The sequence below is a fragment of the Coregonus clupeaformis genome, chromosome 10, assembly GCF_020615455.1.
Source record: "Coregonus clupeaformis isolate EN_2021a chromosome 10, ASM2061545v1, whole genome shotgun sequence".
NCBI lineage: Eukaryota > Metazoa > Chordata > Actinopteri > Salmoniformes > Salmonidae > Coregonus > Coregonus clupeaformis.
The window spans coordinates 11,677,814-11,749,111 of record NC_059201.1 but is presented as its reverse complement, the minus strand read 5'-3'; the positions used below and the strand labels follow the sequence as shown (position 1 = coordinate 11,749,111).

The 71,298-nt window shown below is 44.3% G+C and overlaps 4 protein-coding genes and 1 pseudogene across 5 annotated transcripts; all 5 read left to right on the top strand.

The window, feature by feature from the left end:
* Positions 1–15,157, top strand: part of LOC121575814 — a 25,183-nt pseudogene extending 10,026 nt beyond the window's left edge.
* A 4,762-nt stretch (positions 15,158–19,919) lies between these two features.
* LOC121574856 (ras association domain-containing protein 1) lies at positions 19,920–34,311 on the top strand. Of its 2 annotated transcripts, XM_041887493.1 has the most exons (7): positions 19,920–20,230; positions 20,884–21,274; positions 22,676–22,800; positions 32,155–32,262; positions 32,471–32,762; positions 32,898–33,013; positions 33,117–34,311. In XM_041887493.1, exons 2-7 carry the CDS (start codon positions 20,953–20,955, stop codon positions 33,294–33,296), a joined length of 1,143 nt encoding a protein of 380 aa, XP_041743427.1. In that variant the 5' UTR covers positions 19,920–20,230; positions 20,884–20,952; the 3' UTR covers positions 33,297–34,311. The 2 variants fall into 2 exon arrangements, with proteins under 2 accessions (XP_041743427.1, XP_041743428.1); XM_041887494.2 differs by lacking the exons at positions 19,920–20,230; positions 20,884–21,274; positions 22,676–22,800 and adding an exon at positions 28,851–29,544.
* A 297-nt stretch (positions 34,312–34,608) lies between these two features.
* LOC121575815 (tumor suppressor candidate 2-like) lies at positions 34,609–36,348 on the top strand. Its single transcript, XM_041889105.2, has 4 exons — positions 34,609–34,793; positions 35,242–35,492; positions 35,581–35,701; positions 35,815–36,348. The coding sequence occupies exons 2-4, from the start codon at positions 35,341–35,343 to the stop codon at positions 35,878–35,880; spliced, it is 339 nt and encodes a 112-aa protein (XP_041745039.1). The 5' UTR covers positions 34,609–34,793; positions 35,242–35,340; the 3' UTR covers positions 35,881–36,348.
* Positions 36,349–40,547: 4,199 nt separating this feature from the next.
* LOC121574857 (hyaluronidase-2-like) lies at positions 40,548–45,743 on the top strand. Its single transcript, XM_041887495.2, has 4 exons — positions 40,548–40,844; positions 41,380–42,364; positions 43,814–43,903; positions 44,672–45,743. Exons 2-4 carry the CDS (start codon positions 41,426–41,428, stop codon positions 45,068–45,070), a joined length of 1,428 nt encoding a protein of 475 aa, XP_041743429.1. The 5' UTR covers positions 40,548–40,844; positions 41,380–41,425; the 3' UTR covers positions 45,071–45,743.
* A 1,119-nt stretch (positions 45,744–46,862) lies between these two features.
* hyal1 (hyaluronidase 1) lies at positions 46,863–49,634 on the top strand. Its single transcript, XM_041889106.2, has 4 exons — positions 46,863–47,269; positions 47,508–48,427; positions 48,556–48,645; positions 48,731–49,634. The coding sequence occupies exons 1-4, from the start codon at positions 47,266–47,268 to the stop codon at positions 49,049–49,051; spliced, it is 1,335 nt and encodes a 444-aa protein (XP_041745040.1). The 5' UTR covers positions 46,863–47,265; the 3' UTR covers positions 49,052–49,634.
* The last annotated feature ends 21,664 nt before the right edge of the window (positions 49,635–71,298 follow it).

Here is a 71,298-nt window from a genome sequence, read left to right as displayed (position 1 = left end):
CTCCGTATTTAGTTTAAGATAGGTTATAAGTAGGCCTGTTGTAAAATAAATACACTGCTCAAAAAAATAAAGGGAACACTAAAATAACACATCCTAGATCTGAATGAATGAAATAATCTTATTAAATACTTTTTTCTTTACATAGTTGAATGTGCTGACAACAAAATGACACAAAAATTATCAATGGAAATCAAAAGTTATCAACCCATGGAGGTCTGGATTTGGAGTCACCCTCAAAATTAAAGTAGAAAACCACACTACAGGCTGATCCAACTTTGATGTAATGTCCTTAAAACAAGTCAAAATGAGGCTCAGTAGTGTGTGTGGCCTCCACGTGCCTGTATGACCTCCCTACAACGCCTGGGCATGCTCCTGATGAGGTGGCGGATGGTCTCCTGAGGGATCTCCTCCCAGACCTGGACTAAAGCATCTGCCAACTCCTGGACAGTCTGTGGTGCAACGTGGCGTTGGTGGATGGAGCGAGACATGATGTCCCAGATGTGCTCAATTGGATTCAGGTCTGGGGAATGGGCGGTCCATAGCATCAATGCCTTCCTCTTGCAGGAACTGCTGACACACTCCAGCCACATGAGGTCTAGCATTGTCTTGCATTAGGAGGAACCCAGGGCCAACCGCACCAGCATATGGTCTCACAAGGGGTCTGAGGATCTCATCTCGGTACCTAATGGCAGTCAGGCTACCTCTGGCGAGCACATGGAGGGCTGTGCGGCCCCCAAAGAAATGCCACCCCACACCATGACTGACCCACCGCCAAACCGGTCATGCTGGAGGATGTTGCAGGCAGCAGAACGTTCTCCACGGCGTCTCCAGACTCTGTCACGTGCTCAGTGTGAACCTGCTTTCATCTGTGAAGAGCACAGGGCGCCAGTGGCGAATTTGCCAATCTTGGTGTTCTCTGGCAAATGCCAAACGTCCTGCACGGTATTGGGCTGTAAGCACAACCCCCACCTGTGGACGTCGGGCCCTCATACCACCCTCATGGAGTCTGTTTCTGACCGTTTGAACAGACACATGCACATTTGTGGCCTGCTGGAGGTCATTTTGCAGGGCTCTGGCGGTGCTCCTCCTTGCACAAAGGCGGAGGTAGCAGTCCTGCTGCTGGGTTGTTGCCCTCCTACGGCCTCCTCCATGTCTCCTGATGTACTGGCCTGTCTCCTGGTAGCACCTCCATGCTCTGGACCAGTGGCGGCTCCTGAAAAAATTCTCAGGGGGGGCAATTTTTCTGATGATTTAGGTGACCTACACACATTTTAAAAAAGATATGTCCAGCAACAACATGAAGACAGGGGCAGCATATAAGTCAATACCAGAAGCATTTATTGACTGATCTCAAAAGTGTTGGCTTACCAGGGTTGGTGGAGCCCTCAGTTTCATCTTTGCCTCGCAAAGCTAACTCAAACACTCCGCAAAACTTCACACACTGGATTAGCCGGCTGAGGATGTGGCGGTTCTTGCTAATGTCGTAGTAAATATATTTGTTATAGTGAATATGGAATATGATATGTTGAGTAAAATGTTGTGCTAAGATCTATTTAGGTCAGGAGCTGGTTATAAGTTATGTTCCTATCCAATAACAATGGACAAAAGGGTCCTATCTTGTCAGCCTTGTCAGTTTCAGTTCTCCAGTAAACTTGTGATTATCAACACTAACCTCATCGTTGTGGCGGCGGACAGCTAGCCTGTATCCCTCATCCAGTTGAGTGGGAATGTTCACTCTCCCCAAAGAAGACAATCTCAAACAGCTATCCATGTGGGTCTTTGACAGCTCATGTTTCTTAATCTTTCCTGAAAGATGGTGCATGTCCGTTACACACCAGTCGCTGTCCAAGCGGTGCTGTCTGCCGTGCCGCCTTCAGGGTGAAAGAGTAAGCAGGGGGTAGCAGAAGACTGCATTAGCTACATCGCAGCCTGCTAGCCAGGTTTTTCGTTCGTACCAATTTTTGGAAAATCCTCGGGTGTAGGACTTCCCCCCTTTAGTAGAAACCTGTTGAATTATTAAATTTGGTCTGGGAGGTCCTAATTGTTTCGTTGCCAATTTATCTTCATTTGTTCGCCGACAAAAATGAACTTCTTTCAAAGACACAATCGAGTTGCACTGAAGCCTAGCCATTTTGATAGTAGTAGTGAATTGATTGATGCTGCTACCCGCTCTTTTCTTAGTTACGTTCATGGTTATGTTACGTATGACGAAAGCGCGTAAGTGCAAGCCCTCAGAAACCCATAGAGATTGTATTGAAAGCTCTGATATTTGAAAAAAATAGATTTTACATGGGAGTCTATGACAGACTTCTGGGCGATTTTCAACCTGACTGAAATCGCCCCCAAAAGAGGGGGGCCATTTGAAGCACGACTTTAGCCTGATTGGACATTTAGTGGCACTGTGGCAGATCAGACGTCTAGATTACAACACTGATAACTACTGTTGCCGTGATATAATTGATTAGAAAAAAAATCCCTTCCTTTTCCCGTTTGGCAGTGCGTCGCCCATATCGCCCTATTGAACACACCGCCCCTGCTCTGGACACTACGCTGACAGACACAGCAAACCTTCTTGCCACAGCTCGCATTTATGTGCCATCCTGGATGAGCTGCACTACCTGAGCCACTTGTGTGGGTTGTAGACTCAGTCTCATGCTACCACTAGAGTGAAAGCACCGCCAGCATTCAAAAGTGACCAAAACATCAGCCAGGAAGCATAGGAACTGAGAAGTGGTCTGTGGTCACCACATGCAAAACCAGTCCTTTATTGAGGGTGTCTTGCTAATTGCCTATAATTTCCACCTGTTGTCTATTCCATTTGCACAACAGCATGTGCAATTTATTGTCAATCAGTGTTGCTTCCTAAGTGGACAGTTTGATTTCACAGAAGTGTGATTGACTTGGAGTTACATTGTGTTGTTTAAGTGTTCCCTTAATTTTTTTGAGCAGTGTATAATTAGCCTATTGCTGTAATTTGTTGGGTATGGTAGGTACTAGCCTTTCTTGGTAATTTCTGCAATATAGCCTGTTCAAAACTTTTGTAAGGGTTTAAACCACCTCGCAAGTGTTTTGTTTCATTCTGTTGAGCCATTTTCTTTGGCCAAATTAAAGGTAGACTTCTGCATGTGCACGGGTTTGCTTCACGCTGTGAATAGTGTGTTAGCCATGGGACCAAAATCGAAGTAGTTGAGCTTCACGCTCATGGACGTAACTTTGTGCTGAATATTGGGGGGGGGGGTCAGGGTAAATGGGTTCCGGGGTCAACACCCATGAGATATTTTTTTTAAGGAATAGCTGTGAAATCCAAAACTTTACTGATAATTTGGTCAATATATCCCAACCACAACTGAAATACCAATAATTTCTGTATTACTTTAAACTGTTGGTCTAACTTTAACAGCTCAGAAAATAACCACACTTGGTAATTTGTTTGTAGCACGACTGTGAAAAAGTCAGTTCTGGGGTGCGTTCAGTTTGATTGAACGTTTGCTACGTTGCGTAACGGCTTGTACTGAACAAACGTTTCCCCAATACTTTCTTCAACGTTCTTGAACAGACTTTGAGATAGCCTACGTTTGGTGGGTGTGGCCCTCCCCGTTTTTCAACAGGTCGTTCAGAACAGCATCGTTTCTGTTTAATTGAACATTGCATTACATTTTTCTTTTCGTACTGAACGCAGCCCTGGTGACTTTTCTACTCCAAAATTAATGAAAATAGAATTATGGTGACCCCATTAAAATATAATTTACCCCTCCAAAAATGTGCCTAACAACATATTGGTCCATATTATCAGGCTGGTGTGTTATTCAGCAATAAGCATTATCGGTCACACTTTATTTGTATAGTCATACTATAAACAAACGATATGTTGATAAGCAACTGCTTGCTAAGTTTAGGGTTAGGTTTAGAGTAAGGGTTAAGGTTAGGGCGAGTGTAAAGGTTAAGTTTAGGGTTTGGATACGGGTTAAGGTTAGGGTTAGGGTTAGTAGTGTTGGGGAAGCTACTCTGAGAATATAGTTTACCAAGCTACCAATTACTTCACACTGGAAGAAGTTAAGTTACACTAAAGTAGTTCACTACATCCAAACTACTTTGTGATAAATTATCATATCTAAATCTGAAATGTCATAGACTACAAATTGCAAGAACAGATCACTCTGGAGTAAGATCTTAACAGAATGTGTAATTTAGCATATTAAACACAAAAACTGTTTCAAGTGAGAATTAGAAAGGGGTGTGTAGTTCCAATGGTGAGCTACACCGCTTCATGGCAAAAAAAAAAGTATTCAGTCCAGAAAACACTACCTACATTTGAATTTAGTTCAACTACCACCAAGCTACTGCAAACTGTAGTTACTAGTTGAACTACATGTAGTTCACTACTCCCCAACACTGGTTAGTTGAAATGTTACTGATAGTCTGTAGATCATCTACAGATGGACTATCCAAATGAAGTGTTAGTGCATTATCACCTGTAGCCCAACTGGCTATAAATAAATAGTCTGAATCATGCCCATTTTTATTTGTGCTAATCATTAGCTAGATCCGTGCTTCCCAAACATTTTCAGTCATGCCCCCCTTTCATCATGCTACTATGTTAGGGATGGATCGAAATGTACAGAATGGTTACCTGGAGGAAATGGGGGAGGGTCATAATTTTACAATTTCAGTCAAGGGCAGGGTTTAGTATTTTTTAAATCTAGGGTAATTTAATTAGTAATTGATGAAATTTCAATATTTCTCTGTTTTAGAATGAGTAGCTTATTAGGCTATACAGTGCATTCGGAAAGTATTCAGACCCCTTCCCTTTTTCCACATTTTCCACTCATTCTAAAATTGATTGAACTGTTTTTTTTCTCTCGTCAATCTACACACAATACCCCATAATGACAAAGCAAAAACAGGTTTTTACATTTACATAAGTATTCAGACCCTTTACTCAGTAATTTGTTGAAGCACCTTGCAAGCGATTACAGCCTCAAGTCTTCTTGGGTATAACACTACAAGCTTGGCACACCTGTATTTGGGGAGTTTCTCCCATTCTTCTCTGCAGATCCTCTCAAGCTCTGTCAGGTTGGATGGGGAGTGTCGCTGCACATTTATTTTCAGGTCTCTCCAGAGATGTTCGATCGGGTTCAAGTTGGGCTCTGGCTTGGCCACTCAAGGACATTCAGAGACTTGTCCCGAAGCTTTGCCCCAGTCTGAGGTCCTGAGCGCTCTGGAGCAGGTTTTCATCAAGGATCTCTGTACTTTGCTCCGTTCATCTTTTCCTCGATCCTGACTAGTCTCCCAGTACCTGCTGCTGAAAACATCCCCACAGCATGATGCTGCCACCACGATGCTTCACCGTAGGGATGGTGCCAGGTTTCCTCCAGACTTGACGCTTGACATTCAGGCCAAAGAGTTCAATCTTTGTTTCATCAGACCAGAGAATCTTGTTTCTCATGGTCTGAGAGTCCTTTAGGTGCCTTCTGGCAAACTCCAAGCGTGCTGTTATGTGCCTTTTACTGAGCAGTAGCTTCCGTCTGGCCACTCTACCATAAAGGCCTGATTGGTGGAGTGCTGCAGAGATGGTTGTCCTTCTGGAAGGCTCTCCCATCTCCACAGAGGAACTCTGGAGCTCTGTCACCTCCCTGACCAAGGCCCTTCTCCCCCTTTTGCTCAATTTGGCGGGTCAGCCAGCTCTAGGAAGAGTCTTGGAGGTTCCAAACTTCTTCCATTCAATAATGATGGAGGCCACTGTGATCTTGGGGACCTTCAATGCTGCAGACATTTCTTGGTACCCATCCCCAGATCTGTGACTCAACACAATCCTGTCTCTGCGCTCTACGGACAATTCCTTCAACCTCATGGCTTGGTTTTTGCTCTGACATGCACTGTCAACTGTGGGACCTTATATGGACAGGTGTGTGCCTTTTTAAAAATCATGTCCAATCAATTTAATTTACCACAGGTGGACTCCAATCAAGTTGTAGAAACATCTCAAGGATGATCAATGGAAACAGGATGCACCTGAGCTCAATTTAGAGTCTTATAGCAAAGGGTCTGAATACTTATGTAAGGTATTTCTGTTTTTTATCTTTAATAAATGTGAAAACATTTCTACAAACCTGTTTTCGCTTTGTCATTATGGGGTATTGTGTGTAGATTGATGGGAATAAAAAAAAAAATATATTTTAGAATAAGGGTGTAATGTAACAAAATGTGGAAAAAATGAATGGGTCTTAATACTTTCCGAATGCACTGTATACTGTATTGATGTGTGCCCGATGCTGCCCCTCATCTCTGTTGGGTGTGCAATATCAAGTGCGCCTATTGGCTATTTGGTGTGGTCTCAATCAAATGATTCATAGCCTATAGGCTATACAGTGCCTTCTGAAAGTATTCAGACCCCTTGACTTTTTCCACATTTTGATACGCTACAGCCTTATTCTAAAATTGATTATATTGTTGTTTTTTTCATCATCAATCTACACACAATACCCCATAATGACAAAGCAAAAACACGTTTTTAGAAATGTTTGTTAATTTATTCAAAATAAACAACTAAAATATCACATTTACATAAGCATTCAGACCCTTTACTCAGTACTTTGTTGAAGCACCTTTGGCAGTGATTACAGCCTTGATTCTTCTTGGGTATGACACTACAAGCTTGGCACACCTACAGTGGAGGGAACAAGTATTTGATACACTGCCGATTTTGCAGGTTTTCCTACTTACAAAGCATGTAGAGGTCTGTAATTTTTATCATAGGTACACTTCAACTGTGAGAGACGGAATCTAAAACAAAAATCCAGAAAATCACATTGTATCATTTTTAAGTAATTAATTTGCATTTTATTGCATGACATAAGTATTTGATACATCAGAAAAGCAGAATTTAATATTTGGTACAGAAACCTTTTTGCAATTACAGAGATCATACGTTTCCTGTAGGTCTTGACCAGGTTTGCACACACTGCAGCAGGGATTTTGGCCCACTCCTCCATACAGACCTTCTCCAGATCCTTCAGGTTTCGGGGATGTCGCTGGGCAATACGGACTTTCAGCTCCCTCCAAAGATTTTCTATTGGGTTCAGGTCTGGAGACTGGCTAGGCCACTCCAGGACCTTGAGATGTTTCTTACGGAGCCACTCCTTAGTTGCCCTGGCTGTGTGTTTCGGGTCGTTGTCATGCTGGAAGACCCAGCCACGACCCATCTTCAATGCTCTTACTGAGGGAAGGAGGTTGTTGGCCAAGATCTCGCGATACATGGCCCCATCCATCCTCCCCTCAATACGGTGCAGTCGTCCTGTCCCCTTTGCAGAAAAGCATCCCCAAAGAATGATGTTTCCACCTCCATGCTTCACGGTTGGGATGGTGTTCTTGGGGTTGTCCTCATCCTTCTTCTTCCTCCAAACACGGCGAGTGGAGTTTAGACCAAAAAGCTCTATTTTTGTCTCATCAGACCACATGACCTTCTCCCATTCCTCCTCTGGATCATCCAGATGGTCATTGGCAAACTTCAGACGGGCCTGGACATGCGCTGGCTTGAGCAGGGGGACCTTGCGTGCGCTACAGGATTTTAATCCATGACGGCGTAGTGTGTTACTAATGGTTTTCTTTGAGACTGTGGTCCCAGCTCTCTTCAGGTCATTGACCAGGTCCTGCCGTGTAGTTCTGGGCTGATCCCTCACCTTCCTCATGATCATTGATGCCCCACGAGGTGAGATCTTGCATGGAGCCCCAGACCGTGGGTGATTGACCGTCATCTTGAACTTCTTCCATTTTCTAATAATTGCGCCAACAGTTGTTGCCTTCTCACCAAGCTGCTTGCCTATTGTCCTGTAGCCCATCCCAGCCTTGTGCAGGTCTACAATTTTATCCCTGATGTCCTTACACAGCTCTCTGGTCTTGGCCATTGTGGAGAGGTTGGAGTCTGTTTGATTGAGTGTGTGGACAGGTGTTTTTTATACAGGTAACGAGTTCAAACAGGTGCAGTTAATACAGGTAATGAGTGGAGAACAGGAGCGCTTCTTAAAGAAAAACTAACAGGTCTGTGAGAGCCGGAATTCTTACTGGTTGGTAGGTGATCAAATACTTATGTCATGCAATAAAATGCAAATTAATTACTTAAAAATCATACAATGTGATTTTCTGGATTGCTGTTTTAGATTCTGTCTCTCACAGTTGAAGTGTACCTATGATAAGAATTACAGACCTCTACATGCTTTGTAAGTAGGAAAACCTGCAAAATCGGTAGTGTATCAAATACTTGTTCTCCCCATTGTATACAGTGGGGGGGGGGGAGTATTTAGTCAGCCACCAATTGTGCAAGTTCTCCCACTTAAAAAGATAAGAGAGGCCTGTAATTTTCATCAGAGGTACACGTCAACTATGACAGAAATCACATCGTAGGATTTTTTATTTTTTTATTTGCAAATTATGGTGGAAAATAAGTATTTGGTCACCTACAAACAAGCAAGATTTCTGGCTCTCACAGACCTGTAACTTCTTCTTTAAGAGGCTCCTCTGTCCTCCACTCGTTACCTGTATTAATGGCACCTGTTTGAAGTTGTTATCAGTATAAAAGACACCTGTCCACAACCTCAAACAGTCACACTCCATACTCCACTATGGCCAAGACCAAAGAGCTGTCAAAGGACACCAGAAACAAAATTGTAGACCTGCACCAGGCTGGGAAGACTGAATCTGCAATAGGTAAGCAGCTTGGTTTGAAGAAATCAACTGTGGGAGCAATTATTAGGAAATGGAAGACATACAAGACCACTGATAATCTCCCTCGATCTGGGGCTCCACGCAAGATCTCACCCCGTGGGGGCAAAATGATCACAAGAATGGTGAGCAAAAATCCCAGAACCACACGGGGGGACCTAGTGAATGACCTGCAGAGAGCTGGGACCAAAGTAACAAAGCCTACCATCAGTAACACACTACGCCGCCAGGGACTCAAATCCTGCAGTGCCAGACGTGTCCCCCTGCTTAAGCCAGTACATGTCCAGGCCTGTCTGACGTTTGCTAGAGTGCATTTGGATGATCCAGAAGAGGATTGGGAGAATGTCATATGGTCAGATGAAACCAAAATAGAACTTTTTGGTAAAAACTCAACTCGTCGTGTTTGGAGGACAAAGAATGCTGAGTTGCATCCAAAGAACACCATACCTACTGTGAAGCATGGGGGTAGAAACATCATGCTTTGGGGCTGTTTTTCTACAAAGGAACCAGGACGACTGATCCGTGTAAAGGAAAGAATGAATGGGGCCATGTATCGTGAGATTTTGAGTGAAAACCTCCTTCCATCAGCAAGGGCATTGAAGATTAAACATGGCTGGGTCTTTCAGCATGACAATGATCCCAAACACACCGCCCGGGCAACGAAGGAGTGGCTTCGTAAGAAGCATTTCAAGGTCCTGGAGTGGCCTAGCCAGTCTCCAGATCTCAACCCCATAGAAAATCTTTGGAGGGAGTTGAAAGTCCGTGTTGCCCAGCGACAGCCCCAAAACATCACTGCTCTAGAGGAGATCTGCATGGAGGAATGGGCCAAAATACCAGCAACAGTGTGTGAAAACCTTGTGAAGACTTACAGAAAACGTTTGACCTGTGTCATTGCCAACAAAGGGTATATAACAAAGTATTGAGAAACTTTTGTTATTGACCAAATACTTATTTTCCACCATAATTTGCAAATAAATTCATAAAAAATCCTACAATGTGATTTTCTGGATTTTTTTTCCTAATTTTGTCTTTCATAGTTGACGTGTACCTATGATGAAAATTACAGGCCTCTCTCATCTTTTTAAGTGGGAGAACTTGCACAATTGGTCGCTGACTAAATACTTTTTTCCCCCACTGTATTTGGGGATTTTCTCCCATTCTTCTCTGCAGATTCTCTCAAGCTCTGTCAGGTTGGATGGGGAGCGTCGCTGCAGAGCTATTTTCAGGTCTCTCCAGAGATGTTCGATCGGGTTCAAGTCCGGGCTCTGGCTGGGCCACTCAAGGACATTCAGTGACTTGTCCCGAAGCCACTCCTGCGTTGGCCAGTTGGACGTACTGCCAAATTCTCTAAAATGATGTGATAGAGAAATGAACATTAAAATCTCTGGCAACAGCTCTGGTGGACATTTCTGCAGTCAGCATGCCAATTGCACATCCCCTCAACTTGAGACATCTGTGACATTGTGTTGTGTGACAAAACTGCACATTTTAGATAGGCCTTTTATTGTCCCCAGCACAAGGTGCACCTGTGTAATGATCATGCTGTTTAATCGGCTTCTTGCTCCCGAGTGGCGCAGCGGTCTAAGGCACTGCATCTCAGTGCTTGAGGCGTCACTACAGACCCCCTGGTTCGATTCCAGGCTGTATCACAACCGGCCGTGATTGGGAGTCCCATAGGGCGGCGCACAATTGGCCCAGCGTCGTCCGGGTTTGGCCGGTGTAGGCTGTCATTGTAAATAAGAATTTGTTCTTAACTGACTTGCCTAGTTAAATAAAGGTAAAATACAAATAAATACATTCTTGATATGCCACACCTGTCAGGTGGATGGATTATCTTGGCAAATGAGAAATGCTCACTAACAGGGATGCAAACATATTTGTGCACAACATTTGAGAGAAATAAGCTTTTTTGTGCGTATGGAAAATTTCGGGGATCTTATATTTCAGCTCATGAAACACTTTACATGTTGCATTTATATTTTTGCTTAGTGTATAAAGGTAGTTCTGGAAGTATTCGTAGGGTGATTATTAGGTTGCATAAACATGATGAGTGCTGTATCCCCGCAATTTTGGCCTTCACATTAGTTTTCTTAACATAAATAAGGAAGATAGGTTACTGCTGCTGGTCAGAGTTTGTCAGACAGCCAGGCTGCCTCTGACTGGGGAGAGAAACAGGCTTGCTTGAACCTACTGCCTGAGGTTCAGAGAAACAGCCCTTCTCTAATTCTGTAGCCTACTAGAAACCAGTTGTTCCGAAGTTAATAATACTACCAAAGTTGTCTTTGAACTCATAAAATTGAGCCCAACATAACTATTACCAATTATCACTTGTTTTTTGAGCTCACTCCTGAGATGCGTGTCTTGTCACTTCGCAATAGAAACCTCCATTTGAAAAATATAATTTTCTACATAATTCTTATTCGTGCTCATTAATATATCATGTTAAATGTGACTGTATAAGTTAGCTCACAGAAGTTAGCTCACAGAATTAAGGGTTTTGTTAAGAAGAGAGAGAAGAAGGGAGGAGCGATTGCTTCATTCTCCTTACAAGCCTTGCTCAACTTTTTTCCCTTCACAAACCACACAGCCTTTGAGGACTGGGCCAAACCAAGCATATTTGGCAGCGGGGCATTTCCAATCATAAAATAAAGAATTGAGCAGTGGTGGAAAAAGTACGCAATTGTCATACTTGAGTAAAAGTAAAGATACCTTAATAGAAAATGACTCAAGTAAAAGTGAAAGTCACCCAGTAAAATAATACTTGAGTAAAATTCTAAAAGTATTTGGTTTTAAATATACTTAAGTATCATTGGTCTGCATGGCTGTCGTCCCAGAAGGAAGCCTCTTCTAAAGATGATGCACAAGAAAGCCTGCAAACAGTTTTGCTGAAGACAAGCAGATTAAGGACATGGATTACTGGAACCATGTCCTGTGGTCTGATGAGACCAAGATAAACTTATTTGGTTCAGATGGTGACAAGCGTGTGTGGCGGTAAGGAGTACAAAGACAATTGTCTTGCCTACAGTCAAGCGTGGTGGTGGGAGTGTCATGGTCTGGGGCTGCATGAGTGCTGCCGGCACTGGGGAGCTACAGTTCATTGAGGGAACCATGAATGTCAACATGTACTGTGACATACTGAAGCAGAGCATGATCCCCTCCCTTCGGAGACTGGGCCGCAGGGCAGTATTCCAACATGATAACGACCCCAAACACACCTCCAAGACGACCACTGCCTTGCTAAAGAAGCTGAGGGTAAAGGTGATGGACTGGCCAAGCATGTCTCCAGACCTAAACCCTATTGAGCATCTGTGGGGCATCCTCAAACGGAAGGTGGAGGAGTGCAAGGTCTCTAACATCCACCAGCTCCGTGATGTCGTCATGGAGGAGTGGAAGAGGACTCCAGTGGCAACCTGTGAAGCTCTGGTGAACTCCATGCCCAAGAGGGTTAAGGCAGTGCTGGAAAATGATGGTGGCCACACAAAATATTGACACTTTGGGTCCAATTTGGACATTTTCACTTAGGGGTGTACTCACTTTTGTTGCCAGCGGTTTAGACATTAATGGCTGTGTGTTGTAATTTTGAGGGGACAGCAAATTTACACTGTTATACAAGCTGTACACTCACTACTTTACATTGTATAGCAAAGTGTAATTTCTTCAGTGTTGTCACATGAAAAGATATACTGAAATATTTACAGAAATGTGAGGGGTGTACTCACTTTTGCGAGATACTGTATTTATTTTCTCTATATTATTAATATAATACAGTGGACGCCTAAGCCTATAGGCCTATGCAATGGCCTGATGCATTTAGTGCTCAAATCTCCGACAGCTGAACCGTGAGGTGGTAGTGCTGAGCTATTAGTGCTTTTTTGAGGTCGTTTTGGTTAGATTATTAAAAAATATCACAGTTTTCAGTTTCAATATTTTTTTTAAACATTAAATGCACTATGCATTATGTGGGTTGAATGCTGTAACAACACAGAATAAAACATTTAATAAAAGTCCCATGATGGTAGTGACTGGCCATTACTTCTTATCACTTATTAACCATCATTTATTCACAATACTTTACTTTAATAAAATATTTAAGTTGTTGTGTATATTACGTTTGTTTTATTTGATGACTTTATTATTTAATTCCAATGTCATAATTTCATTCCAAGTCATCATCTCATCTTTATAGCGCTGCTGCCTACGCTGTCTGACAAAATCACTATTTTGTAGTTCTTCAAAGTTAATAAGACATACTTTTATGACTGCTGAAAACCAACTATCAATCACTTAGATCATGTATTTTCAGGTAGAGATACCTTGTGAAGCAACAGCTGCTCTCCATATCACCTCATGATCAAGCATTCTTCTGTCTCTTCTGTAGCAGGCCTAAAAGAAACACAGACCGGACAAGTAGATGCGCAATGGATTATGGTCATTGTAGTTAATTACCACATTTTATGCTCTAAACTATGTAGAATATTGGCCTGTTGGAAACTACAACTCCCTACTACATCGCACAGTTTAGGTTTGGATCTGATTTATCCCTTGAGAAACTGTGCAATGTGCACATTGAGCTCACAGAAAAAAAATTTACAAAATGAAATTCAAATAATTTAACCGACTTACTCAATTAGTTGTTAAAAAAATGAAAAATAACCGACATTTCAGTTAATCGCTCAGCACTATGAGGTGGACAATTATTGTTTTAGGAAAGTAAAAACCAATAAAACAATAGGCTATAAAGTTTTGCCTAAGCTACACATCGAACCACAAGGAATAGTGTTTTTGTAATTTCTTATAGGCTGTTACTAAGGACACTTAAATTTGGCTCATTTTGCCAATATCCCTCTTTTATCTATGGTGCTGGCTGCGTGGGTGGAAGCCCTAATGGGTTACGCACCCAATGCATATGGATGACGGGTAGAATTTCTCAAATGTCCGATAAATTAAAATCTTACAGGTCAAATTTTTCTAACAGAAATCCTGGTGCAGGCACACACACACACACACACACACACAATGAATTGCTGTCTTACAATTAAATATCTTCCTCTTACTTTTAGATTCCAGAGATGTAGAACAACATTATGCGGGACAATATGGGGAAATGGAAGGCCATTGCCAAGTATCAAGTGAAGGGAACGTTCAACCCCTCTGAGAAGGACCTGAGACAACAAGCACTCAGGTAATACTGAGTCTGGTGACATTAGTAAAGAGACTGAATGAGACCAAAATCCATAAGGGAGAATGAAACCTTGGAGCGGATTCAAGACCTGCTATTGTGCATCTCTGTTACAATCTATTCTCTGCTTGCATATGAATAATCTCTGCTAGGTTGGCCCAGACCCATAACCTGGATGTGATGGAGAGTTTGATCCCTGAGAAGCCCAAGTGTGGAGCGTGTGGGGCCGAGGCTTCTAAGTGATGCTCCCGCTGCCAGGGAGAATGGTACTGCCAGAGGTAAGACTGTTCACACTGTAGCACTACAGGGAAATTTTTCTCCTTCAATAAATAAATATCAAGAGAATGGTGCTGCAACTTTTTTTTTGCTAAATCTGTTACTAGTCTTGCAAAGAACGTGTTGATGTATTACAAGAGATTGTACTCAAAAGACCATGAAAAAACCATTACACCCCATGTGCTCAGGAGGTTCTAGTGTGTAGCCCACAGCAGCTGAATTAGATTCTATGTCGGGGTGTCAAACTCAACTACAACAAGGTCTGGAGGGCCACACTGAAAATTGGTTGTATTTCCTTGCCGTCAAAATTAGCAAAAGATAGTCCCTCTATCCAGCGTTTTTGTAATTTTCGGTACTCCCTGACTGTCTAGCTTTAATTTCGGTCAAGACTGTATAAATGTAAGTCCATTACATTTCTACACAGTTTGGATTTGGTTTTAGTCATTTTAAAGTATATTGAGTTGTTTTTTTGTTTTACTCAGACCACTTGCAGGCCGGATTGTGGGCCATATGTTTGACACCCCAGTTGTAAGTGTTGCTGCTCTGTATTTGTAGGGAATGCCAGATGAAGCACTGGGCCAAACACAAGGTGGCCTGCCAACTGATGGCTGAAGCCACAGAGAAGCTCCAGAAGGACTTGATCATAACTCCTGAAGAGAGAAAGGTGGACATCAGCAACATATTGAACTGAATGATGGGAGAGAGAACAGAGGTCTTACGTAGTGACAAGTGAATGGACAGATATGCACCTACATGCCATTTGGGATGGGATTCGAATGCAGTTGTTATGGTTTTGGACTGTTAATGTTAACCTTTGAGGTTTGTCTGGCTCAATTCAATTCCAACTTCTTGATTGTACTAATGCAAACGTTGATGGCTTTATTCCATTACAATGATAATCTAACTCATTATAGGAAGGGTTAATGGGATACTTTGGGATTTCAGCAATGAGGCCCTTTATCTACTTCCCCAGAGTCAGATAAACTCGTGGATACCATTTGTATGTCTATGTGTGGTAACCACAAGTTCATCTGACTCTGGGGAAGTAGATAAAGGGCCTCATTGCCAAAATCCCAAAGTATCCCTTTAAGGTAATGAACTGCTAAGCCTTCATTATCAAGCAGAGTGTATATCCCTTTGATCTCAGACCTGACACTGAGTGGAACTCACAGGTTGAACCTGGGAAGGAGCAGAACTCAAGACTTGCTAATTAAATTGTAATAATGGGCTCCTCATTAGCTTGTCATTTTACAAGTTGTTTGGTACTTTTTAGACCATTCTAACAATTAAATAGGCCTATGCTTCTGTTATAGATGTGAAATAGAAAAATGTTTTACAAGAAAAGTTTGTGGCTGCATGTGTTTTGACTCATCATCATGGTCAGTGATCCTGGGATCAGAATCTGCCTATTGTTCAGGTAACTGCAAGGTATCCATTTCACGGGTTGTATTTCAAAGTAACTTTACCCACTTGATTGTTTAGACTCTGCACGCCTTGAACTTGTAAAAAAAAAGGTGTGCCTGTGGTGTCTTTGACCAGTGGCGGCTGGCCGATAGAGGGCGCTAGGGCGCCGCCCCCTTAAATAAAATTATTTTAAAAAATAAAATAAAAAATAAATAAAAATAATAATAATAATAATAAAAACATCAGTATGTCAATATTTGTGTGTTTGAAATATGGAATGCACACAGTAATATGTGTAAGATATGATAGAAAATCATATTCGCAACCTTTCCTCTGCCTGTCAAACGCCTCGTCAGCTCTGGGCGATACAGAAAGTGCCCCGAGGAGGCGGGTCTACGTAGCAGTTAAGCCAATTGCTAATTTAAGATATGAATGTATGACATAAAATGTAGCTAATCAGCGATTTTAATTCGAATCCAAGGAGGGCGATTATTTTATCGCCCCAAGCTCGCCCCTGATAAAATAAGGACTGGGCTCCAGTGGCGCCATTTTTACTAGACGACAATGGCGAGCGCAAACGTTACTCCTCCAAGACCCAACCCTAACTCGGTGAAATCTCTCCTCCAAGATCTGTTTGAGAGGAGAACTTTGTCAGAGAAAGTTTGGGTGAAAGAGCTGGGCCCAGATCAACCTGACCTCTCAATCAGACAGCAGGCTAGCGAGAAAGGGAAGCAGTATATGCGCGGCTTCTCCCGTAGCTGGTACACCAAGAAGGCTTGGCTAGCTGGGTGCACTGATGCTAATGCTTTAGTTTGCTTTCCGTGCTTGCTTTTTAAAACGACGGGGTCAGATTCAGCATGGACAGGTACCGGAGTGAGGGATATGAAGCACCTGTCAGAGAAGGTAAAGAAACATGAGAACACCAGGGCACACATGGACAACTCTGTAAAGCTAGCTGTATTAGGAAGGGTGAACATTGCTACGCAGCTGGATGACGGCCACAGGATTGCGGTGAGGAAACACAATGAGGAGGTGGATAAAAACAGGCACATTCTATCCAAAATTATCGATTGTGTGAAGTTCTGTGGGGCTTTTGAGTTGGCCTTGCGTGGGCACGAGGAGACTGACTCCTCGGACAACCCCGGCATTTTCCGGGGCTTAGTGGATTTTGTTGCCTCCCTCGACAGTGTGCTGGAGGAGCACCTGAAGACAGCTACCGTTTTTAAGGGCACGTCAAAGACGATACAGAACGAGCTGTTGGACTGTATGCTGTCAGTGCTTAAGGATTACATCCTGGAGGAAGTAAAGAGTGCTGATTTTATCGCCATTCAAGCTGACGAGACGACTGACGTTTCCACCCACTGCCAGTTGGTGCTTGTGATACGCTACATCGATGCTAAAAGTAACGTCCCAAGAGCGTTTTTTCGAGTTCATTTTGATCGAGAACGCAACCGCCCGACACCATCGCTACAGCGCTGCTGGAGAGGCTCAGCACCATACTCTCACATGGACAAAAGGCCAAACTTATTGCCCAGGCTTACGACGGAGCAAGTGTGATGAGGGGAGCCACCGGCGGAGTGCAGCGTAAAATAGTGGATGTGTACGAAAATGCGCACTACGTCCACTGCTATGCACATCAGCTGAACCTCATCATGCAGCAGGCTACTTCACGCATCCCCAGGATCGGCACTTTCTTTTCCGACCTTGCAGGATTTTCTGCTTTCTTCTCCAGGTCTCCCAAGCGAACCACCGTGCTTGACGAAGTGGTTGCGCATAGACTCCCAGAGCCTCTACAACACGGTGGAACTTCCACAGTCGCGCTGTAAACACTGTGTACGAGTACAGGGATGACCTCCTAACGTGTTTCCAGACCATCAGAGACTCTGGGAACTTTGATGCCCCGACTGTCAGAGAGGCGGGGGGCTTTGTGAGGATGCTCGAAGACGAGGCTTTCTGTTTTTTCCTGGCACTGTTCCACAAGATCATGCCAAATGTGGACATGCTTTTCAGCCAGCTGCAGAAGAGGAACATCGACCCTGTCTTCATTAAAGCACTTGTCCAGAGGTTCACAGACAGCATGCTAACAATCAGGTAAATAACTATATTTACTATTGGCTGATAAAGATGTTGTTAGAAAGATGAATAGTTCACTTACAACAGTTTAAAAGCCTAAATGTGTCTGGTCATCAATGTGAGTGATTATCATAGAGCCGTCACAATTATATTTGTTTTAGTATTTTAAAAGGAAAGAGAAGACACAATCAGACGTTGATAATGATGCAGGAAAGTACTACACAGTTTGTAATAATTATTCAGGTGTCCACCAGGTCAATTTCTAGAAGAGGCCTAGTTGTTATTGAAGATTAACTTTATTGCTAAGTGCACAGCAGAACAAAATGATGTTGCATCCCTCTCACAAATGTAATAGAAAAAGGCTTTAAAACGTAATAACATCAGTTAATTATGTACATCACAGGTTAAAAGCAGTTACTAGACATAGTTTGTGTGTATATACACACTGTCTGTCTGTCTGTCTGTCTGTCTGTCTGTCTATATATATATATATATATAAAAGTCACTGGTTGTGTGTTGAGGGGGAATTACAGTGAGCTAAGAAGTCTGATTGCAAGTTATCAAATTAAACTTTATTTTTTTGGACCCAGGGCCTCAATTCCCTCTTTGTGTGGGGACAGCGCATCTGACGAGCAGCAACAGCCCATCAAGCGACGGAGGATGCTGGGACCAGGAGAACAACAGAGGTTGGCTATAGAGGTAAGTTGTGATGTAATTGTCAGTGTTTCCCCCTAGAACTTTTTTTCAGGCCTGGTAGTATGTAGCCAAAACCCTGAACAATCAGCACCTTGGTAATCATATACTTGAGTTGGACATAGGCATGTGTCAGTCAGGATCACTTGCATCAAAATAGCTTAATTGCAAATTAAAGCTGATGATGTATCTTTTACAGGTATGTGATACCATCCTGAGTCATGCCAAAGAGAGGTTCTCCTTCACCCAGCACCTCATCAGCGCAACACTATTGCACGGAGAGTTGTTCCCACAACACAGTGTGAAGTTCCCCGATACAGCGCTTGAAACAACCGTGGAGGCGTACCCCATGTTGAACAAGGCCAAGCTCAAAACCGAACTGTCCCTCATCTATGAGAACAGTGAGTTCAAGGCTTGTAGTGGTGCAGTGCCCCTGTACCAGTTCTTCATGGAGAACAACCTTCAGAGCACTTTCACAGAGACTGCCAGCCTCCTCAAGATCCTCATCACCACACCCATGACAACTGCTGAGTCAGAAAGGTGCTTCTCTACACTGAAAAGGATCAAGACCTTCCTGAGAAACAGCATGACACAGGATCGCCTGAATGCTCTGGCCATGCTCTCCATGGAGAAGAAACTTGTCAGGGACATTCCTGACTTTAATCAAAGGGTCATTGAGAGGTTTGCCACTCAGAAGGACAGACGGGCAAAATTCCTGTACAAATAAGATGACAGACACACACACACAGAGCAGCTCTGGCCGCATGTTTCTTTGTATATAGTTGACCTTAGCATAAAAAAATCCAGTTATATATGGTACTCTAGAAAGTCTTAATAGTGTCTTTGCTAATATTACTGTATATATGTTGTTTTGTATCAATTAATTGTTGCAGTTCTGGAGCACATTAACAATTAGTCACATTTAGTATGATCATAAAATACTGTATGCTATTCTTCCAGTCAAAGGTTTGAGTTCATCCACTTGATATCCATTTCTATATTATACATCCTTTTATACAGTGTAAGATTTCCTATAAACTTTATAATAATTTCATGTTATTGTCCACTTTCCACTCTGTTCTGACAGCATGCCTGTTGCGTTGCCTGTTTACTACCAATGGTGAAAAGTTCACTTTAAATGCAAATGAAAGGCTTGGGTTTGTGTAATATGTTTTTGTGTAAGAATGCCTCAACTTTTTAATATTGGCATTAAATAATTACTGAATGTTTCACTGAGCACTGCTGTCCTGCAGTTTGTGTTAAAATATATCGCGATGGTTACAGGAAAAAAAAAGTATGGCACAGCCCCACCGAGAATATTTTTCACCAGCCGCCACTGTCTTTGACTCATAGAAGTTCACAAGTTAACTCACAAACATATAATTACATATACTGTCAATGGATGATTAGGCAAAGTATTATGCTTATGGTAGTTTTTAATTGAATGTCACTGTTTAGTCAAATAGCGTAAAGATACACAGTGTTCAACCGCGATGGAGGGGTGGGGGATTTACACAAACACACCTACCGCGCCCGCTCTACTGTTCAAGACTCAGAAGCACCCCCTATGTGAAAACAGTCCGGATGTCAAGAACAGTTGTCTGCTCTTCACTTTCTCGTCTTTCTCTCATTTGCTTGTCTTGTTATTGCATCACATGTTGGGGAATAGGGTGATGGGGTCGTTATAAAGTTAACGTGCTGCTGATCATCTCGATTTTTGGAATTTGTGTTTTTCTGTTATATAGCCGATAATACATTGTTTCCAGCCCAGACGAGAAACTGCACACCTCTGCTCCGTTATTCGTAATAACTTCTATGGAAACTTGGTACGATAGAAGAACGTCGGGGGCGAGGCATCGGCCGCTGCCGGGATGGATCCCTGTTTTGGTAAATTGTTAAACTTTCAAAACAAGTCTATAGCACATTTTATGAATTATGTGAAATAGGCTCGAGTCGGTCCCTTGCTTCTCGTGTTTCTAGGCTACCCTCCCTCCCTCTCCCCCATTATAAATCTTCATCTGTGATGCTACACAGCTGCATATAGGCCTAGTTGAGAATTATTATTCACGACGTGTTTGAAGCAGAATGTTGGTGATCTATTCGATTATATAATCTGACATTTGATGGGATGCAAATACATTTAACTAGTTATCTTGGCATTTAACAATAGACGGCAACGTGCTCCGTTATTAAAACAATAAAACACACTGGACACTTTTAAGATAGCCTTAAACTCTTATCCTTTTTTTAAATAGCCGATTAGACCACTTTATTGATGCAGCAAATGGCAAATTATATTTAAGTACTAACACTAACCATTTTATGTCGAGAAACAAAGACTTCATTCATACTCATTAGGCTAAAGAATAGGCTACAGTATTTAGCCATGGTTTCAATAGTAAGGGATGCATAGCTGTATGGGAAGTTCTCCCCACAATTGAAGGCTAGCAACAATGTACTACTGTAGGCCAATGTCCTGTCCTTGAGTTGGTGCTTCATGATTGGTGATCCTGGATTGAGGTTGTGTATTATTATTTTAGTCACAGGTGTGATGATTGCCTCTGAGTGAAGAAGGAACTGAAGCTGTGACTGAAGCTGTGACTGACAGAATGTCTTGGGGTGAGTTCATTGAGCTCCGTGAGTTGAGGCTGCATGACAATGACCAGATAGAGCTGACCAGCTGCGAGGTGCCTCGCTCACCACCTCGCCTAGAGCGGGCCAATGCCCTGCGGATCAGCCCAGGGAAGGTCCCAGAGCTGCTCAGACGGGTGGGCATCATCCGACTGCTGGGGGACAGCCTGGACCCACGGCTCACAGATGAGAGGGGAGAGGGACATGACTTCCAGCCCTGCAGCCATGCCCAGCCCACCTGGTGTGACCTGTGTGGAGACTTCATCTGGGGACTGTACAAACAGAGCCTGCGCTGTGCCAGTGAGTCTGCCTCCAGCTGCTGCACAGGATTTACTTGCATGATTATGATTAAGATTGCATGTCTGCATACATGTATGTCACAGGCGGCCAGTGGCACCTTAATTGGGGAGGACGGGCTCATAGTAAGGGCTGGAACGGCATTAATGGAATTGTATCAAACATACATGGTATGTGGTTGATACCATTCCATTGACTCCATTCCAGCCATTATTATGAGCCGTCCTGCCCTCAGCAGCATCCTGTGATATGTAGGCCTATGTGCATGAGTGTTATTGGGTTTAACTATGGCTAGCCTATGAGAATGTGTTTCAAGGTAGTCTACACCAATGTAATGAAACAGGCAGGGAGTGTGGCGCGAACCCTCGACCTTCTGGTCCGTAGCCCCGCGGAATTCGAAAGCATGGTCAAGTGGCAGAGTCGATATCCGCACTTATAGACCAGGGTCGCAACAGTATTATATAGCCTGTTTGTGTGTGCATAGGATATACTGTATGTGTGTTTGTTTATGTATATGCCAGGCCGTATAGCTTTAGGTCATTGTTCCTCAGCTGGACTAACTGGGCTTTTTGTGAGACTGGCTCTATTCACAGGACTCAGTATTCATTAGGCCTGAATAGGCTTTAATGAGGAGTTTCTGCAAAGAGGGACATTACCATTCCCAGCAGCAAAGAACCAGCTGAGAACTGAACCGCTCGCCTGTAAATCCCAGACCCTGTTTTAGCTCTGGAGTACTTGTCAAAACAAAACTCCCAAATTCAGTCAGCTGTTGGCGGCAGTCTATTCATGAGGGCTTTAAGATTGATCTAGTGTTTTTTTGTGTCTTTGTTGGTACATGCTGTCGGTTGGTTGGTATCCTGCACCACTTTCCTCTTGCATAATCTTCAAAGTTTACACTATGAACTTCCTTTCCTCTGGCTGAAACCTGCCCTTTGTATTGTTATGTGTGGCCATTACATGTGGGGAGAGATAATTGTCTGAAGTGTAGCCTATGTCTAAAGTTTATGGGGAATATGCTGGTAAAATCTCATGAATACACCTGTTTATTTGTCAAAGAATCCATCTACTGTCTAGCAATACTTGTCTGATCATGTCCTGTTTGATTAGTTAGTGACCAAATTGAAGTCAAATTAGTCTGTGACTGGTTTTCGCTGTCAAATGTGTAATGACTCCCTGTGGCCAGTGGAGGACAGCAGATAAATTAGAATCCCAAATTGTCCCAAAACTGGAGGGAGGGAACGGAAGGAATGTCCTAAAATTATCAAATGGAAGTTTCTGTGCCAGTGCGCACCACTTTTTTTCATAGCCAACATTTCCTTACATCTGTGGAGAAGGCACAACATTGATTACAACCGTGATCTGATCATATCCTGTTTTTAATTAATCACTTCTCTTTTCTCACAGATTGCGGATTCACATGTCACTATCGATGTCGACCTCTCATCCAATTAGATTGCAGTTTGGATCGCGGCTCCATAGTTGAACAAACATGTGCTGTAGAACACACCATAGAGACTGATACAAATGTGGTAAGAATCTCATGATCTGATGTATGCGTGTCATTTCATGTGTTTTCTCTACTTAACCTCATATTCACCGGCCACATCATGTGTCATGACCACTACCTATCCACTATTCAGACCATACTCTTTGTGGTGACTTGATGTCTGCACACTCTCTGTATTCAGTCACGCTATTCTTCTTTTCTTTCTATTCATTTTTCTTTCTATTACATGATCCCCCTGTGTCAGGTTTTTCAGTTCAGATCCTCTCTCTCACCATTTCCTTTGGCTATGGTAGCCTATATACAGTGCATTCTGAAAGTATCATTACTTTAAGACATGATGTTGAGATGTTCTCTGTGAAGCATTTATTTGGGCTGAACTCTGTGAAGCATTTATTTGGGCTGCAATCTGAGGTGCAGTTAACTCAAATGAATTTATCCTCTGCAGCAGAGGTAACTCTGGGTCTTCCTTTCCTGTGGCGGTCCTCATGAGAGCCAGTTTCATCATAGCGCTTGATGGTTTTTGCAACTGCACTTGAAGAAACTTTCAAAGTTCTTCAAATTTTCCGGGTTGATTGACCTTCAACTGTTCAGAGGAGACTGCGTGAATCAGGCCTTCATGGTCAAATTGCTGCAAGGAAACCACTACTAAAGGACACCAATAAAAATAAGAGACTTGCTTGGGCCAAGAAACATGAGCAATGGACATTAGACCGGTGGAAATCTGTCCTTTTGTCTGATGAGTCCAAATTTGAGATTTTTGGTTCCAACCGCCATGTCTTTTTGAGACACGGAGTAGGTGAAAAATGATCTCTGCATGTGTGGTTCCCACCGTGAAGCATGGAGAAGGAGGTTTGATGGTGTGGGAGTGCTTTGCAGGTGACACTGTCTGTGATTTTTTAGAATTCAAGGCACACTTAACCAGCATGGCTACCACAGCATTCTGCAGCGATATGCCATCCCATCTGGTTTGCGCTTAGTGGGACTATCATTTGTTTTTCAACATGACAACGACCCAAAACACACCTCCAGGCTGTGTAAGGGCTATTTGACCAAGAAGGAGTGATGGAGTGCTGCATCAGATGACCTGGCCTCCACAATCACCCGACCTCAACCCAATTGAGATGGTTTGGGATGAGTTGGACCGCAGAGTGAAGGAAAAGCAGCAAACAAGTGCTCAGCATATGTGGGAACTCCTTCAAGACTATTGGAAAAGCATTCCTCATGAAGGTGGTTGAGAGAATGCCAAGAGTGTGCAAAGCTGTCATCAAGGAAAAGGGTGGCTACTTTGAAGAATCTCAAATGTTTTGATTTGTTTAATACTTTTTTGGTTACTACATGATTTCATATGTGTTATTTCATAGTTTTGATGTCTTCACTATTATTATACAATGTAGAAAATAGTAAAAATAAAGAAAAACCCTGGAATGAGTAGGTGTGTCCAAACTTTTGACTCGTACAGTATTTAAATAATGTATTTCTAATAACCAGTTTTTTGCTTTGTCATTATGGGGTATTGTGTGTAGATATTTAATCCATTGTAGATATTTAATCCATTTTAAAATAAGGCTGTAATTTTAATGTGGAAGAAGTCTAGGGGTCTGAATACTTTCCGAGTGCACTGTAGGGGCATCAATCACTTATAGGGTTTCTTATCTGATCTATTTCTTTTTCTCTGAAGTGGTGCTGTTCTCTGTAGACCCCCAAGCCTACATGTCTATATTTTTATATATTTATTTAACCTTTATTTAACCAGGTAAGCCAGTTGAGAACAAGTTCTCATTTACAACTGCGACCTGGCCAAGATAAAGCAAAGCAGTGTGATAAAAACAACAACACAGAGTTACATATGGGGTAAAACATTTACATTTTACATTTTCGTCATTTAGCAGACGCTCTTATCCAGAGCGACTTACAAATTGGTGCATTCACCTTATGATAGCCAGTGGGACAACCACTTTACAATTGTTTTTTTATTTTTATTTTGGGGGGTGGGGTAAGGGGGGGTAGAAGGATTACTTTATCCTATCCCAGGTATTCCTTAAAGAGGTGGGGTTTCAAGTGACTCCGGAAGGTGGTGAATGACTACGCTGTCCTGGCGTCGTGAGGGAGCTTGTTCCACCATTGGGGTGCCAGAGCAGCGAACAGTTTTGACTGGGCTGAGCGGGACCTGTGCTTCCGCAGAGGTAGGGGAGCCAGCGGTCCAGAGGTGGATGAACGCAATGCCCTCGTTTGGGTGTAGGGACTGATCAGAGCCTGAAGGTACGGAGGTGCCGTTCCCTTCACAGCTCCGTAGGCAAGCACCATGGTCTTGTAGCAGATGCAAGCTTCAACTGGAAGCCAGTGGAGTGTGTGGAGGAGCGGGGTGACGTGAGAGAACATGGGAAGGTTGAACACCAGACGGGCTGCGGCGTTCTGGATGAGTTGTAAGGGTTTAATGGCACAGGCAGGGAGCCCAGCCAACAGTGAGTTGCAGTAATCCAGACGGGAGATGACAAGTGCCTGGATTAGGCCCTGTGCTGCTTCCTGTGTAAGGCGAATGTTGTAGAGCATGAACCTACAGGATCGGGTCACCGCCTTGATGTTAGCGGAGAATGACAGGGTGTTGTCCAGGGTCACGCCAACGCTCTTTGCACTCTGGGAGGAGGACACAACGGAGTTGTCAACCGTGATGGCGAGATCATGGAACGGGCAGTCCTTCCCCGGGAGGAAGAGCAGCTCCGTCTTGCCGAGGTTCAGCTTGAGGTGGTGATCCGTCATCCACACTGATATGTCTGCCAGACATGCAGAGTTGCGATTCGCCACCTGGTTATCAGAAGGGGGAAAGGAGAAGATTAATTGTGTGTCGTCTGCGTAGCAATGATAGGAGAGGCCATGTGAAGATATGACAGAGCCAAGTGACTTGGTGTATAGCGAGAATAGGAGAGGGCCTAGAACTGAGCCCTGGGGGACACCAGTGGTGAGAGCACGTGGTGCGGAGACAGATTCTCACCACGCCACCTGGTAGGAGCGACCTGTCAGGTAGGAAGCAATCCAAGAGTGAGCCGCGCTGGAGATGCCCAACTCGGAGAGGGTGGAGAGGAGGATCTGATGGTTCACAGTATCAAAGGCAGCAGATGGGTCTAGAAGGACGAGAGCAGAGGAGAGAGAGTTAGATTTAGCAGTGCGGAGAGCCTCCGTGACACAGAGAAGAGCAGTCTGTTGAATGACCAGTCTTGAAACCTGACTGGTTTGGATCAAGAAGGTCATTCTGAGAGAGATAGCTAGAGAGTTGGCTAAAGATGGCACGCTCAAGAGTTTTGGAGAGAAAATAAAGAAGGGATACTGGTCTGTAGTTGTTGACATCGGAGGGATCGAGTGTAGGTTTTTTGAGAAGGGGTGCAACTCTCGCTCTCTTGAAGACGGAAGGGACATAGCCAGCGGTCAAGGATGAGTTGATGAGCGAGGTGAGGTAAGGGAGAAGGTCTCCGGAAATGGTCTGGAGAAGAGAGGAGGGGATAGGGTCAAGCGGGCAGGTTGTTGGGCGGCCGGCCGTCACAAGTCGCAAGATTTCATCTGGAGAGAGAGGGGAGAAAGAAGTCAACGCATAGGGTAGGGCAGTGTGAGCAGGACCAGCGGTGTCATTTGACTTAACAAACGAGGATCGGATGTCGTCAACCTTCTTTTCAAAATGGTTGACGAAGTCATCCACAGAGAGGGAGGAGGGGGGATTCAGCAGGGAGGAGAAGGTGGCAAAGAGCTTCCTAGGGTTAGAGGCAGATGCTTGGAATTTAGAGTGGTAGAAAGTGGCTTTAGCAGCAGAAACAGAGGAAGAAAATGTAGAGAGGAGGGAGTGAAAAGATGCCAGGTCCGCAGGGAGTCTAGTTTTCCTCCATTTCCGCTCGGCTGCCCGGAGCCCTGTTCTGTTAGCTCGCAATGAGTTATCGAGCTACGGAGCAGGAGGGGAGGACCGAGCCGGCCAGGAGGATAGGGGACATAGAGAGTCAAAGGATGCAGAAAGGGAGGAGAGGAGGGTTGAGGAGGCAGAATCAGGAGATTGGAGGGAGAAGGATTGAGCAGAGGGAAGAGATGATAGGATGGAAGAGGAGAGAGTAGCGGGAGAGAGAGAGCGAAGGTTGCGACGGCGCATTACCATCTGAGTAGGGGCAGAGTGAGTAGTGTTGGAGGAGAGCGAGAGAGAAAAGGATACAAAGTAGTGGTCGGAGACATGGAGGGGAGTTGCAGTGAGATTAGTAGAAGAACAGCATCTAGTAAAGATGAGGTCAAGCGTATTGCCTGCCTTGTTAGTAAGGGGGGGGGGGGCGGTGAGAGGGTGAGGTCAAAAGAGGAGAGGAGTGGAAAGAAGGAGGCAGAGAGAAATGAGTCAAAGGTAGACGTAGGGAGGTTAAAGTCACCCAGAACTGTGAGGGGTGAGCCATCCTCAGGAAAGGAACTTATCAAGGCGTCAAGCTCATTGATGAACTCTCCAAGGGAACATGGAGGGCGATAAATGATAAGGATGTTAAGCTTGAATGGGCTAGTGACTGTGACAGCATGGAATTCAAATGAGGAGATAGACAGTAAAGTGGTTATCCCACTGACTATAGGGTGAATGCACCAATTTGTAAGTCGCTCTGGATAAGAGCGTCTGCTAAATGACGTAAATGTAATGTAATGAAAGAAAGAGAGAATGTCCACTTGGGAGAGATGAGGATTCCTGTGCCACCACCCCACTGACTAGATGCTCTCGGGGTATGCGAGAACACATGGTCAGACGAGGAGAGAGCAGTAGGAGTAGCAGTGTTTTCTGTGGTAATCCATGTTTCCGTCAGCGCCAAGAAGTCGAGGGACTGGAGAGTAGCATAGGCTGAGATGAACTCTGCCTTGTTGGCCGCAGAACGGCAGTTCCAGAGGCTGCCGGAGACCTGGAACTCCACGTGGGTCGTGCGTGCAGTGACCACCAGGTTAGAGTGGCAGCAGCCACGCGGTGTGAGGCGTTTGTATAGCCTGTGCGGAGAGGAGAGAACAGGGATAGACAGACACATAGTTGACAGGCTACAGAAAATGGCTACAATAATGCAAAGGAGATCGGAATGAAATGAACTAAACATCTGGGAAAGCGAGAGAGCGGGGCCTCCCTCACTTACGTTTCACTGAAACACCCAAATATAACTCTTCCAACTTCCACCTCAGAAACTATAATTGTTGTAAACTACAGTGGTTCAATGTTTTCTAGGAATAGACTAACTTAGTTTATTCAGCTAGCTAACTTGGACAGTATTCTTCAGTGAAAACCGTCCAGGGCACCGAATCCTATGACGCCACAGCCAATTAGCATGCCAGCCTCCAACAACACGGTTTAGCACCAATACTCGGCCACAACAAACCACCAGTTTGTCAACACGCCAAGCAGATCATTCGTGTCCGTGTCTAACGTTGTGTAAAGTTCTGGGTTAGTCCCGACAGCTTGAGCGAGTCCGTCGTCAACTTATTCAGCCAAAACATAAAGTCAAAAATACAACAGAAAATATATATACAGTGTGTGCAAATGTAGCAAGTTATGGAGGTAAGGCAATAAATAGGCCATAGTGCAAAATAATTACAATTAGTATTAACACTGGAATGATAGATGTGCAAGAGATGATGTGCAAATAGAGAAACTGGGGTGCAAATGAGCAAAATAAATAATAATAATAATATGCCATTTAGCAGACGCTTTTATCCAAAGCGACTTATAGTCATGCGTGCATATATTTTTACATATGGGATCGAACCCACTACCCTGGCGTTACAAACGCCATGCTCTACCAATTGAGCTACAGAGGACCAAATAACAATATGGGGATGAGGTAGTTGGGTGGGCTAATTTCAGATGGTCTGTGTCCAGGTGCAGTGATCGGTAAGGTGCTCTGACAACTGATGCTTAAAGGTAGTGAGGGAGATAAGTGTCTCCAGCTTCAAATATTTTTGCATTTCATGCATTTGTCATGTTATCATTTGAATCCCCTATGCTCTGCTGTCTGAATCCTCTCACATGATTTTCCTCTACTCGCGTTGTCTTTATTGTTGGCAGACAGGAAAAGGGAGGAGTATGATGTCATGGGAGTTGTAATTTCCCCTCAGCGCCCAATCATGGCTTTTTGCGCTGGTTTTGTGTATTTTCTAATCTCAACCGCCTGGGTAGGGCCTCCGCGGGCGGGGGAGAGAGATGGAAAGGCGGGGGCTGGTGCCGCATCCTGTTCTCAGCTAGTCGTGAGAAGAGGAAACGTGGCCAGATTGAAGAGGAAACCGAGAGAAACGCGCTTTAGAACAACATTGTTGAGGTTTACAGGGAGATACTAACAATACTAGCAGTCTGATTACTCTACATCCTATCTGTGAATTAAAGTTTCTGTAGTTACTTCATGTTTATTATAGCGGGATATAATTTTTGATATAAATTGTGTTATTAAACGGGAAACGACGCATATTAGCGCTCCAATCAAAACTGAATGAGATACAACCTGACAAATTGTAGAAAATTCTAATCGCAACATCGTTCCAGAGTCTATACATCGTTCCAGAGTCTATACATCGTTCCAGAGTCTAGACATCGTTCCAGAGTCTAACGTTACATTGCAACATTTTGATCATGGAAGACGCGGTCAGTGGTTCGGATAAGAGCCCATCCTTCGAGAAGACGTGGGGCAGCTCCACCAGTAGCGGATACTGCAGTGGGGACTCGGATTCTGAGTTCGAACAGTACTTTACAGCTCGCACATCATTCATTTGCAAACCCAAGAAAGAGAAGGTGAGAATGATAACTTTATCAAGCCAACAGGACTATGTCAAATGCTTACCACACTGTTTCTATTTAGAAACTTTCTGTAACTGTTTCTTTCGTTATAGTTGCATTATAGTTTATGATTATTCACTCATAGCATTATGAAGTGATTGCTGTAGTAGCCCTAGTAACTCTACCATGGTTCCTTTTTCTAAAATGTTAATTGGGATCTGCTTTACCTCTGATAGGGTGGCAGGTAGCTTAGTGGGTAAGAGCGTTGTGCCAGTAACGGAAAGGTCGCTGGTTCTAATCCCCGAGCTGACTAGGTGAAAAATCTGTCGATGTGCCCTTAATTAAGCAAGGCACTTAACCCTAGTTGCTCTGGATAAGAGTGTCTGCTAAATGACTAAAATGTAATTAAAACACGTGTAAAACAACACTTTACACTACACATGATACTCTACCTCTTATTACGTTTATGTACACACACACACATGTAGCTTACGGTTCAGTGTTCTACTCTCATATCTGAACAAACATTACACTAACAAAGGTTGCACACACAAGTCTGCGTACAAGCCTGCACACATATCTCTGCAGGGTTTGAATGAGTAATGGCAAAATAAGATCATGTTTGATTAACTAATATTTCCACATCATCTTGAATGTTATTATACAGAGTACAGTACAAAATGATAATGGCACCGTGAACATTAGTGACTCCTTAGTAGACTGTACCGGCTCTCATTTTGTGATTGCCTATTTAGTAGTTAACTGCAGGACATCATTTTTTTTTTACATTTTAGTCATTTAGCAGACACTCTTATCCAGAGCGACTTACAGTTAGTGAGTGCAAACAAACAAAAATTTCATACTGGCCCCCCGTGGGAATCGAACCCACAATCCTGGCATTGCAAGCGCCATGCTCTACCAACTGAGCTACACAGGACCATTAACTCTGCAGCTTTTCAATCTGCATTAGGATATAGGTTATTGATCTGTTTTATTGATCTGTATTTTTCACAGCTTGACATTGCTTTATGTAGTTGTGGTGCTCCATGAATTATGGGCAGCTGTGGCCATTCATTTCTACAAAGTGTAAACATCAGCTAACTCTCCTTATTAGGAACATGATTAGTGGGATATACAATACAGGAGCAATCTAGTTTTGAATGCCACCATTGAAGAGTTATTTGTCCCTGTGATTTTCCTACTGAATTAGCTGTTTTTCTTGTGACTTTGTCCCAGAGGAGAGCTCATGTTGTGTGCTGATGGTAGCACAAGCCAGGGGGATTTATGGCTATTGATCTATGGATTACCCCCCTCCACGAAAAGCAGCTATAGTTGGTCCCCTAATGCACTGTTTCCCAACCCTTGTCCTCAAGTGCCCCCAACAATACACAGGTTTGTTGTAGCCCTGGACAAACACACCTCATTCAACTCATTGAGGGCTTGATGATTAGTTGACAAGTTGAATCAGGTGTGCTTGTCCAGAGTTACAATAAAACATGTATTCTGTTGGGGGTACTCGAGGACCAGGGTTAGAAAACACTGCCCTAATTGATGCCTCTAAGTTTTGTGCATCATATGTCCTGAATAACATTCTCACATAGGAAGCAAGAACGGACCATTAGACACAGGAAGTGGATACTGTGTGTCCATACCAGACATTTAAATGTCTTGCAGATGCTGGAGGCTAAATGTTCATTGCTGAAAGATGACTGAGATTCTGTGGAAGATGAGGCAGCTGACTTCACAGGATATGCCTGTAAAACAGAGGAAGGCTTTGTGTCTGACTCTCGGGGGGGTATTTTTTTACATGAACACAGCATTAAGGAATGCAGCCCAAAGCACTTGCATACATTACAAACAGCTGCACGTTCCCCCATGGCGCCTCCCTCTTCAGTGATAGGAGTTCAGGAACTAGGATTGGACAGCGCTGACATCATTGTTCTCCACTACTTCCCTATCGTAGGCTATGGCTACGTTGACACTTGACAGGAAGTTTGGAATCTGATGCAACCGGGGATAATTTGTGAACGAAGGAGTGGAGCTTACAGGAAGTTAGCACTGTGAAGCATAGGCTGCTATTTAGCACATTTGCTAACTCTCCATTATACAGCAGCAACAAGTCCTGAAGAAGCAGCAATGTTTCTCATTCAATACCATTTTGACTTACACCAGTTTAGTGCTTCCTTCCTCTCAGCTACTGCGGGCCAAAACCCATCTAGTCCACCTCTATGAATTTTAATTAGACTGATGTCTCAGCTCAAGCTTTCTTAACTAAATGTTTAGTTGAATTGGTCGATATGTCATGCCTCAACTGTCCCGCTAATCTATTTGAGTTTTTTTCAATATGAAATGTTGTGGGGCGTTAGTTTGCCCCTATAGGCCCACATAACACATTTCTTACAGGCAGAATTTTACATGCAACACATTTAACCATGGCTCTCTGTTGACACATAGTGGTAGAACACAAAAGCCTCCCAAGATCACCCTTTTTTTGTCTTTCGCCTTTAGGAAGATGAGTGAGTAAGCAAAATGGAAAGAGGGTTTTACGGCTGCTTCGACAAAGTGAAGTGTAGCCAATTAATGGCTTATTGAAATATTGACTCCCTTTTCTCTCTCTCTGGTCAGGATGAACAGGTCAAATGTGGGAAGCAGCAGGAGCTGTCAGGCACAGAGATCCAGCAGAAGGTGAAGGAGTACAACGCTCAAATCAACAGCAACCTCTTTATGAACCTGGTGAGTACTAACAAGTTGCTGTTATACCATTGTAGTAACATTGTAATTAATCTAGTAATTACCATGTTTTTATACAGTAATTCAGTAATTGCTCAGTTACAATACTGCAGAATTACCCCAAAAATGTAATGTCTACTATGCAATAACATGTTGATAGATTGTGTTAATGTTAAGTTGTATACCAACATTTATTCATTCTCTTCAACAGAACAAAGATGGCTCCTACACTGGCTTCATAAAGGTCCAGTTCAAGCTGGTACGACCCGTGTCAGTTCCCCCACCAAGAAAAGGTACTACAACACAGGATGGTGCGGGCAAGAAGAATGGGGGAGTAAAACGTTGCACCTCTTTCTACCTGCCCAAGGATACATCCAAACACCTACACATCAGCTCCCGCACACGCGCTCGTGAGGTCATCGAAGCCTTGCTGAAGAAGTTCACCGTGGTGGACAACCCTGGAAAGTTTGCCCTGTTTGAGCGCACTGAGCGTCATGACCAAGGTGAGCCTACTTCTGTGACCGGTTTCATGGCAGCACATGACTGGTCTTTGTTCTGCATTGACATCACATAGATAAATACTAAGAAGTGCCATACAGTTGATTAATTCCATTGTCCTCCTCCTGTATTTATCTCAGTGTACCTGCGTAAGCTGTCTGATGACGAGCGTCCACTCCACCTGCGTCTGTGTGCTGGACCCAATGAGAAAGCCCTCAGTTTGGTGTTGAAAGAGAATGAGACTGGAGAGGTCAACGTGAGTATTGAGCATGCATTGGGCATTCATTCTCAAACCAACATGGCCATTTCACATTGTGCAGCATACAAAAATCCTCTGTCTCTCTCCTCTCTCTGTCCAGTGGGATGCCTTCTCTATGCCAGAGCTTAAGAACTTTGTCCGCATGCTACAGCGTGAGGAGGAGGAGCATGTCAAGCAGATTGTGCAGCGCTACGCTCTGGCCCGCACCAGGATGCAGGACGCCCAATCTGCTGCTTCCACCCCTAGTGGTTCCTCCCCTGGTGGTTCCACCCCTGGCTGAGAAACACGTCGCCTACGGGACAACCTGCACCTCTGACTGACAACCATCAAAAGATGACCAGTCATCACTGCATCCAAAGATCCCAGAGAACACAAGTGGACACCTCCCTCAAAGGAGGAGAGTGAAAGACCGAATGAGAGCGAGAGGGCGCAAGAGGGCAAGCGCGTGTGAGTGTGAGAGAAATCAGAAGTGCCGTACACCTGGAGAGAGTCTGTTGTGCCTGAGAGAGAATGAGAATTGAGAGAGAGTATGTGAAACTGTGGTTGATGAGAAACTGGCTTTGTCCAGTACTGCCTCTCATTATGGGGGTGCCATTTCACTATCCTGGGTGAGCTACCAGCCTCGTAATGTTCATCACCTGTTATTCTTGCTGGCAGTAGGGTCCATAGATTATATCATTTATAGCTTTTGGGTAACAATCAAATATAATTTTGAGACACCCGAGTGGGGTCAGCCATATCAAAAAGCCCTGTTTATCTCCCTTAATGCCTAGCAATAAGAGGGTAGCCAACCTATTAGCTAAGACAATGTTGAACATATTCAGGTACTGTCTGCCTCAGTATCCCCAGACCCAAATGCTAGACAGAATAACAAGCGATGGACATTATGGGCCAGGTAGGTACCCCATGTTTCCATTTGACCCCAATGTCTGCCACATACCTCCTGCACATCTGTACTGTGATGGATGTTACTCTTTTTGCTGGCCCTTTATGAGGCTGAGTGGGAGTGCCCCATGTGTTGGGAGCACCTTGAATGTCAATTGAGAGGACAATCCCCAGGTCGATTTAATTGATAGGGGAATCTCGTCCTTGAAACTTGGAACACTTTGAACTGGAAGCTGATACTTTTTATGTTTGTATTGTGTATATTTTTTCATGTTCTTCATGAGATTCTAAACCTCTGTTAAAACAACAGAATAATAGAGTTGAGAATTTGATTCATATTATCAGCACGTCTATATCGCTTGAAATAATACCTTGACTGTCCTTTATTCAATTAAAAAAATGTTCTGTTACATGTCCAGTGTCAATATATTTTGTACAAAATAATAATAGATTTGCACTGTTCACATTAAACAAGTTATCTTTCACAAAAGTGTGGTGATTCTTGGTGGTGGGGGTATGCCATTGGGATGATATTCGTTAGCTAAATAATGCTATCCCCACTTGGCAGTTATGGCTAGTTGGAGTAGATGTCACAGAGAAAGTTACTATTATTTCCTTGTGATGGTGTAAAGGATGCTGTGCAAACATCTACCTACATCCTCTCTGTACTGGCTAGTGGTTACATTGTTTCTGTCACTCATGCGCAAGCTCAGCTGACCAATCGTGCGGTTTTTCCGTTCGTTTAGACCACACGTCAGTGTGATTGTTGTTTGGGATCTGTACTATCTAGCCAGCCATCTTAGCTATTTAACAACAACAGTATATTTAATCAACACTACCCTACTCCAAGGACGAATAGAAGTCACTACGCGAAAATAATGAATATGTTACTGTAAGTGCTGTCACCATAATACACCTTTAGCTAGAGCTAACCTTAGCTAGCTAACTGTTACTAGGCTAGCGTAGCAAACATCCAGGGAACTGTTGAGATAGTTAGTTAGCTTTGGTTTATACAGTTTAGCAGTTTAAAAGCTCAATTCATTTACAATATTAAGCTATACAATATATATATACAATACTTAGCTTGCTATCAGCTGCAATTTCAACCGTGTTACGTTAGCTAGCCATCTTGGCCAAGCTGGCCAACGTCGTTCGCTAGCTAACTAGTTAAGTTACCGTTTGAATGTCAACTAGTTAGCAATCTAACCTAGCTATTTAACTTGCTAGCTAACTATTGTTTGCAACGTTTGGCCTGTGCGGTACCATTAGGCTAGCTAACGCAACAGCGTGTGTCTGTGTTTTAACAACAGTACATATGGCATGACTGTTCTTGTTTTCAGATCCAAACCAGTGACGTTAGACAACTGACTGTCTGGACAGCTCATATACTCGTTGCCTAGGAGTTTTCTGTCGCAAGGGATAATGTCCCATCACTGAAGATGGGAGGCAGTGGGTCCAAGATGAAAGGTGCTTGGCCATTTGCTGGTTCAGGAGCTGGAGGTGATTCAGTCAGTGAGGGGCAAGAAGACCAGTCTTTGACCCGACTCAAAAGGACCAGAAAAGCAACCCCATTTATTTTCACAAGAAGGAGGTAATAATGTCTGCTAAATGCAATATGTAGCATATGTGATCCTTAGTGAAATGCTTTCCAATACCCTATTTTGTGTGTGTGTTGATAGCTCGCTTTACTATGACGAGGATGGGGACCTGGCTCATGAGTTCTATGAAGAGACTGTGGTGACAAAAAATGGCCGGAAGAGGTCCAAGCTGAAGAGGATTCAGAAGAACCTCATCCCTCAGGTGAGCTGATTGGATGAACACTTGAGAGTCCCAGACTGAGTGTTGGAAAGGTTTCCAGTTACCCATGGTTGTTGGTTATCATTACTAGTGTGGGTATTGTTATCTTTTTGCAGGGAATTGTGAAGCTAAACCACCCCCGGATCCATGTAGATTTTCCTGTCATCCTCTGTGAGGTGTGAATAACACTGGGCTGGTCTAATGTGGAAAAGACACCTGTCAGTCAACGGCTGCCCCACACTACAACTGCTCCATCTTGAACGCTGGTGTTCCTCTGAGAAGATGGATGAGATGTCTGACTACAGCTGTGGACAGACCACCAATGCTATGTTGCGGAGAGAAAGGGGAGGCGGAATAGATGTTTTGGTGAAAGATAGAGATAGAGTAAAAGTATTGCCTTCTGTGACATGTAGAGAAGTGTGTGTGCATGCGCATATATGTGTGTGTAGAAGAGAAGGGTAGCTCAAGATAAGGGAAGGTTTATGAATTCCCACAGTATATGTTGATCATTTTCATGTTGTAATATTATCATATCTAAGTCTGCCTCTGTGATTGGAGCCAAGACCTGCACTAGTGAACTTTTAATGTAAATACAAATAAAAAAACCTGTGAGTTGGAAATACTTGAATAAATGGTTTACCAGGCTAAAAGACTGTGTTGAGGCAATCCCTTTTTTTTAAATCAAGCACATATGTTTCACAGTCTGAGTTTTGTTCCATAACAATGTGGTCACAATATCGATGGTTTTGTGTTCTGTGATTTAAAGACTCAGATTGGCTCAATTTACTAGTCCTTCTCTATCTAGTTCTCATAATCCTGGGAAGCTGTCGTTGGTGAATGTTTTTTCTCTCTGCTGTACTTCAGTTTAGGCACCAGGGGGCATTGCTCTTGTACAGATGGGTCTGATCATAGGTTTGATTCTGTAACGTTTTTGGGCCAGTCATCTTTTATGCCAATTGACTTTGAATAATTTAGGATGATTACGACATGACTTATATGTCTAGTTGTTTATGATAAAGTCAAGTACTTTATAGACATTTTGAAGGTTCAGTGATACATGTTCTAATATTAATCAATTTGTACAGTATCTAATGGTCCATGACCATGATATATGGTCAGTTTCAGTGTTTAGCATACAGCAGGCTATGGGCATAACGGCCATCTCTGGCCCCTGTAATTGTGTGGAATGTGGTTGGGTGTGTTTCAGGGCCAGGGGTCAGACACATTGACGTAATTCCTCCTTCATTCCTTCCTTTGATGTTCTGCTGAGCAACTTCCTCTGAAGATGGGTTACTCTCGAATGGGTGATGCTTGTTTATGACCATAAATGCCTACAGCATATTTTAGTGTTTTAGCCATACTGATGGATTAAGCAAGGTAAGTAATACATCCAAATAGAAAACTGTAAACAATGTACATGGTGTGATGGAAAAAGGTGTGTGAGGGTGTACATTTCTACGTTTCTTTTACATCATGACATTTCATTTTATTTAATTAGGAAGTCCCATTGAGTTCAGTCGGCCGCTTTCCCAAGGGAGACATCGACCTGGCATACTTTTGAGTGCTATAGGCAGTTTATGTAAAATATGCGAATGAATGGGTTTGTTTGTGTAAAAATAGATTTTCATACATCTCAGAGATTAAAAATAATTGTATAAAGCAATTTCTCACATGATCTACAAAGTTCAAAATGTAGCCTGTGTGAGTTCCAGGCTATTATACAGTCCTATGGTCCCTCTGATTTTTAAAGTGCTTGTGTATGATGAAGGTGACAGGGTGTGTTTCCAGTTCCCCACATTGTTATCACTTCCTGGAGGTGCCTGAAGGCTGATGATGTAATGTCCAGGAGTCAAGGGTCAAAGGGAAGCACACAGGATGGAGGGAAACTGCCCATCCCTTCTCTTCCCTCGCTCCCTCTTTGTCTCATTCACACACACACGCACACAAACAGGTGAGTCAGCAGAGCTTGGAGAACAAACAGCATCAACTGAGTGACCCTCAAAGGATGAGGCCTCACCTCACTTCCAGGGTTTTTTGTCTATCATGTGCCCTCAGATCCTCTACGTCACATGCACCCTTTAGGCATATGTTTTGTTGGGCTTTGCTTCTAACTATTCATTTCAAAGCTTTCAACCCCAGCCTGCTCTAAATCTATCCATGACCTTGGCAACATGACAGCATGTGGTACTTGGTTGGTTCATTTGAGCCACTGCCAATGGCCGTCATCACATCTGCCTCAAGCGGTGACATCTGCATGCCAGATGTCTGTGTCCGGACAGAGTTTTAATGCTACTGGTCCTAGAGATATACCATACTTACTTACATTAACTATAGGTTACTCTGTAACACTTTATGTTATGGTGTAGCCTACTTACAATGATTTATTAAGGGGTTTAAACGGTCAATTATAAGTGTATAGATAGTTTATAAATATGTAATGAACTTGTATACCACATTGGTTGCAATTGTGTGCTTGTCATTTAACTGCTCGCCAAAAACTACCTTTATGAACTCAAATGGTCCTGTGTGGCTCAGTTGGTAGAGCATGGCTCTTGCAGTGCCAGGGTTGTGGGTTCGATTCCCACGGGGGACCAGTACAAATATGTGTGCACTCTGGATAAGAGAGTCTGTTAAATGACTAAAATGTATTAAACTGAGAACTTAAACTTTAGGATGGGAATGGCATGCTCAGTCACTTTAACTCTACCCACATGTACTTCAACTACCTCAACTAGCCGGTGCCCCCGCACATTGACTCTGCACCGGTACCCCCCTGTATATATAGCCTCCCTACTGTTATTTTATTTTACTTCTGCTCTTTTTTTCTCAACACTTTTTTGTTGTTGTTTTATTTTACTTTTTTATTTAAAATAAATGCACTGTTGGTTAAGGGCTGTAAGTAAGCATTTCACTGTAATGTCTGCACCTGTTGTATTCGGCGCATGTGGCCAATACAATTTGATTTGATTTGATGTTGGGAGGATCTATGCCAGGCTCGCCTCAATAGGTCTGCGGGTGATTATATTTTCCCCCATAGTTTTATTTTTTTAAATATAATTTTTGTTGTTGGACATAAAATACTGTAAAATAACCGGGAAATCAGCTCAAAGTGGTTTTAATTTAGGCATCTGTTACCAAGTATTACCACGCATAAATAGAGAGTCATATGTGATCGTATCCCAATGTAATCAAGGTTTGAAATGATTCTGTTTTTGTCAAATAATCTGTTTGGGATTCTTGCGGTCACTTTGCAGTACAAATTATTAACTCTCAAGGAAATACCGGCTCATGGCTGAATGTAATTGGGGACCCCTGTTCTATGCTGTCAACAGCTACTTAATCAAGATAATGCAACAATATACACTATATATACAAAATTATGTGGCCATCCCTTCAAATTAGTGGATTTGGCTATTTCAGCCACACCCGTTGCTGACAGGTGTGTAAAATCGAGCACACAGCCATGCAATCTCCATATACAAACATTGGCAGTAGAATGGCACGTACTGAAGAGCTCAGTGACTTCAACGTGGCACCGTCATAGGATGCCAGCTTTCCAACAAGTCAGTTCATCAAATTTCTGTCCTGCTAGAGCTGCCCGGGTCAACTGTAAGTGCTGTTGTGAAGTGGAAACATCTAGGAGCAACAACGGCTCAGCTGCAAAGTCATAGGCCTCACAAGCTCACAGAACGGGGCCGCCGAGTGCTGAAGTGCGTAGCGCATAAAAATCGTCTGTCCTCAGTTGCAACACTCACTACCAAATTCCAAACTGCCTCTGGAAGCAACGTCAGCACAATAACTGTTCTTCGGGAGCTTCATAAATGGGTTTACATGGCCGAGCAGCCGCACACAAGCCTAAGATAACCATGCGCAATGCCAAGCGTCGGCTGGAGTGGTGTAAAGCTTGCCGCCATTGGACTCTGGAGCAGTGGAAACGCATTCTCTGGAATGATAAATCACGCTTCACCATCTGGCAGTCCGATGGACGAATCTGGGTTTGGCGGATGCCAGGAGAACGCTACCTGCCCCAATGCATAGTGCCAACTGTAAAGTTTGGTGGAGGAGGAATAATGGTCTGGGGCTGTTTTTCATGGTTCGGGCTAGGCCCCTTAGTTCCAGTGAAGGAAAACCTTAACGCTACAGCATACAATGACATTTGAGACGATTCTGTGCTTGCAACTTTGTGGCAACAGTTTGGGGAAGGCCCTTTCCTGTTTCAGCATGACCATGCCCATGCACAAAACACAAACGAGGCCAACACAAATGAGGTCCATACAGAAATGGTTTGTCGAGATCGGTGTGGAAGAACTTGACTGGCCTGCACAGAGCCCTGACCTCAACCCCATCGAACACCTTTGGGATGAATTGGAACACCGACTGCGAGCCAGGCCTAATCAGCCAACATCAGTGCCCGACCTCACTAATGCTCTTGTGGCTGAATGGAAGCAAGTCCCCGCAGCAATGTTCCACTATCTAGTGGAAAACCTTCCCAGAAGAGTGAAGGCGGTTATAGCAGCAAAGGGGGGACCAACTCTATATTAATGCCCATGATTTTGGAATTAGATGTTCGACGAGCAGGTGTCCACAAACTTTTGGTCATGTATTGCATCTGTTTTCAAAGACTAGTAGGAAACGTGTTGGACTGACTCATTCTGAAGTGTTCAACTGACAAATTAAAGGAACTATTTTCAATTATAAACTGGAAAGAAATAACAGTTTTAGATATGAAGCCTAGGTTAGCTCAATGATTTTGGTGTAATACAATATATTAAGAACCACTTGAAACGCCTACAGTACAAATATCATAATTGTACAGTTTAGTTCGCCACTCCCCCCTTTTCATGCTGAATGGAACATCCTGAAGTGGTACAGTCTCTCACTAGTCTAGGGTCGGCGTTGCGTGCAACTAAACTGACAACAGTACAAGGATTACGGTACACTCACTGTCGGTTCAAGTTGTAAAGTACAGTAATAATACACGCCAGTGACATAAATGAAGTACCAGTGTTTTTACCTATTGTTGCAGGGGTGACTTAAAGTTTGTTTCATTCACTTTTCTCCGACTTATCTTGAGGAAAGACAAACGTGGCTTGGAATATAGCAAGACTCCAGCTTTTGGGAATGCTTCCTCGTTCGGCTATACAAGGTAAGGTATGTTTTTCTATTTTGTTTTCTACTAATTAAAACTTTCTCATGGGCAAAGGGTGGGTGTTATACACAGACAGCGAAAGTGTAAGGGTGTGTTTGCTGAGACAAGCGTCTACTGCTGTTTCAAGTCCACTGCTGCTAAAGTCCACCAAACGATTACTTTCAGTAACCTAGAACTTTCACTAAATATTAAATTAATCATCTTCATGAGAAGTGGTATTGTTTCCAGGCTTGTCATATACAGTAGGCTGCTTGATCTTAATGCATTATTAATAGAGGCTTTCACGCTGTATACAATGAATTAAACCAGCTGAACTGTTCACACCTTATTTTTCACTTTATCCATAAACCTAGTGTATGTCTTAAACCTGTGGTGAAAGTGAGTCCTCTATTTAAACTTTTCTGGGCATGGAGGCACCCAAGTAATTACAGTTGGTGGCAAATCTGAATCTATTGATTAGAAATCCAAATATAACTTGTGATGTTCACTTCAATTTACATTTTAGATAAGCTAATGTCAATTATATTTACAGGACAGGAGAGCAGAGAGTGAAAAGATATTCATTCACCACAAAAGTCATGTTGTACTGGACTGTACTGCCTGATTGGAAAGTATTGTTGTTGGTGACTCTTCTATGGGACTGCTGCTTCTGTGCTGAGGAACTGAAGCCCACAAGATGGCCACTGTATCCCCAAAAGCCTCTGGTCCTGGCCTGGAATGCCCCGACGGAGGACTGCGGCCCGCGGCACGGTATCCACTTTCAGCTGGAGCAGTTCCAGATTGTGGCGTCGCCCAACGAGGGCTTTGTTCGCCAGAACCTCACCATCTTTTACAAGGACCGCCTGGGGTTGTACCCCTACTATGATGAGCATGATGGTACTTCCAAGAACGGTGGGCTCCCGCAGGTTGCCAGTCTCACTCAGCACCTGGAGAAGATGCCGGAGGGCATTCAGTATTACATACGTGAACCAGGGGCCAAGGGACTTGCAGTTATTGACTGGGAGGAATGGAGACCACTGTGGATCCGCAACTGGGACGTCAAGGATGTGTACCGCAGCCGGTCACGCCAGCTGGTGGCCCAGAAGAACCCAGCTTGGCCCGCAGAGCGTGTGGCTAAGGTGGCCCAGCAGGAGTTTGAGATGTCGGCCCGGAAGTTCATGCTGGAGACACTGAGGCTGGCCAAGAGCCTGCGGCCCAACCAGCTGTGGGGGTTCTACCTGTTCCCAGACTGCTACAACCATGACTACCGGAACACTCTGGAGAACTACACAGGCCGCTGTCCTGACGTGGAGGTGGCACGGAATGAAATGCTCAAATGGCTGTGGACTGAGAGTACAGCCCTCTTCCCTTCTGTCTACATGAGCACAGTGCTACGCTCTTCACCCTCTGGGCGCCAGTTTGTCCGGAACCGGGTGAAGGAGGGGATGCGTCTGGCGTCAGGGGGAGACGGGCTGGCACGTCCTGTCTTTGTGTACGCCCGGCCCACCTACGCCAACGTATTGGACCTGCTGACAGAGGTGAGGGGCCGTTTCACTGACAGTCACATAGTACTACCCAGAAGCACTTATCCTACCTTTTAAATAATATATATTTTTTCAAGTCTTTGTATGTTTATTGGATAGAGACAGGTGGGGGTGAAAGGTAGGAGAGAGAGATTGATGAAAGAGCAGTGGAACGGATTCGAATTCATGCTGGCTGCAAAACATCGTACATGTGCTGTGGCTTAGATGGCTAGACCACCCCAGGCCACCTACCTAGAACTTTTGATAAGACTGTTTACCATTAGACAGGAAATCCATCCTGCATATCATATTCCAGCTCAATTCAGTGAGAAAGAAATCAAGGAGTTGGAAGAATAATTTATGTTAAACAATATCTACAGGCTATAAACCTACACTAATAGAATCTTCACCAGGATTTAAATGATGATGATGATTGCGATTCAGTTAATGTTGAGGTTTATGAGTTTTAGTTTCAAACCATTTAATCTTAATTTTTCGGTATAATTATGCTCCATATCGGAGTGCAATACTCCCTCTTTAATATCTATTTTAATATCTATTTTATCAATGGGTGTGATTTAGAACTGCTCTTTTGTGTGTGTCTGTGTTTGTGTGCGTGTGTGTGCTGGTTTGATTGACCCTGATTCACAGATAGAGCTTTCTCTCTACCGCTGACCCTCTGTCCTTATCTGTGGCCGCAGCCCTTTCCTGCACTATCAGCAGACACTCCAATACTACCACTCATTTTTATGTGTGTATGTGTGTGAGCAGGATGGGTGTTGGACACGTTACTTGCTAACACTCCATAGTGCATTTCCTTAGGGGGCATGAGCAGATAAGAGGTGGTCACATGGTCCATTATAAACTGGGTGGTTCGAGGCTTGAATGCTGATTGGCTGAAAGCCGTGGTATATCAGACCGAATACCATGGGTATGACAAAACATTTATTTTTATTGCTCTAATTACGTTGGTAACCAGTTTATAATAGCAATAAGGCACCTCGGGGGTTTGTGATGGATGTCCAATATACCACGGCTGAGGGCTGTGTCCAGGAACTCCGCGTATAACAGTAATCCTTCTACCCCCCCCTCCCCCACCCCCTATTCAAACAAAAAAATATATATATAAAAAAAAAAGGGTGGTTGTCCCACTGGCTATCCTAAGTTGAATGCACCAATTTGTAAGTCGCTCTGGATAAGAGCGTCTGCTAAATGACTAAAATGTAAAATGTTGCATGCGTAAGAACAGCCCTTAGCCGTGGTATATTGGCCATATACCACACCCCCTCGGGCCTTATTGCTTAAGTGGCTTCTCGCCCCCTCTCACCCTTAACAATACCGAGTGCATGTAGTTAATTCTGGTTCTATTTCCACTGGCTGATTTGTGCTGACTGTGCACGGTATGCTTTGGGATAAATCTGTACTCCTATAGGCAAGATTTTGAATTATTTCATCTTTCTGCAGACGGACCTGGTCTCCACCATCGGGGAGAGTGTGGCTCTTGGGGCCGCAGGCATCATCCTCTGGGGAGACCACGCTTATGCAGGCAGTAAGGCAAGTGTCCACACAATGAAATCGCTACGAATCACTGAATGACCAATTCACAGGACCTCACTGCATGTCACAATATCATAGTCAATCATGTCACACACTTGATTATCAGCTGATTATCAGTTGTGTTTTTGTAGCAGCCCCTCTTCCTATCCCTTTTGTTATAATGATGTGAAAGGGTTTGTAGTGGATCTTAAGCTTCATTTAAATTGGGGAGACACAGGAACAACATCAATGTAAATCTATCTTTAAACTCTGTGTGTGTCAGGGCCTCCCGAGTGGCGCAGCGGTCTAAGGCACTGCATCGCAGTGCTTGAGGCGTCACTACAGCTCCAGGTTCGATCCGAGGCTGTGGCACAGACGGCCGTGACCGGGAGACCCATGAGGCGGCGCACAATTGGCCCAGCGCCGTCCAGGTTAGGGGAGGGTTTGGCCGGCCGGGATTTCCTTGTCCCATCGCGCTCTTGCGAGTCCTTGTGGCGGGCCGGGCGCCTGCAAGCTGACTTCGGTCGCCAGTTGTACGGTGTTTCCTCCGACACATTGGTGCGTCTGGCTTCCGGGTTAAGCAAGCAGTGTGTCAAGAAGCAGGGCGGTTTGGCATGGTCGTGTTTCGGAGGACGCATGGTTCTCGACCTTCGCCTCTCCCGAGTCCATACGGGAGTTGCAGTGATGGGACAAGACTGTAACTACCAATTGGATATCACGAAAAAGGGTTAAAAGTATACACAAAACATAAATAAATAAACTCTGTGTGTGTCTTTCTCTCTCCAGACCAGTTGCTTCAGTCTGAATGAGTACCTACAGGGTCCACTGGGCCGGTACCTGCTCAACGTCTCCACGGCAGCAGAGCTGTGCAGCCAGAGGCTGTGCGGTTCCCACGGACGCTGCCTGCGTAGGCAGCCTGACACTGACGCCTACCTGCACCTCAGCCCCCTCACCCACAGCATAGTCAGCCTGGAAAAAGGCAAATTCAAGGTTCAAACTCTAGGTCAGCTTGGGGAAGAGGAGATAATGGGCTTTCAGAGAGAGTTTCAGTGCCAGTGCTATAGTGGCTACCAGGGAGAGGGCTGTGGCCAGAGAGACCCCCTACAGCAAAGAGGTATCGCATCTTCAGTCATGGGGACATGGGTGCACTGTCTGCTTCTGCTACTCATCACACTCCTGCTCTGACTGATTGCATACATACACAGTTCATACAGCTACATTAAAATGATTTAATGTGTACTGGTATACACATGACATTATCTACACACTTCCACAAATGCACAAACATTATAAACATACACTGGGGCAAATGCAAATGTATTCACTGCGGCCCAGGTTGCTGAAAGGTTGGTGAATCTATGATTAGATGGTGGAACACTGTGGAACACATACGTAGAGTTATGGTTGTTTGTGTGTTTTGATTTTCTTGATACATTGGAGGGCTTGCTGGAAATAACTTTGTTTACATTGCCCTCTCTCTCTCTTTCTCAGTTTCCTCCCCACAATATATCTCTCTCTCATGCCTCTCCTTCCCACAACCACTCCCCCTCCCCCCCCCCCTCCCTCTCCTTTCCACAACCCCCTTTCCTTTTAAGTTGTAATTTTCTCATGATCCCAAAGCTTATGCTTTTGTGTGGTAGTTTTCAGCTTATGATGTATGTATGGGTTTGTGTTATGTGTGTGTGCCAAAATGGGACAGATGCACTTGATTTTTTGAATAGCACAAAATAGTACTTAGTGCCTGACCTTTGACATTTTTATCTTTAGGTAAAAGTTCATATTTATATGAATGTATTTTCAACAAAAAAAAGAAGCTTTTGTTATTTTACGACAAAAAACAAGACTACTATTTTCTCTCCAGAATTGTGCGTCTCTTTTATTGTGTACTGTGTTTCAATCTCTCAAAATAAATCAAAGCTGTAACAACATCCAATACAAATCTTGCAGATGCATCACTCTTGCTGATCACTAGTGTTTCTCTTACCTATACAACTGCCTCTCTCTCTCCTTTGTCCCCGGTGAATCCAACAATCACAATGTACACATATGGGCTATAGGCCTAGACCTATAATACAGGCTACTTTTGAGAGTGGATTTGTCTGGCACAACATGTTACTTAAAGCACTACCCCTTCCTCCCTATAATTGTCTGGTGGAGCCAGGCAAAAATTATTTCCAGCTCTTTTCAGCAATACACGTTTCCAGGAAGCTGACACATTACCGAACATTATGGAAAGACTGAATTCTGAGGGCAAGTTTCCACAGATCTATATATCTTTTGAAAAACAGTTTAGGGTTTTTACATCCAAATTGGTGGGCTATAGGCTACCCTCTGATGTTGGGGTCAAATAAAACGTTGTCTTAATCATTGCCTTACTGTAGCCTAGGCCACAACACCATCTTTGATTTAATGGCCCTCCTCTAACATAATTACAGGTTGCCTCTAGCCAAAATTATTTTTGGTCCTTTGAAGTCTTCAGCAAGAGTTCCTAAAGTTTTATAGGCCTATGTGTTTAGATACATTGCAGATAGCCAGGTCTGTTAAAACGTAAATGCACGTAGCCTTTTTGTTTTAATTATCTAATGAATTCATTCATTCAAGACAGTGCATTCTATAGGCCCATGCTGAGAGCAATAGTTTCTAATAATGTATATAATACACCACACCGCCAACCATTCACGAGATGAATAGGCTACGGTGGTTTTTCTAAACATAAAATATCTTGGTGGTCAGATTTAGTTCAATTTAGCAGTAAATGTAACAAGTTAAAGGCCTATATTATTATTATAAACAATCTGCATCGTGAAAAGTAATGTAAAATTTCTTATAATGCCATTAATACTCCCAGCTCTTATTATTTCTGGAAGAAAAAAATTAAAAATCTAAAGAACTTCGCAAACCACCTGCAGTACCCCCGCGGACCACAGGTTGACAACCACTGGGCTACAGTAAACTGTGCATACCTTGGTTTGACATTTCAAGATCGCAATTCGATTCACAAAGGCGATTCAGAGCGAAATACATTTGTTCCTGTATCTTTAACAAATGTTGACTGTATGAGAGAACGTTCTGCCTCGTCCTCTTTTGATTGGTGTTTGGAAACTCCCCTCCGCTGGTTGTTGAAGATGCACTCGATTTAGTTCGCGCGGTGCAAATGGTGATCCGAATTTGCACTTTGTGCAATCAAAAGAACAAAGTCCGACCCCAGGCATCCCGGACGACCTAAATCTAGCGCACCTACTTCATTCTCCAGACGGTTTTCCTTCCTCTTTCTTCCTTTGAAAAGAGAAGTTGGGTATCAGCAGATAATGCGACAGCAATCACTTTTCTCCATGGTCAATTGACTTGTAAACCAACTATTTGCCCACGAAACCGATGATATGGGTAAGTAGATTCATAAGAAGCTGTTATTGTGTGATTTTGACCTAGCTAAGTAATGTTTATGCAGTGCATATTTGCATTAGATTCCCTTAGCACACTCAAAGTCATGTGACCTACTTCCTCACAATAAAAGTAGACTGGAGAACCTGAATAAGTATGTTCTGACCGTGTCTATCAGGCACATTGCTTTTATTTAAATGTGGCAAAATATGATATAAAATGTTGTGTTTTTTCTCTGCAGGTGTAAAGTGCATTTTCCCTGGGGCACTGATTCTTTGTGTGAATGTGGCCAGTATTGTTCTTAGCAGTGAGCATGAAGCAGGCGCATTCCCCACACTGGCCCAGCTGCCCTTCCTCACTGTGTGGAATGCCCCTACAGCCCAGTGTAAGAGCCGCTATGGGGTGGACCTGGACCTGGGAGTGTTCAGCATAGTGAGGAATCAGAACCAGAGCTTCATGGGTGACAACATCACCATATTCTATAATACAAAACTGGGTCTGTACCCAAGATACAACCAAGGAGACGCAGTTAACGGCGGGGTGCCACAGAATGCCAGCCTGCTGGAGCACCTGAGGGTTACCTCTGAGGACCTCCGGACCTACATGCCCAATAGATACTTCCCAGGGCTGGCTGTGGTGGACTGGGAGAACTGGAGGCCACTGTGGGAGCGCAACTGGGAGGACATGAGGGTTTACTGGGAGGGGTCCAGGGCCCTAGTGAGGGCCAAGCACCCAGGCTGGAGCCCTGCTCAGGTGGAGGTGGTGGCCCGCAAGGAGTTTGAGGAGGCAGCGCGGGCGTTCATGGAGGGCACCCTAAGGTTGGGGGAGCAGGAGAGGCCCAAGGGAATGTGGGGCTTTTATGGTTTCCCCTCCTGCTATAACTACTACAAAAACACAACATATAACTACACAGGGGAGTGTCCTCAGATAGAGTTGAAGAGGAATGATGCACTGTTCTGGCTGTGGAACGTCTCCTCTGCCCTCTACCCAGATATCTACCTGGATCTGGGGATGCGTGGTCTTGGCAACAGCATCCTCCTCTACACACACCACCGTGTCATGGAAGCCATGAGGGTGGGCGCGCAGGTGACCCCCATGGCCCCCCTTGTGTTTCCATATGCCCGCATTGTCTACACTTACTCTCTGGAGTTCCTCTCTCAGGCAGGTGCCCCCCTGGTTCAGTGTGCTGTGTTGTACTGCAAATCCCTATCGTCTATCAGTGCAATAGTATGAGTCTAAGACTGTTATAGTACGTGATACATACTGATCCCTGATTGCTACTTTGTTAGGAGGTCCTGGTCCACACGATTGGAGAGAGTGCTGCTTTAGGATCTGCAGGGATCGTACTGTGGGGAGACAATGCCTACTCCAAATCTAAGGTATATTACAACTTAGAATTTGGTCCGTTCCCTGCATATGCAAACATACATAAATAATGATTATTTGTGTTTTCCTGTTTTCCAGGCGAATTGTGAGGCAGTCAAAGACTACCTGGATAAAACCCTGGGCCGTTACCTGGTGAATGTGACCACAGCAGCTACTCAGTGTAGCAAGACGGTGTGCTCCTCTCGGGGCCGATGCCAGAGGAGAGACAAAGGCTCCCGTGCCTACCTCCACCTGGACCCCAGCGCCTGGACTGTGGTGCCTGAGAAGAGGCCAGGGGGGGGGCAGCACTACAGGGTGCAGGGCCAACTGAAGCCACGTGAGGCTGTGTACATACAGACCCACTTCCAGTGCCAATGCTATCCTGGCTGGGGAGGTAAGCGCTGCTCCAAGCCCCTGTAGTTCTGAGCGAGACATTCCCCTTGTGTTTAAAGGAGCATCGGTTACATTACATTACATTAGCCCACTCTGATGACTGTACTTCCTCTTATGGGACTCATTATACCCAGTCCTGAGCCAATAAGGTATAGCGGTAAAACAATTAAACCAGTGTTGTTGCATTCGTGACCCTCATTCAGACTCCCCCTGCTCAACACCAATCTGCCTCTGACCACTCCAGATAGGCGGGTTACATGTTACCAGTCGGATGAGTTTACTAGTGAACAGTTTATTTGTACATCATTGAGAAAGCCAGGCATAAACCATAGTTGACATTGACATTTAAGCAGCATGTCTGTTTAGAAAATTGTTTCCAGACATTTTACAAAAGTAGAAATGTCATCTCGTTAAATTACAGTTTATGACCTGGGATTATTCCTATTGGTTTCAAACACGTCACAGAAAATCAGTGGTTAAGCTTAAAGCTTGAATCCTTAGTTGAAACAATAAAAAAGGGATCATTCCGCCTCTGTTTCAGTAAAAAGCTGAGGGATGGGCCTTTTAGAAATGTAACCACTCTCAAATTCATAGACAGAGCTATGGATGCAAGGACTGACCATCCATGATATCAAAATTATAGTTTTAACCATGTTATGATGGTATACAGTGTTTACATTTACATTGTTTACAAACATTGGAGTAAAACAAGCTTATGTTTTGGGTTCTGATGGGGTACGCGAGTTGAACTAAGCTCATGAGGCATTTATAAGTTATATTCTTCAAGAATCAATGGGTATACAGTACCAGTCAAAGGTTTGGACACACCTACTCATTCAAGGGTTTTTCTTAATTTTTACTATTTTCTACATTGTAGAATAATAGTGAAGACATCGAAACTATGAAATAACACACATGAAATCATGTAGTAACCAAAAAAGTGTTAAACAAATCAAAATATATGTTATATTTTTGATTCTTCAAAGTAGCCACCCTTTGCCTTGATGACAGCTTTGCACACTCTTGGCATTCTCTCAACCAGCTTAACCTGGAATGCTTTTCCAACAGTCTTGAAGGAGTTCCCACATATGCTGAGCACTTGTTGGCTGCTTTTCGTTCACTCTGCAGTCCAACTCATCCCAAACCATCTCAATTGGGTTGAGGTCAGGTGATTGTGGAGGCCAGGTCATCTGATGCAGCACTCCATCACTCTCCTTCTTGGTCAAATAGCCCTTACACAGTCTGGAGGTGTGTTCTGAGTCATTGTCCTGTTGAAAAACAAATGATAGTCCCACTAAGCGCAAACCAGATGGGATGGCGTATTGCTGGTAGCAATGCTGGTTAAGTGTGCCTTGAATTCTAAATAAATCACAGACAGTGTCACCAGCATGATTCCATGTGTGTTATTCCATAGTTTTGATGTCTTCACTATTATTCTACAATGTAGAAATAGAAAAAATAAAGAAAAACCCTTAAATGAGTAGGTGTGTCCAAACCTTTGACTGGTACTGTATATCATTCATAAGTCCAAAAATTGATGTAGCAACTAAGGATTCTAGCTTTAAAATAATGCTTCATTTCGGGGTTTTACGTTTTTAAACCTATTAGAACTAAGGAGATCCGCACCAACTGGAGTGGTGCTTGCCAATTTCAGCTGTTAGCTAATTGTAAAGTGATTCTTGAGCACCACAAATGTACTCAGCAATTTACCGGAACCCTGTAGGTGTATACGTGACTCATTAGAAATGTGATGCAATGCACTCATGATTGATACTGAATGGGTGAATGTATTGTCTACCAGATACTTCAACTGATTTTTTAATTTTTAATTTTACATTAAATAAATGATGTATGTTTTCATTTCACTGGCATATCTGTACTAAAATCACAATGGCTAAAACAATTTCAGCACAGCTGCATGTAATATCCCAAACTCACACCACAGTGGAACTATTTTGGATGTCTTGTACCCACACTCTCATTTAGAAAAAACATTGTTATTTGTAGACTCATGTATGTGAGCTGTTAACAGAGGACGAGCATGCTGAGCTCTGACAGGATTCTCTGGGTATTCTACTTCAGGTCTGTGACCACCAGGTGGTGGTATGTAATAATCAAACTGAAACAAGTGCTTAACCAAGGCTGTATATGTAACTACTACTGGTCACCACAGCTCAGAGTGGATTACGTGGCTCTTTAATAAAGATAATTGGCCCACAAAAATTTATGGATAATTTCATGCCTCAGTTTTGAAGTGCTCAAAATACGTGTGCTTATCCACTGTATTGAACTGACAGCCCCAGTCTCCGTGTCGTCTTAGGAACATGTGGCGACCCTGATGCCCTTGATTGATTTTTACGCAGCATGTAAGACCCTGTCTCTTCTGATAGCTGCTGTTTCAATGTGGTGTGGTTGGCTGTAATTTGTCTTGCTCCCTGGAGGATGGGCGGAGTGGAGGAACAGACTCCCAGAAGGCTTGCTGTTTCCCACTTCCCTCTTTATCACAGCAGACTGGATTGGGGGGAAATGAGGGAGAGATAGGAGATATTTTTCAAAGTAGGAGAGAGATATCCAAAGGCTGCTGTTTCCACACGATCTTATTCCCATGTATGGATACTGTGCTGAACTAGGAACCTTTAGAATTATCAGAACTGTGGTTTTGGACAACATTGACTTTAATTACACATTACATTGTGTAATTACACAATGATAAGTAAAAAGACGAGAACAACTTAATGTTATAACAGTCATAATAATACTTTTTATGCAACGTGTAGCTGTTATATTTTCTCCTCTTGCCAAGACTCCAAGACTGAATAGCGCTGACCTGTAGCCTTCAGGTAGATAAGCTATAATGAGCGGCCACTGTGAGCGTTATCTGGCTCCTGCTGGAAACACAACTCTCCAAACAAGTGGCCCTCTCTCCCGCTGACTAACCCCTGTCTGTCAGTTCCAGTGAGCCGGACCCTCGCTCTTCATCTCTCTATCCTCTCATCTCCACGATTTTGGTGTCTCGCTCTGTCACCCCTCTGTGGTCACGCCTCCATCTTCCCTCCCCCTCCCCTCCCCTCCCCTGCTGCTCGGTCTAGAGATTGTCTCGGTGGCTCTTGGTATAATAAGTGGTTCGTCACACTCTGTCTCCTTCAAAAGAGTCAAGACAGATCAGGCTCCATAGAGGTTTGATGTTCCTCTGTATCTCTACAAAGATGTGTTGTCCCTTATATGCGTGAGCAAGCCTATGTTTTTGTTCATTGATTTTCACCATGGGAGTGGGAATCAAGTCAAGTTTATTTGTCACATGCAGAGGTACACATGGTACGCCGTACAATGAGGTGGTTGTATACCAATTGTGACCATACTGGCTCCAATTATTTGTTACTAATGTCATCCAAAATTATATTTGCACAGTAGGTCAATGCACTATTTGTGACTCTTTCACAAAATGTGGAGACTGTCACACAAAATGTTCTCTCACACTTCAATAATAATATGTCCATCAAATGTAAGAAAAGGACATGGGGGGGGTCATGATAGAGGTCACAATGTCCTATTTCTCTGAGATGGGGCTCTGATTGCACTCACTTCACTGAATGGCCATTTCTCCCTCTGAGTGGCAGACACATCCTATCTGGCTGTTGTGCATGTCATATCAACGCAATGCCTGAATGCAGACTGTTTCAAGATATTCATTTTCTTTATTCATGGAAGATAAATGAATAACCTTGTATAAACTCTTTCTCAGGGGTATGACACGAGAGGAGTGTGTATCTCTGTGTGTGCAGGTGTGTGCACATGGGTTTGTGCGCCTACCTGTGTGTGTGTGTGTGTGTGTGTGTGTGTGTGTGTGTGTGTGTGTGTGAGTTGAAGATTTGCTGTCTCTGCAGTATGTGTCCTGATGAGAGGTGACCTGACAGACTGTCACATGTGACTTATCCACCGATGTGCAGCTCTGTTCTCAACCCCTCCACCCCGCCAGACCCCATTAGAGCTCAGTGAATACCACCACACACAAACACACACACACACACACACACACACACACACACCAAGGTTAACCCCATAGACCTTCAGCCAATGAGGGAAACCTGCACTTTTCAGATAAGTCATCACATTCATTTAAATGTGATTTATTTGTGTAAGCAGATAATCAATTTCAGCATTTTCATTTTACTGAATTTTGATCTAAGCTCATTTGAATAAAATGCTTTCTCCATATTAGTCTGGGTAATGAAGTGGATCTTAGAAGAGAAATGCTTTTGTTATGAGAGGAGGCTCTCGGTAGTGGTACAATGGAGGAGAGGACTGACATGCTGGTCACCTCACCATGGGGAAATGCTGATTGGATTCTAGATGGGAGCCAGTGAAGAATACGAATAATGTCTTGTAATTTGCTACAAAATAGCGTGGATATCTTATCATCAGTCTCTAGGGACAGACCTTAAAATACCACTCATCTCATACAATCGTATGCACACAATCATATGTAAACGATTGTAAGATCGCTGCCATTGCAAAAGGGAAGGGATCACTGAAGCTTCCTCGCTTTCCAACCAAGATTGCTGCCATTGCCAAGTGTTTTGTGTTCCTTTTTCAAACAGTCTCTGAACATTAATATCAACCTGACAAATGTTGGGTTAAGAACAGCTAGCGCAATAGCGATCCCGTGTGTTGGAGGGCCTTAGCACATACCGTGCTTGGAGCTGATTTCAAATGAACTAAATCCTGACACTTAGTGGCCTTGCCTAGGCCCTGGGGACCTGAGAACCTAGTCTAAGAAAGCAGACAGCTCTGTAACATCCCTACTGCCTCCTATAATACGTATGCTATGTCTTTTAAAGATCTCATTGATCTCAATCCTCAAGCTGATCCAGCTCTAACCAGTGAGGGAGCGGGAACGAGAGGATGAGAGAGATTAGAATAATTTCATTTGCATATTTCTATACCCGTATTTAAAAAAATCCACAATTCAATCAAATGATGTCTGTCTTCTTATAATGTTTTTCATTTAATTCTTGGAGAGTTAGCTTGCCTTGCACGTTTAATTAACTTAAAGACCCTCCAAACATGACTCCTTTTTAGAACATAGAATCAACTTTTCTCAGTAATAGCAGAAGAACGCCTCTTTAGACGTTTCATGAACTATTCCCCACACACTTTGTATAGCAATTATGACTGTTATGGAGTACATTGACCATTGACACACACTTTTTGCATCATATAAAATGTACCATTAAATTCACTTTAATTAAACGCACACACACACACACACACCACCTCTACCCTCTCTCCTCCCACTCACACACACACTATACACATGAATACACATCCTTATATAAATTCAGTATTAGTACAGGAATCCCAGGAATGCCTGTTGTTCGGCCTCAACAGAAATGTCACGGTTACATTTTGTAACCTTTACTAGAGAACGTTATCTGCTCTGCTAGCGAGGCCGAGCTGGGACGGGGACCACGGCGATGCGATTGGATTTGAAAGGTCCCCGTCGGAGTCATGCCCGCGGGCTATCTCCCCTTCACAGTTCAGCAACACCAGCGCTACGGCAGGCCGTCCACACCACACACCGCTGTGTAAGGTTACAAGGATCTAATCTGTCCCAGTGTATCTGCGTCTCTCCGCGCACAGCATCAGGATGGGGGAGGAGAGATTGGGGAGGACAGAGGAGGGATGGGGTTGGAGGGATGGGGGAGGATGGAGGAGGGATGGGGTTGGAGGGATGGGGGAGGATGGAGGAGGATGGGGGGATGGGGGGGATATAGGAGGATGGGGTTGGGAAGGATGGAGGTTGGGGAGGATGGAGGATGGGGAGGATAGAGGAGGGATGGGGTTGGGGAGGATGGAGGAGGGATGGGGGATTCTCTGTCCATATTCTTCCTTGAGGTTCACCATCCTAGCAGGTATACATCTCAGTCCACTCCCATTTGCACACTAGGGGGCAGTAGTAGTTAATGTAACTCAACAGGTGAAACTGGGCGCTGATGTTTTACTGCATGTGGATAGTCTCTCAGTCGTGCTGCCTGGGCGAGGTCCCTACTTTTATTTTCCCAGCCATTGTGGTTGACAGTCATGGCTGTGTGATATATTAACCGCTTCAACTTTCATATACCAATAAAGCCCACAATACATCAATATGTTATCAGATGGAGACATTACACATCCATGTATGAAGAGCCTGTGTGGCTCAGTTCGTAGAGCATGGCGCTTGCAATTTTACATTTTAGTCATTTAGCAGACGCTCTTATCCAGAGCGACTTACAGTTAGTGAGTGCATACATTTTTCATACTGCAATGCCAGCGTTGTGGGTTCGATTTCCATGGGGGACCAGTATGCAAAAAAATAATGAAAAATGTATGCACTCACTACTGTAAGTAAATGTTTTTGAGTCTCTTTTTTATTGTGGATAATGCAGCAAATACTTTGAAATGTTGGCTATGTCAGCATGTTGAAAGGGTCAGAATGGATGCCAGCCAAAATAGAAGGCCTCCAGGAAAGGTTTCCTATGTGACCGATCTATGGTTGCAAAATGTCGGTAATTCCCCAAAAGTCCCCGGTTTTCCAGAAATCCTGGTTGGATTCAGGACTTCCTGCTTTTTACCTCTTGAATCTGGGAATCTTTTAACCAGGATTTCTGGAAAATCTGGGAATTTTAGGAAAGTTAATGGAAATTTGCAACCATAGACCGATCAAAGCACTTCTGAAAACCTCTATGCACTTCTAAGAAAATGTACAATGAAGTATTCTTCCTCTTCTTTTTTATAGATTACAGCACCTGGTATTCCAGGCGGTCTCCCATCCAAGGACTAAATAGGCCTGACCCTGCTTAGCTACCGAGATCAGACGAGATCAGGTGTCTTCTCACCGAATTATCCAATTTTCTCACCAAACTACGACCGTGGCTCATCGCGGCAACTCCTCAATAGGCTCAGGAGAGGCGAAGATCGAGTAATGCTTCCTCCGAAACATGACCCGCCTGGCCATGCTACTTCTTATCGCACTGCTCGCTTAACCCGGAAGTTAGCCACACCAACGTCTCAGAGGAAACAACCGTTTGACTGACAACATAGGTCAGCTTGCAGGCACCCGGCCCTGCCACACGAAGTCGCTAGAGCGCGATGAGCCAAGGAAAGCCCCCTGGCCAAGCCCTCTCCTACCCCGGATGGCACTGTCCTATGGGGCTCCCAGTCACGGCCGGCTATTCTTCCTCTTCTTCTAAGTGTTAGTTTAAATGAGTATATGCTTAACTGTTACGTCTACTCCCGCTATCCATCATTACGCACACCTGCGCCCTATCATCAGTCACACCTGGACTTCATTACTACCTTCATTACTTACCATTTATCTAGCCCTCTGTTTTGTCAGTCATCAGGTAGTATTGTTATTGTTTCCATGTCAGACACTTCTCTTGTTTTGTATCATTCCATGTTTGTTGTTATTAATCTCACTAACTGCACTTGCTTCCTGACTCCCAGCATCTACGTTACAGAATACTACCTCAACAAATGGAAGCAGCAATTATGGTCGGTGAACAGGGACACCTACTTCGTCAACACCACAACCAGCTGGCTCATTTGGGAACGGCTATGGATGAGGTCCTCCGCGTTCTTCAACGAGTCGACATAACTCAAGGGGCGTCATCTCCAAACAGCGGAGGATTCTCTACCACAAGTCGACTCAGCGAGCCAGTACCCCAGCCCATCCAGCAGTCCATCCTGGTCAGCGAAACCCGATTGTCCCTCCCGGACAAATATGACAGAACTCCATCGAAATGCCGTGGCTTCCTACTCCAGTGCTCCCTCTATTTCGCTCATCAGATGGGAGCCCCCACCACCGAGAGGTCCAAGGTTGCCACGGTTATTTCTCTGCTGACCGGACGGGTGTTGGAGTGGGCCACGGCCGTCTGGGAGAGAGGAGAGGAGGAGCTGGGTTCCTATGAGGAGTTCATAGCTCTGTTCAGGGGGGTCTTCGACCATCCACCGGAGGGTAGAGAGGGGAGTGAGCGCCTACTCCTACGGCAGGATGGCCAGACCACGGCGGAGTACGCACTCACCTTTCGGACAGTGGCAGCATCCAGCGGATGGAATGAGCCGGCGCTTCTCACCCTATTCAGAAGAGGATTGCGCGAAGAGGTCCAGACGAAGTTGGCATGCTGAGACGACAACCTATCGTTGGACACCCTCATCGCGATGGCCATCCGTCTGGATAACCTGCTTTGGAAGCGTCGGTACCCCAGTCACCTCTCTCCCTCCTCCGTTGATCATTCTGAGTCAGAGCCTGAACCCATGGAGGTGGGGGCAACACGTCTCTCCACTGCTGAGCGACGCTGTTGTAGACAGCTGGGGCTCTGTCCTTATTGCAGACAGGAGGGGCACCAGCTTCAACATTGTCTGGTACATTCTAACCGGGGGTCCACAAAAGCAGAGGGACAGCCACGTGATCATCCGTCTCCTGGGTTTGGCGTGAGTATTTCACCATCATCACTTTCCACCCTTTCCTAGTATCAATTTCACTGGCTGGCTGTCCTTCATGTTTTGCTTCTACAGCTCTAGTGGACTCCGGTGCTTCGGGGAAAGACCAGGCCCTCTTAACATCACCTCATACCCGCTCTCCTCTCCTTGTCCGGTTCAAGCGCTGGATAGTCAACCACTAGGATCCGGGACAATCACACACATCACAGCACCACTCACCCTCACCGTGGAATCCATGCATCAAGAAAGCCTTCCCTTCCCCATCATCAGTGCACCCATACACAAGATCATCCTCGGCCTCCCATGGCTTCAACGTCATAACCCCACCATCTCATGGCCGAGGATGAAAATCCCCGACTGGGCACCCGAATGCCAGAAAACCTGCTTTTCCTTTCCCTGTGGTTCCACATCGGGTTGAGAGTCCTGTGGTTGCCCTTCAGCCCAACATCCTGGAGGTATACCAGGATCTTCGGGAGGTTTTTTCGAAGACCCATGCCACATGTCTCCCTCCTCATCGGCCCTGGGACTGTGCCATCGACCTGCTTGCAGCCTCTGCGCCTCCGCACGGCCACATCTACCCTCTGTCGGTGGCTGTAACTAAGGCTATGGAGGAATACATCCAGGAGGCACTCCAGCAGGGTTTCATTCACACGTCCACCTCCCCGTCGGCAGGCTTCTTCTTCGTGGCCAAGAAGGACGGAGGGTTGCGCCTGTGCATCGATTACAGAAATCTGAATTCCATCACCACAAAGTACCACTACCCTCTCCTGTTGGTGCCGGCCGCGATCAAACAACTCCGTGGGGCCCAGTTTTTTACCAAGTTGGACCTGCGGAGTGCCTCCAATTTGGTCCGCATTCAAGAGGTCACTACGAGTACTTGGTGATGCCTTTTGGAATTAGCCAATGCTCCGTCAGTGTTCCAGGCATTCGTCAACGAGGTGTTCCGGGATGTGCTTGGACACCAGGTGGTCGACGACATCCTGGTCTACTCAGGCTACTTTGGAGGATCACATCGCTCACGTCTGAGTAGTCCTGGAACACCTCCTGGCCAACCACCTGTATGTCAAAGAGAAGTGCTAATTCCATCAGGAGGATGTCTCCTTTTTGGGTTACCAGATCGGCCCGCAAGTAGTCATGATGGATGAGAAGAAGGTGGATGCTGTCAGATCATGGCCAATCCCAACCACCATAAAGGGGTTACAACGGTTCTTCGGATTTGCCAACTTCCACCGCCAATTCATTAAGAACTTTAGCTTGATTGCCTCTCCTCTCACTTCTGTCCTCAAGGGTGGTCCCTGGAAGTTGGCGTGGAATCCTGCTGCTGACGAAGCCTTCCGCCTACTGAAGGGACGTTTCACCTCCGCCCCGTTGCTCAAACATCCAGATCCTATGTTTCCCTTCGTGGTGGAGGTGGATGCTTCAGAAGTAGGTGTGTGGGCTGTCCTGTCCCAACATCAAGGTAATCCACAGAAACTGTATCCATGTGCATATTATTCTAAAAAGCTGTTTCCTGCAGAGAGGAACTATGATGTTTGCGATCGGGAGCTCCTGGCGGTGAAGTTGGCATTAGAGGAGTGGAGACACTGGCTGGAGGGCGCCCAGACCCATTTCTCATCCTCACCGACCATCAGAACCTGTAGTGCATACGGACAGCGAGGCGACTGAACCCGCACCAAGCCAGATGGGCCCTTTTCTTCACCAGATTCGATTTCACGCTGACATATCGCCCAGGTTAAGAAAACATCAAAGCCGATACCCTGTCCCATCTCTACGATTCAGGAGAGGTTCCTGTCTTGAGTGGATCCATAATTCCGCCCTCTCGAGTTGTAGCCTCCGTGCTCTGGGACGTAGATGTGGGCATTCGCCAGGCCCTGGAGAGGGAACCCGCACCTGCTACCTGTCCTCCTGAGCGCACCTACATTCCCACAGGGATAAGGGATCGTCTGTTGACCTGGGTGCACACAGCTGTCGTCACTAGACATCCAGGTATCACCCACACCATTCAGTCCATCTCTGGAATGTACTGGTGGCCCACCTTGGCGCAGGATGTCACTCGTTATGTCAACTCCTGTTCCGTATGTGCCTAATCCAAATCCCCCCCGGAAGGCTCCAGCAGGGAAACTCCTTCCCCTTCCTGTGCCTTAGCGTCCCTGGTCTCATCTGTCCATTGATTGTGTCACTGATCTCCCCTCTTCTGATGGTTTTACCAATTTTTTTGTGACAGTGGACAGATTCTCTAAATCATGCTGTTTCATCCCTCTCTCTGGTCTCCTTACCGCTCTCCAGGTCGCTGAGGCACTGTTCCAGCAGGTCTTCCGGCACTATGGCATTCCGGAGGACATCGTCTCCGACCGTGGCCCCAAATTCACATCACGTGTATGGAAGGCCTTCATGGAGAAGCTGGGTGGTCACAGTCAGCCTCACTTCCGGGTACCGGCCTCAGTCTAACGGGCAGGTGAAGAGGATGAACCAGGAGTTTGGGAGGTTCCTGAGGAGCCACTGCCAGAACCGGCAGGGATAATGGGCCCGATTCCTTCCCTGGGCTGAATACGCCCAGAATTAATTGCGACACTCCTCCACCGGGCTGACTCCCTTCCAGTATGTTCTGGGTTATCAGCCAGCCCTGGCTCTGTGGACTCCGAGCCAGAACGGAGCTCCTGCGGTGGACGAGTGGTTCAGGCACGCAGAAGAGGTATAGAACGATGCCCACGTGAGACTCCAGCACGCCGTCCTCCATCAGAAAGAGCAGGCGGATCGCCACCGCAGTGAGGCTCCCGTGTTCCATCCTGGTGATCGCGTCTGGCTGTCCACCAGGAACCTTCCGCTCCGCCTGCCCTGTAAGAGTCTCCAGTTTTTGGGGATACTGTTACATCTAATCCCGCTCCGGCGCTCGACGTTACCGGTCTACTAACCACCGGTCCTGGCAACCCATCTTTATGCACACCTGGCAACCATCATTACGCACACCTGCGCCCCATCATCACTCACACCTGGACTTCATTACTACCTTGATTACTTACCATTTATCTAGCCCTCTGTTTTGTCAGTCATCAGATAGTATTGTTATTGTTTCCATGTCAGATGCTTCTCTTGTTTTGTATCGTTCCATGTTCGTTGCTATTAAACTCACTAACTGCACCTGCTTCCTGACTCCCTGCGTCTATGTTACATTAACTGAATGGAAACAGAGACAGAATATAAATGCTGATGACAGGTTGCCCTATGCTGGGCAGCTGGCATCGAACCCCACCCCACACTGCAAAAACAAAGTTTGCCCAAAAGACGCAAACATCACCCAGATGTTACCATTACCATTATGTTGTGAAGTACATACCTGATCAAGTGCTAGAAAGATGTTTTAGCCCAGAACTGTTAGCCTCATAATTCCAGTGGAGATCTGATTTTCAATGTACTTTTAAAGATCAAACATTTTTAAACACACTAGTATGCAATATTACACAACAACTTGAAAACAAAAGATACCACTGCACATTTGAAATTCAGGTACTCAGGTGATTCACTAAAGTATGAAACCTTTCATATTATTCCTCATGTGGACCATAAACATCTCGATAACTATCTGTTTTTGCTATCACTGCTGCAGTGGTTCTGCTAGAGACCATTATGTTGTGGCTCCTGTGTGTGACTGTGTGACATTCTGACTCCTTGCTGCTGTTCTAAGGGGCTGCTGTTAAATGGGTCCATACTATCCGGGAACTCTGACGTCACCCATTGAAGTTGAAATGTAAAATGGCTAAGGTTAAGGTTAGGGTTAGGGTTTCGGGTAGGGACGTCCCAAGGATCCCAGACAGCATTAATGCTGCCTCCCAGGCTGCTCTACTCAGGCACAATCCAAATCCCTGATTTCTGCACCTGTTTCCTAGACAACCGACTGCCGTTTAAAGGGGCAGTTCTGCTTATTGACCGCATGCCCTTGACCAGAACCGCACTCACACTTGAAGCTGTGATTATACCCTTTTTTATGGCACTTCAGATACTTGTGGAAGGATCAGCGTAGCATGGCATTCCATGCAAAACACCCTGCACACTAAAACAAAGAGTTAGGGTTTACCCTGTGTCATCTCAAGTTGTCAGAGTGAGCTTCATAATGGTAGACTTATTGTGGATCTATTGCGTTCTACATTCACTATCATGTTCAGTTATGTGTGTGTGACACTATACCAATACACTATACCAATACACATACCAATACACATTGCCAATGGGGGATATTGAGCCCCTCTTCTATCCCCCTATGGAGCTCTCTCTCTCTCTCTCTCTCTCAATTCAATTCAATTTCAATTTAAGGGCTTTATTGGCATGGGAAACGTGTGTTAACATTGCCAAAGCAAGGGAAGTAGATAGTAAACAAAAGTGAAATAAACAATAAATATTAACAGTAAACATTACACTCAGATCAAATGTCATATTATGTATATATACAGTGTTGTAACAATGTGCAAATAGTTAAAGTACAAATGGGAAAATAAATAAACATAAATATGGGTTGTATTTACAATGGTGTTTGTTCTTCACTGGTTGCCCTTTTCTTGTGGCAACAGGTCACAAATCTTGCAGCTGTGATGGCACACTGTGGTTTTTCACCCAGTAGATAGGGGAGTTTATCAAAATTGGGTTTGTTTTCGAATTCTTTGTGGATCGCTGTAATCTGAGGGAAATATGTGTCTCTAATATGGTCATACATTTGGCAGGAGGTTAGGAAGTGCAGCTCAGTTTCCACCTCATTTTGTGGGCAGTGTGCACATAGCCTGTCTTCTCTTGAGAGCCAGGTCTGCCTACGGCAGCCTTTCTCAATAGCGAGGCTATGCTCACTGAGTCTGTACATAGTCAAAGCTTTCCTTAAGTTTGGGTCAGTCACAGTGGTCAGGTATTCTGCCACTGTGTACTCTCTGTTTAGGGCCAAATAGCATTCTAGTTTGCTCAGTTTTTTTGTTTGTTCTTTCCAATGTGTCAAGTAATTCTCTTTTAGTTTTCTCATGATTTGGTTGAGTCTAATTGTGTTGTTGTTGTTGTTGTTGTCCTGGGGCTGTGTGGGGTCTGTTTGTGTTTGTGAACATAGGCCCAGGACAAGCTTACTTAGGGGACTCTTAAGTTCATCTCTCTGTAGGTGATGGCTTTGTTATGGAAGGTTTGGGAATCGCTTCCTTTTAAGTGGTTATAGAATTTAACGGCTCTTTCTCTCTCTCTCTCTCTCTCTCTCTCTCTCTCTCTCTCTCTCTCTCTCTCTCTCTCTCTCTCTTTGCTTTCTCTCCTAATATCAACCAAGAGCCTGATGTCTTAATCTGGTACTCCATAATTTCATTCTCACTCTTAATTACTCTGCAATGGTTCTAACAGGTGAACCCAGTCAAGCAAGACTAATGGGATTTTCCCCCCAGTGTCACAGGCAGCACAACTTTACACAGTCAGGAACAACCACCTCCATATTGAGTTTAACAACTATACTGAACAAAAATATAAACGCAACATGCAACAATTTCAAAGATTTTACTGAGTTACTGGGAAATGCTCACTAACAGGGATGTAAACAAATTTGTGCACATCATTTGAGAGAAATAAGCTTTTTGTGTGTATGGAACATTTATGGGATCTTTTATTTCAGCTCACGAAAATGGGACCAACACTTTACATGTTGCGTTTCTATTTTAATTCAGTGTAGAAAGGAGCACGAAAGAGAGGAATGTAATTGACGTGTGTCAGGATGAGATTGGGGTTTTGTTTTGATGGAGCTGCTCTGCAGCTGTGTGTTGGATAGCTGTCTGTCTGGCTGCTAGCCAGGCCACTTGTCATTAGTAGTATATTGGTTGTCAAACCAATTATAGCCTCAATAGGTTTCAGATCATTCCGTTATCTTATTATTGTTTTGCTTAAAACTTTCTTGAGGACGTAGACCGTTTCTGTTTTAGACAGTGTGACATTACGTTTCCTAGAGGTCGTGTCTGCATCTCTGAGTTGGACTAATCTTATGCTGACTAGACAAAAACCACACACAAACAGACTGAACGAATGCATGCACACACACACACACACACACACACACACACAGTCTGAGCTAAGAAGCCAAACCAGCTCTCTCAAGTCAAGGTCACTCAAATAGAATAGCTGAACGAACCTGAATCTTCTCCAACTCCCTCTTCTCTCCCCTCTCACTTTCTCTTCATCTCTTAGTTTTTTCTGTCTCTCTCTCTCACTCTCTTCTCCTTCTCTACTTTCTCTGATCGGGCAGCAGACAGCGTGTAAGTGCTCTAACCCAGAAAAGTCTCTGGGAGCCCTTGCGATTGGTTGTGCTCTGTAGCACTGTTCACAATCGATTAAGAGACGGTGCGCTCTCGCTAACAGCTTTCCTCTGCTGCTCCTGTGGCTTTAATACTGTCACATAGACTCCCAACTTCGCCCCCTAACTAAAGAGAGATGTGGTTTTTTTCAAGTCGGGACCGAAATTACATCAAGCAGCACACAGGTGCCATTGTGTCTGGTATCAGATTATTTGATGGTGATGTTTTTTCACTTGTGTGTGTGGTTGTGTGTTTGTATTTGCAAGGGTGTGTGTATTACCTTTAATGTTGTGTGACTAAAGATAACTATCAGAAAATAAAGACACAGCCTGTAGCTTTCCTTACCTTTCTTTTCTCCCCCACTCCGATCATTTACCAGCTATTAACTCCTTCCTCTGTTACTGCCTTCTATTACTACCCTTCCCTCCCTCCATCCCACCTCCTTCCCTCCCTCCGTCCCCCATGTCCTCCGTCCCCCATGTCCTCCTTCCCTCCCTCCGTCCCCCATGTCCTCCGTCCCCCATGTCCTCCTTCCCTCCCTCCGTCCCCCATGTCCTCAGTCCCCCATGTCCTCCTTCCCTCCCTCCGTCCCCCATGTCCTCCGTCCCCCATGTCCTCCGTCCCCCATGTCCTCCTTCCCTCCCTCCGTCCCCCATGTCCTCTGTCCCCCATGTCCTCCTTCCCTCCCTCCGTCCCCCATGTCCTCCGTCCCCCCATGTCCTCCTTCCCTCCCTCCGTCCCCCATGTCCTCCGTCCCCCATGTCCTCCTTCCCTCCCTCCATCCCACCTCCTTCCCTCCCTCCGTCCCCCATGTCCTCCGTCCCCCATGTCCTCCGTCCCCCATGTCCTCCGTCCCCCATGTCCTCCTTCCCTCCCTCCGTCCCCCATGTCCTCCGTCCCCCATGTCCTCCTTCCCTCCTTCCATCCCCATGTCTTCCGGGATGAAGGGAAAATAATACCCCTCGTTACTTATAAATAACAGAGAAGAATTGGCAAAATTATGCTGCTTTATTCATAAGAAACGCTCAGTACAAATGTAAGATAGATTTAGAATTCCCAGCTTTTTGTTCGGCCTTGTTGTTCATGTGCCGGTCAGCGTGAGCAGAGATTGACTGGTGGAAAATGATGTGTTTTTTTCAGTGGTTTTTATTATAAAAAAGCAGTGAACCGTTCACTCAGAAACACAAAGATGTAGGCAGAGAGAGACCAGTGGCTCCATCTACCCAGACAGAATGTTATTTTCTTCTCTCTTTTTCCTCTTTTCTCTTCTGTGACATAAAATAAAATACATTTTTTTTAAATCATTTGTGTAGGTGGGTCGGTGTTGTAGTGTCCAGTATGTAGGCGTGGGCGTGTCAGTGTGTAGGTGGGTCGGTGTTGTAGTGTCCAGTATGTAGGCGTGGGCGTGTCAGTGTGTAGGTGGGTCAGTGTTGTAGTGTCCAGTATGTAGGCGTGGGCGTGTCAGTGTGTAGGTGGGTCAGTGTTGTAGTGTCCAGTATGCTTGGGCATGTCAGTGTGTAGGTGGGTCGGTGTTAGGGTGTTGTAGTGTCCAGTGTGTGAGAGGATGAATCTGCAGTGAAAGCATGTGTATGAAAAACAATGTAAAATATTCTCTGTAATCATCTCCTCGTTGATTTGATTAGAGGGCTCTCTTCTTCCTCATGTCTGTCTCCATGGGCACCACAAAATGGCCTCCTCACAGGTGAAACACAGAACCAATGCCAACATCTGCTAAAATTCATCAGATTTGTACAGAATCTGCTTCACAGCGTTTCGTGTCTGCCACAGAGGTTTTTGGGTAATGTAGTTCATTACTGCTCCGCTCTCTGCAGGCCACCTATCTAAACTCTCCTGATGGCAGCAGACAGGTTGGCAGTGTTAATGGAGCGACGAGGGCCCCCTGCTTACTCTCTCAGCAGACATGACTTCCAGCCTCCAGGGTCTGGCCGGCTCACCGACAGTCACTGTGCTTGTTTGGAGGGAGGGATCTGTAGAGGGTGTATGGTTCTCCCCTGCATGGCTCTCCACTCCTTAGAGCTGTAATCACAGCAGACTGCATGTCACTGCGCCTTGCTCTAATTGGCCTGTCACTCTTCATGCGCTGGGGAAGGGGCTGGGCCTTGTGAGGCTGCCATAGCGACTGGGCCATTTAATGAGAGGGAGCACGCTGTGACTAATGACATTGCTGAGTCCATCAGATATACAGCAAATGGACAATTTTGCTGCATCACACACACACACACACACACACACACACACACACACACACACACACACACACACACACACACACACACACACACACACACAAACACAATAACAAACAATACACACTGACACACAGTCACACAGTCACACACACACCATTGAGTTAGAAGTGTATTGACTGACTGAAATACAATTCCTTTTGTCCCTAGCTGTGACCCAAACGGCAGCTTTTGAAGTCTATCTGCTGACATTTGTCATGTTGTTGCAGGTTATATTAGCATTATCTAATGGTCTATTGGTGATACGCTAGGAGGTTATTATCTATACTACATGTCTTTATTCACTATTAGTTAGGTCTTTGCCCACAAGAGTAATGTGGGGCATCTATAAGGGTTAGGGTTAGAGTAACGTAGGACATCTATAGGGGAAATCATCCATAATGCCGATGGGCAGGCAGGACTTGAGGCGTGATGAGGAGGACAGAGCATCACTGGTTAGTGGAACAGGAGAAAGACATTAATTGGAGGCTGGAGCTTCTCCCTTCATGCTGTTTAATGGTCCATTAGAGACCAGGCCACATTCTGGAATCTCTGGCCAACCACATCCATAGCGTTTCATGCTTTGAACTTGACACACCCCATGTAGAGCCATATAATATACATATCTCTATATGTCTCTGACCCCAAGATGTTTGTTGATCTCACAAAGGTAATGATAACAGCCATCTAAACAGAGGTCATCGTGTTATAGTGGCCTTGAATGTGACAACCCTATAGGGAACACTCGAGGCTTCGGGTTATGTACAGTGGGTATCATAAGTATTCACCCCCCTCTGATTTCTTCTCATTTTCTTGGGTTACAAAGTGGGATTTAAATGAATTTAATAGTGTTTTTTTTGTCATTGATCTACACAAAATACTATGTAATGTCAGGGGAAGAAACATTCCCCCACAAAACATGTATTAATGAAAAATAAAACTTTACATAAGTATTCAGCTCCCTGAGTCAATACATGTTAGAAACACCTTTGGCAGCGATTACAGCTGTGAGTCTTCTTGGGTAAGTCTTTAAGAGCTTTGCACACCTGGATTGTGCAATATTTGCCCATTATTCTTTTTACAATTCTTCAAGCTCTGTCAAGGATCATGGCTAGAAAGCAATTTTCAAGTCTTGCCAGAGATTTTTAATTAGATTTATGTCAAAACTGTAACTTGGACCCTCAGGAACATTCACTGTCTTCTTGATAAGCAACTCCAGTGTAGATTTAGCCTTGTGTTGTAGCTTAGTGTCCTGCTGAAAGGTGAATTCCTCTCCCAGTGTCTGGTGGAAAGCAGAATGAAGCAGGTTTTCCTCTAGGACTTTGCCTGTGCTTAGCTCTATCTTGTTTCTTTTTATCCTGAAAAACACCCCAGTCTCTGACAATGTCAAACATACCCATACCATGATGCAGCCACCACCATGCTTGAAAATAAGGAGGCGTTACTCAGTGATGTGTTGTGTTGGATTTGCCCTAAACACAAGACTTTGCATTTAGGCCAAAAAGTATATTCCTTTGCCATGTTTTACAGTATTACTTTAGTGCCATGTTGCATACAGGATGTATATTTGTTTTCACTCTGTCATTTAGGAACTGCGAAAACTTGACTTCAGTGAGTTCAAGACAACTGGGAAATCAGGACAAAATGAGCTCCGACTGGGATAATATGTTTTGAACATTCATCCAACTTGGAATTGTAAATCTGGAACTCGGGCCTCTTTCTAGAGCTACGACCTGAAGATAAATGACGTCATCATGATTCGACCTTGTTTTTTTCCGAGTTCCCAGTTGTCTTGAAAGTACCATAAATCCAGAGAATGCCAGACTTTGATGACAAAATTTGCCCACATAGGACCACCGCGCCACCTTCCTGTTCAAGTGAGCACAGCACAACAAGGTGAGTCCAAAAATGTATTGTATGCTGCTGCATAAATTATGTAATATGCCAGGGAGATATGTATACTGTAGCTAAGAAAGTAATACTAATTGTATGTTGGATAGTAAGCTGTTAGTAGCCCATGTGCCTCACCCTAATAATTTGGTCCCTTTTCTTTCTCATAACTTAACCTACTTTTCTGACTTGGTGGTGCACATGTAGCCTATAACCTATTTTAGAGAAATGTAATCACCCCTTTATTTATCCTACGGTTCTGACTTTGTGTACAGAGAGAACACTGTAAGAACGGCCCATGTTCTGAATTCTGTCCCTGTACATTTCAAAAGTGCTAAACAAATAGTTATATTGACTACGTCCTTCCTAGCTCGCTCATTAATGTCTTAATTGAAATTACGGATTGCCTCTTATCCGCTTATCGTCCCCTTATGCCATAGTTTGTACATCTCAATTGTCATTAGAAACAACATTTGTTTAAGCAAGTCAGCAATATCAGCTATGTTTTTTTAAAAGGCAGTAAATGAGGCTGAATGAACTGTTTCGCTGCCAGACAAGGCTCCCCTGATAGCCAGGTGTAGCAGTGGTAAAATGTTGGGACTGCTGTTGGGACAGCTTTATGTAGGCCCTAACAGTTTGTGGGCACCGTTTGTCACCACGATTGACATGCTAAAATCGCCACTGTATACAGTATATACTGTATATTATACAGTGCATTCAGAAAGTATTCAGACCTCTTGACTTTATCCACATATTGTTACGTTACAGCCTTTTTCTAAAATTGATTAAATTGTTTATTTTTGCTCATCAAACTACACACAATACCCCATAATGACAAAGCAAAAACTTTTTTTTTGAATTTTTTGCTAATTTATATCACATTTACATAAGTATTCAGACCCTTTACTCAGTACTTTGTTTAAGCAGCTTTGGCAGCGATTACAGCCTCGAGTCTTCTTGGGTATGACACTACAAGCTTGGCACACCTGTATTTGCGGAGTTTCTCATTTGCGGAGAATGTATCACAGGTGGAGTCCAATCAATTCGTAGAAACATCTCAAGGATGATCAATGGAAACAGGATGCACCTGAGCTCAATTTCAAGTCTCATAGCAAAGGGTCTGAATACTTATGTAAATAAGGTATTTCCGTTTTTTTTTATTTTTAATACATTTGCAAACATTTCTAAAAACCAGTTTTTGCTTTTTCATTATAGGGTATTGTGTGTAGATTGCTGAGGATTTTTTAATTATTTAATCCATTTTAGAATAAGGTTGTAACGTAACCAAAAAAAAGTCAAGAGGTCTGAATACTGTATGTCGTATATATTTAGTATTTTTTTTACTGCAACCACCAACCACAGGATGACACAGGAACCCGCTCTCAATGAGTGTAGACAGTCTGCTGCTGCTCTGCTAATCGTCAGATGGGGGAGGAGAGGAGGTAGGGGGCCCACGTGGGTAACTGGGGGGCCCTGCCTTGGTTGGGTAACTGATTAATAACTGATTAATAATAAAAAAATAAAAAATAAAACTGCATAATCAATAAATGTGACTGGTCAATTGTGTGAGTCAGGGGCTGGGCCCAAGCCCATAGGGCACCCAAGAGGCAAAAAAAAGAAAAATGTTATTATTTTTGTATTATGTATTAACCAAAGGAGCACGCTCTCAATGTTCAAAATACAGCAGAGAGCATAATTTAGCCACAGAGGTTCAATCGTTTCAAAAAAATTAATGTGGATTACGTTTTAACACAAGCACATTCAGGTAACCGCAAAAAGAAAGGGAACATCAACATAAAGTGTCTTAAAAGGGTGTTAGGCCACCGTGAGCTGACAGAACAACTTAAATGCATAGATTCTACAAGTGGACCTAAACCATGCCAAGAAAATGCATCCCACACCGTAACAAACTTACTTGTATACTTTGTATCCCTCATTTACTCAAGTGTTTAATTTATTTTGGAAGTTACCAGTATGCCAACAGTCGGGAAGGCAGCAGTTTAGGCAGCATGCCTGCGTGCCAAATACACAGCTGGTTGCTTTGTGGCCAGAGACTTACAGTGCCGTGAAAAAGTATTTGCCTCCTTTCTAATTTTCTCTACTTTTGCATATTTTTGATACTGAATGTTATCAGATCTTCAACCAAAACCTAATATTAGATAAAGGGAACCTGAGTGGACAAACAACACAACAATTACATACTGATTTCATTTATTTAATAAACAAAGTTATGCAACACCCAATGCCCCTGTGTGAAAAAGTAATTGCCCCCTTACACTCAATAACTGGTTGTGGCACCTTTAGCTGCAATGACTCCAACCAAACACTTCCTGTAGTTGATGATCAGTCTCTCATGTCGCTGTGGAGGAATTTTGGCCCACTCTTCCATGCAGAACTGCTGTAACTCAACGACATTTGTGGGTTTTCAACCATGAACTGCTCGTTTCATGTCCTGCCACAACATCTCAATTGGGATGTCATCCAAAAACGTATACTTTTGAATCCTCTGTCCATAGAATATTCTTCCAAGATTCTTGATGATCCTCCAGGTGCTTCCAGTTGTTTTTTTGGCAAACTTGAGTCAGCTTTTTGGACGACATGGGTCCCATTACGCCTGGCGAAAACCAAACACTGCATTCCATGGTAAGAACCTCATACCAATGGTCAAGCATGATGGTGGTAGTGTGATGGTTTGGGGATGCTTTGCTGTCTCGGGACCTGGACAACTTGTCTTAATAGAAGGAACCATGAATTCTGCTCTGTATCAGATAATTCTACAGGAGAATGTCAGGCCATCCGTCTGTGAGCTGAAGCTGAAGCGCAGCTGGGTCATGCAGCAAGACAATGAGCCAAAACACATAATCAAGTCTACATGATAATGGCTAAAAAGCAACAAATTTGAAGTTTTGAAATTGTCACGCCCTGACTCAAGGGACTCGTATTTGTTGAATCAGGGTGTGTATTTTCTGTGTATGTGTAGTTCTATGTTGGCCGGGGTGGTTCCCAATCAGAGGCAGCTGTAGCTCGTTGTCTCTGATTGGGGACCATACTTAGGCAGCCTATTGGCACGAGTTAGTTGTGGAATCTTGTTCCGTGTTAAGGTATGTTGTGTTGCCTTGGACTTCACGTATCGTTTGTTTATTGTTTTGTCATTGTGTTTATTCGTTAATAAACATGTATGCATATCACGCTGCGCCTTGGTCCGTCCCGTCTGTAAACGAACGTGACAGAAGATCCCACCAAACGAGGACCAAGCAGTGTGTTCAGGAGCAAACGCCGGGAATTAAACAGGAGATTACATTAGTAGATGTCCTCCTCGGTTGGGGGAGAATTACGGAGGAGGAGGCCGTCCGTTACCGGA

Bases quoted from the DNA above. Each gene is read 5' to 3' on its own strand.
- hyal1 (XM_041889106.2), top strand. The intron at 48,428-48,555 runs GCAGGTGCCCCC...CTACTTTGTTAG, and splicing joins CTCTGGAGTTCCTCTCTCAG to GAGGTCCTGGTCCACACGAT. The intron at 48,646-48,730 runs GTATATTACAAC...CCTGTTTTCCAG, and splicing joins ATGCCTACTCCAAATCTAAG to GCGAATTGTGAGGCAGTCAA.
- LOC121575815 (XM_041889105.2), top strand. From the start codon at position 35,341: ATGGGAGGCAGTGGGTCCAAGATGAAAGGTGCTTGGCCATTTGCTGGT. The intron at 35,493-35,580 runs GTAATAATGTCT...GTGTGTTGATAG, and splicing joins TTTATTTTCACAAGAAGGAG to CTCGCTTTACTATGACGAGG. The intron at 35,702-35,814 runs GTGAGCTGATTG...ATCTTTTTGCAG, and splicing joins AGAAGAACCTCATCCCTCAG to GGAATTGTGAAGCTAAACCA.
- LOC121574856 (XM_041887493.1), top strand. From the start codon at position 20,953: ATGTCTTGGGGTGAGTTCATTGAGCTCCGTGAGTTGAGGCTGCATGAC. The intron at 21,275-22,675 runs GTGAGTCTGCCT...CTTTTCTCACAG, and splicing joins ACAGAGCCTGCGCTGTGCCA to ATTGCGGATTCACATGTCAC. The intron at 22,801-32,154 runs GTAAGAATCTCA...CTCTCTGGTCAG, and splicing joins TAGAGACTGATACAAATGTG to GATGAACAGGTCAAATGTGG.
- LOC121574857 (XM_041887495.2), top strand. From the start codon at position 41,426: ATGTTGTACTGGACTGTACTGCCTGATTGGAAAGTATTGTTGTTGGTG. The intron at 42,365-43,813 runs GTGAGGGGCCGT...ATCTTTCTGCAG, and splicing joins TATTGGACCTGCTGACAGAG to ACGGACCTGGTCTCCACCAT. The intron at 43,904-44,671 runs GCAAGTGTCCAC...TTCTCTCTCCAG, and splicing joins ACGCTTATGCAGGCAGTAAG to ACCAGTTGCTTCAGTCTGAA.